This window comes from Lactuca saligna, chromosome 3 (genome assembly GCF_052625555.1).
Source record: "Lactuca saligna cultivar CGN05327 chromosome 3, ASM5262555v1, whole genome shotgun sequence".
Lineage (NCBI taxonomy): Eukaryota > Viridiplantae > Streptophyta > Magnoliopsida > Asterales > Asteraceae > Lactuca > Lactuca saligna.
The window spans coordinates 230,002,305-230,074,393 of NC_136419.1; the positions used below are offsets into that span (position 1 = coordinate 230,002,305).

General features: G+C 38.4%; 4 protein-coding genes across 5 annotated transcripts; 1 reads left to right on the forward strand and 3 right to left on the reverse strand.

The window, feature by feature from the left end:
- Positions 1-3,444: 3,444 nt before the first annotated feature.
- Positions 3,445-4,838, forward strand: LOC145034185 (protein LEAD-SENSITIVE 1-like). 2 transcript variants are annotated; one of them, XM_078982546.1, is made up of 3 exons: positions 3,445-3,628; positions 3,678-3,841; positions 4,195-4,838. In XM_078982546.1, exons 2-3 carry the CDS (start codon positions 3,748-3,750, stop codon positions 4,809-4,811), a joined length of 711 nt encoding a protein of 236 aa, XP_078838672.1. In that variant the 5' UTR covers positions 3,445-3,628; positions 3,678-3,747; the 3' UTR covers positions 4,812-4,838. The 2 variants fall into 2 exon arrangements, with proteins under 2 accessions (XP_078838672.1, XP_078838671.1); XM_078982545.1 differs by having other exon boundaries at positions 3,698-3,841.
- A 3,785-nt stretch (positions 4,839-8,623) lies between these two features.
- Positions 8,624-10,862, reverse strand: LOC145036429 (uncharacterized). The gene is made up of 2 exons (XM_078984873.1): positions 9,251-10,862; positions 8,624-9,084 (listed from the first exon to the last, which is right to left on the reverse strand). Exons 1-2 carry the CDS (start codon positions 10,860-10,862, stop codon positions 8,624-8,626), a joined length of 2,073 nt encoding a protein of 690 aa, XP_078840999.1.
- A 3,725-nt stretch (positions 10,863-14,587) lies between these two features.
- LOC145037911 (dof zinc finger protein DOF2.5-like) lies at positions 14,588-15,932 on the reverse strand. The gene is made up of 2 exons (XM_078986666.1): positions 15,648-15,932; positions 14,588-15,547 (listed from the first exon to the last, which is right to left on the reverse strand). The coding sequence occupies exons 1-2, from the start codon at positions 15,669-15,671 to the stop codon at positions 14,927-14,929; spliced, it is 645 nt and encodes a 214-aa protein (XP_078842792.1). The 5' UTR covers positions 15,672-15,932; the 3' UTR covers positions 14,588-14,926.
- Positions 15,933-17,492: 1,560 nt separating this feature from the next.
- LOC145037912 (putative alkaline/neutral invertase F) lies at positions 17,493-20,825 on the reverse strand. Its single transcript, XM_078986667.1, has 4 exons — positions 20,165-20,825; positions 18,760-19,200; positions 18,086-18,644; positions 17,493-18,005 (listed from the first exon to the last, which is right to left on the reverse strand). Exons 1-4 carry the CDS (start codon positions 20,789-20,791, stop codon positions 17,701-17,703), a joined length of 1,932 nt encoding a protein of 643 aa, XP_078842793.1. The 5' UTR covers positions 20,792-20,825; the 3' UTR covers positions 17,493-17,700.
- Positions 20,826-72,089: the final 51,264 nt, after the last annotated feature.

The window sequence follows — 72,089 nt, forward strand, 5'->3', positions numbered from 1 at the left end:
AAAAATCCCGGTTTTTCCTAATCCTGACGCCCGGACTCGCCGAGTCAGGCCTACTCGCCGAGTCCACTTTGGAACTCGCCGAGTCCATGACTCAGAAACCAAAAATTCGAATTTTGCAGGTTTGTTTCAGTTAATCAAGCAACAATTTAAAGAAAACCAAGCTAGGCTCTGATACCACTAATGGGTTTTAGCCATAAGAACTTTCCTATGTGCGCATGCAAAACCCTAATGCTCGAATCTAGGCTTTCTAATTAAACATGCTTTGAATCCAAGACTTCTAATGGCTAATTAGGTTAAATAACAACATTGAAATAGATCTAGAACCATACCTTTGAATTCCTTGTTGATCTTGTTGTCTTGGAGCTTCTAGAGTCACAAATGTCACTCCTCTAATGGCTTACAAACACCAATAGCAAGAAAGATGATTTAGGAGAGAGGAGAGGGGAGGAATTCGGCCAGAGTATCTCTACTTTTGATGGTGTGTTGAATTCCCTCACCCCTAGGGTCTATTTATACTTGTAGACTCCTTAAGGATTACAGCTTTAACCCTAATTGGATAACTTAGACTTTAAGTTAATCCATATCCTTTCCTTGATAACCCTATGGACGATTTTGGCTTATCCAAGCCCTAGAAATCCTCCATCCTATCTTGGATAAGGATTTATAGTCTAAAGTGTAACTATCAAACAATTGATAGTTTATACCCTCTTATTTAATTAATCTCTTTAAGTCACCAAATTAATTCCAATTAATCTATGACTTATATTAATCAAATAACCATATATTATTCCTTATAATATTTACTCTCTCTTAACAAATCATCCATCAAGTTGCTATGGTGAAGGCAACCCAAAAGGACCATGCACAACCGGGTCAAATACTTGCCTAATATAGTTGCAGCCTTAGACACTATTCCAACAGATAGTTCAAGCAAGAAAGGGAAGGTTGGGTAGTTCAAGCAAGAAAAGGAAGGATGGGAAGAAAGATCAAAGTGTAGGTGATGGTAGTTCAATCAAGAAAGGGAATGTTGGGAAGAAAGCTCAAAGTGCAGGTGGTGGTAGGCAAAGTGGAACTAAAAGTGCAGGTGATGGAATTTCAAGCAAGAAATGGAAGGCTGGGAAGAAAAGGAAGAGTATTGCTTAAGTTGTGACTATGTTTTGATACGGTGTTATGATTTTTTGTGGTTGTGATATTTTGTCATGTTTTGTGTCTGTGGTTATGAACAATTATGGGATTTGTTGTCTATGTATGGTATGACTTTTAATATATCTTTATTTTTAATTATAGTATGAACAATTGGTGATATTAATATGTTGCTATGTTTTTGTTTTATTTCCATTCCATTTAATTCAATTCTATTCAATCATTGAATTCAACTCCATTCTAATTCAATACCATTCAATTCTATTCAATCATTCAATTAAATTCAATTCCATTCCAATAGAAGACTAGTCCATCATTTAATTCCATTCTAACTTAATACCATTACAAACCACTCAATTCCATTCCATTATAAAATAGTCACCATTCCAATAGAAAAAATTACAACAGTTAATTCCATTCTAACTTAATACCATTACAAACCACTCAATTCCATTCCATTATAAAACAGATAATTTCATTCCATTATAAAACAATCAGTTGCATTCCATTATAAAACAATCGATTCCATTTCATTATAAAACAATCAATTCCATTCCAAAAAAGTTGCTTTCACAATTCTATTCCAATAGTCAATGCCATTCATACATCGTCCTTTTATTGCATTAGTGCCTTGATGAAACAGTAACAACCCAATTTTCACGTCCAGAAATTTCGTTTTTAAAACTTTACTTAGAAAACACTAATAATTAAAACATTGTTTAATTAAACCATTTCACATCTAAAGCCCAAATTTGAAATCCACAACATGTAAACAACCAAAATATAAGAGTATCAATCCCAGAATAAACTCATAACTGCAGAAACAGAGTGTGTGTGTGGTATGCTGCTACCGTGTCGGCTCCTTTCCCTTAGCTGAAGAGGTACCTGAAACCAAAACTGAAAACCGTAAGCACGAAGCTTAGTGAGTTCCCCCACTGTACCACATACCATATAATCACATAACATACATAAATTGTCAGGCATATCTGGGTGCCTGATCTACCCCTTCGGTCCTCTCGACCGGATGCTGCCTAGCATATTTGGGTGCTGGCCTCCCCTTCGGTCCTCTCGACCGGATACTGCCTAGCATATCTGAGTGTTGGCCTCCCCTTCGGTCCTCTCGACCAGATGCTGCCTAGCATATCTGGCGTAACAGTCGAATATTTATGGTGTTACTAAAAGGGTCATTCGTGCAACTTTTGCAAACCACAAGGATCATTTGCATCAGAAAAAATTAACAGGAACTAAATTTGTGATATTTGATAAACTACCGGAACCATTTTGTAATTTTGTCATAAATATATGTATTTGTATAAAAGTTAATGTTATGGGTTGTAGATGGTCTTATCGTATACACCTCTAACCATTTATCTTTCTAGAAAAAAAAGTATTTTTTAGCTCCAACTTTTTCAATAAAGAAATAGTTTATAGAAATTCGAAGGTAATTACTTTCTTCATCAGTTTTAGAAATATTAAAGCAACACAATATACTATATATTAATGTTGAACTACAGACATGAACACCACACCTTGGGTGTGGTAGTTTCCTGAGTGAGGTAACTTTTCTGTTTTGAGTGTGGTAGTTTCCAAGGTAATTGTTCTCTCTCCTGTCTTGATTAGGTAACGTCTTATAGACGGGTTCTTTTTTTTTTTTTTTTTTTTTTTTTTTTTTTTTTTTCCTTCAGTTTTTATAATATTCAACTAAATTATATATATACTAAAAAATTATAAAAAATATATTGAAATTTATGGTTTTTAATTTTCTATAAAAATTAAAAAGTTATAATATTGATATAAAATATATTTAAAAAAAACTAAAAATAAAATAAAGGGAATTAAAAGATGATCATCTATTGTGAAAAATAATGTGCAAAAAAAAAAAAAAATGAAATATGAAAGAAAGGTATAACTTCTCGCCTAAGCGATCAATTTTTTTTGCAATAGGAAAAGTAAACACAATCTTAACATAAAAGGATTACGTAATATAACGAATTAACGATCCTTAGAAAATATATACTGCAAATGATAAACAATTAAAAGAAAATAAGTAAAAAAAAAATCCTAGTAAATTTCTAAATAATAGAATGTGGTTGCACATCCGTCGAATTTGGTTCCACCATTGCACCATAAGTTACTTAACAAACCAAAGTGTTCGTATATAAAAAATTGACACAAAAACGTATTCAAAGGCTATTAAATCCAAAAAAAAAAAAAAAAAAAATAGAGTTATAGTAAATAAAATATGTAATTTTATTATTATCTGAGGAAATAAAATGTATTTAAAATAAGCGATTATAGTGTTTCATGGATACCCAAACAAGAACTGAACCGGGCATGAATTTGAAAATGTGAGGAATTGCCATCGGAAACCCTACGCAGTCGATAAACGCATATAAAACCCATCTTCTATGCCTATGCCTACGCTTGCCTTCATCATTCATAATCACATTCATCTTGTTTTTGTGAGCCAATCACATTCCTCCAAGTAAGTGTGTTTTTGCCCAGTTGCAATTTTGTCTTATTTTTTGAACAAGTTTCGGAATGTGAGTTGCAGGAATTTACGCTTAAAACAAGAAGAAGAAGAAGAAGATATAGAAAGAGATTATGGGGTTTCTTTCAAACAAAATCGAAAGGAATGAGATCAAAGCAGGCGACCACATCTACACTTACAGAGTCGTTTTTGCTTACTCTCACCATGGTATTTCGTTCTTCATCTTTCTCTCTGCTTCTCAGTATTTCTCCATTTTTCTCATCGATTCGAATGAGGGTTTTTTCAATATGTTCAACATTTTGAATATACATACATACATCCATAAACTTGTTTTCCTTCCAAGTAATTCTAATTTCAACTTCCATTACCTGAATTTGTGTTTTTTTCCTCAAATTCCATGTCTACACTCTACACTCAACACTCTACAATGTATGATATTTGTTTTTTAGGGTTTCATATCAACATGGTAGGTAAAGATTGTTCGATCCCAAAAGCACAAACTTTGGCTCTTGTTTTGAAAAGAAAAGAATCCTGAATAATCTTGTACTGATATAATGCAGGCATCTATGTTGGAGGTAAGAAAGTGGTCCATTTTACGAGTGATCCTGAGAAAAGGTCTTCTGCTTCTGATGACATTATAATGTCTAAAACAACCTCAACAACATGTAAAGCAGACTGTGGATTCAGACGACGTGGAAGTGGGGTTGTGATTTCCTGCCTGAACTGCTTCCTCCAAAATGGGGACCTCTACCGGTTTGAATACGGTGTAAGCAAAGCTGAATTCTTTGCCAAAGTACGAGGTGGCAGTTGCACGACTGCCACGTCAGATGATGAAGCGGATACAGTCATCCACAGAGCCATGTATCTGCTTCATAATGGATTTGGGAACTACGATGTGTTTAGGAACAACTGTGAGGACTTTGCTTTATACTGCAAGACAGGGCTTTTGATAGTTGAAAAGGAGGGTGGGTCTGGGTCTGGAAGAAGCGGACAGATTTCATCTGTATTGGGTGTTCCGGTGGCGGCCATTCTATCGTCTCCCTTGAAATTTGTGATACCAACTCCGGTGGTTGTGACTGTCACAGCCGGCATGTATTGCATCACCAGATACGCAACTGATATTGGAGTTAGAGATGATGTTGTCAAGGTAAATGTGGAGGATTTACAACAAAAATGAATGGAATTCATCTCATTGGCTTTATTATTATTTTTTTTTTTTGGATTTGATGGATATAGTTTGTGGATTGTTGCTGGTTTCTGTTTTAGGCTTTTATAACAAAAAATGGAACTAATGAATTCATCAAAATTACCATTCAAACATGTGTCTATTTATTATGGAGCTATCAACTAATTAATAAACATGTGCTAAATATCTCTCTCTCTAGATGAGCCTGAAGGTTAATAAACATGTAAGCACACTACAATGCTAACTTGATGGACTTGTCAAACACTTTCCCGGAATATAATGATATGGAGCATTGGACTACATGCAACAATTACAGATACATTGTTAGATATATGCGGTTGAAGTTGTTGGTGATTTACAGCTTTTTGATAATTTTGGTGTGATTGTATAAGACGAGTGTGATTGATCCGTACACAAACGACAAATGAGGGTCAAGGGGTGAAGCCCGTTGGGGCGTATTAGATTGGTGTAGAAGCTCTAAATTCGATCCTTTGGATATATATATATATATATATATATATATATATATATATATATATATATATATATATATATATATATATATATATATATCCTAGTAAGTGCTTCTAACTTCAGAAAACCACTACTTTTTCGCCACCAATATCCATTTTTTACACATCATGGTATTTCGAAGATCTTATGGTAACCCAAACAAACAACACACATAACAACAAACTAATTTCAAGAAAATTGACTAGACGATCCTTTGGATATCCAATCAATAAAACCAATGTAAAGTGAACCACCCAACAAAAGGCCATCATGTTCATGCCCTCTTACAACCTCATTTGACTACATAAGAGGGGCCCATGATCAAATCAACCAAGTGTGCGATGAAAAAAAAAAATCTATTCACATTACATCATTATAACCACTACACGTAACCGTTTAATTATATATCAACTTGGGGGTAGCCCACGATTCAAGCCCACTAGCACAAATGACAAAACCATGGGTTATTAGATCAAGTGTCAATAACTACAATAGTACAAAGTTATGATGATTATATTAAATTTCCACAACTCCACAAGGATACAACCAAAGCATGACATCCCATATTCATTCCACACAAAATTACGTGGATTATTTTATTTAACAAATAACATGGTCTGGCCATTCCGTATGGTATAAAGATGATCAACAATAATTCAATATAATGATATGAATGGACCAATGTTAAATACCAAGCAAACTTAAATGTGCATCATAAAACACATACACAAGTACACGCGGCACGCCCACGTAGGAAAACATACACAAATATAAACATACACACTAATACACTATAACAACCCTATTTTATTATAAAGTATCACCACAAGGAAAAAGGCCATTACCGGCGACAAAAGTCGCCGGTAAAAGTCCCAAATGTCGCCGGTAATGATAATAGCGGCGACGCGTCGCCGGTAATGAGTCGCCGGTACTGACTCGTCGCTATTGATCAACTTGTCGCCGCTAAAGATAATAGTCGCCGCTATTAGTATGTCGCCGCTACTGACAATTGTCGCCGCTAATAATATTGTCGCCGGTAATGACATATGTCGCCGCTAATAGTGTCACCGGGAAAAGGTGTCGCCGGTAATGATAACTGTCGCCGGTAAAAGTGTCGCCGGTAATTTGTTTTTCAATTTTTTTTTTTAAATAACGATTTTCGTTGCCGGTGATAATATCGCAGATAAAAGTGTTGCCGGTGATAATATCGCAGGTAAAAGTGTCGCCGGTAATAACAATATTCGATTAAATATCAAAACCAATAGTGTCGACGCTAATTACAAAACAAACATCCTATTAAATATCAAACATAATAGTGTCAAACAAACATCCAATATACAATTAAATATCAAAAGTCATACTATCCGAGTAGCAAAACAACAAAATTTTTACATTCTACTAAGTAGCAAAACGAGACAACATATGCAAATAAAACCCATTCTTTACATACCCTCATCGCTGTTCCCATCGTTTCCTTGATTGTTTTGGGATTGAAAAAACGAATAAAGCTCATCCCTACATGCCGGGTCGGCGAGCATTGCACGAAGATTTTCCAACTACATAATTAATAACAATATATATAAAATTATAAGTTAGATCGTCAAACATAAACAAAGTACATTGCTATATTTTCCAACTACATAATTAATAACATAAACTATCAAAATACATTGTTATTTTTAAAGTAAGATAGAAAACCAAAGTACATTGCTATATTTTGCACTTGGGACAAAAACTAAATTACCAAACTTTTTAGTAAATAACCACCACAAAACCAAAACTACCAAATCAACATGCATTTTACGATGCTAAAGTAGATTGCTATTTTACCTGTGATGGTTGTGATGGTGGTTGTGATGGTTGCGAAGGCTGTGGAATCGTCGGGAGACCAGAAGGTTTGCGGCCAATGCCTCTAATGTGGCCACGTCGCTCTCCTAATACTTTCTCGAACGTAGCTCTTTCTTGAGTTGGCGTAAACTCACTTTCACCTTGAGTTTGTTCTAGCAGCTCTTCAACTAACCGATTCTGTAACTCCCAAAAGTGAGTAACAATTAAGTATAAATAAACATTTAAATATATGATAAAATTATAATTAAATACTTACATATTGTTGTTCCGATTCAGCAGTAACAAATACACCATTCTTATCGGTGTGAGCTTTGCGAAATGTTTCCACTCTCTTAAGGTTCTGTTTAAGTTTAAAAATTAGATTATATTTTAAATAAATAATTACATGTATCGTACGGTACCTTCTTATAGCAAGTACTGCTATACGAGCTCGAACCCCCACGATTCACAGTTGTTTGCTTTTCACGGATTTTTTTGTTCCTTTCTGAAGCAATTTTGTGTTCGTCAGTTTGAAAATACTCAACTGTCTTCTCCCAGTTATCAACAAGCATACCATCCGGAGGATTTGCCAATGCTCTCGGGATATCTTCATACCCTCCGACCATGTTGAAATATTCTTTTGCGTCGGCTTTACGCTCTCGAAAACCTCTTAACAAGGCTGCTTGAAAACTCTCTGTCAATAAAGTAGCTTGTGCATCCTGGTACATTTGATTGAGATCAAACTTTGTCTACAATTAAAAAAAAAAGTTAACCAAGTAAGAAACAATTATAGTTAAACCTATAAAATATATTTAAATAAATAATTACCGCTAAATGTTGTAATACAGTTTCCTTTATTTCAGGGGAAACTCTTTTCCAACTCCATTTGTCGAAAGGGGCCATCTGCCACATTGTTTTCCCAACTTCTCGGGAAAACATGTCTCCCGCCTCTCCTACGGGATTAAATGTGATATCTCTATCAAATTGCATGGCTATTGGTTTCCCCTGGTTCTGCAAGATTGCTTTTTCAAGCTTTATATTTTTTGCTTTTCCTCGAGCTTTCCTTCGGGCACGTCCCTCAACTACAAATGTAATTAAAAATTATTAGAAACGACATTTAATTTATGATAATTGAACAAAAATAGTAAATAAAAATTCATGATAAGACTTACCGTCCTGCTCGTGCTGGCCAGGACCTCTACCACCTGGGAAAGGTGGGTCCTCAGCTCCGTCTCCCCCATGTCCACGACCCATGATAGCAGCCATGGTAAACATAAACAACAGCCACACTCTCATCATTTCCTGAAAAATTATAAGATATACAAATACAATTTTTATTATAGATACACATTACATAGGAATAAACATTTAGATAGGAATAAACATTTCCATTTAAACTAGAAATCCAAATACAGTTCATATTATAAACACATATTACAAATACATATTACATAAGAACTATTCTAATCAGAATCTTTCTCATATCCTTCAGTGTCTTCTTCGGTATCATAGTCAGAATCGGTGTCATCGTAATCAGTATCGCAATCAGAAACATCATTGACTCTACCAGTTGGCGGAGGAACTTCAGATGCACTTTCTACATCAACAATGACTCTAGGAATGTTTTGAAAGTACATGCTGAAATCGATAAAAAGTGGAGCATCGGATGAAGAGATATTTTGAAGTACATCGACATCGTCTACATTTTCGTGTGAGACATTGTCAACATTTTGAACAAGGTCATCGTTCGATGGTAGATCCCAAATACTTCGATGATTAACATGCTCGACAACACACCGATGGTTATTGTTTGGCTCTCTGATGTAGAACACTTGTTTGGCTTGTGACGCATATATGAGTTGATCATCTTTGTATGCTTCGCGTCGTGTGTCGATACTGGTGAAACTATCACTAGAAATAACTCCTATTCGAGTATCAAACCACTTGCAACGAAATAGTACAGTTGAATAATCATGTGTATACCTCAACTCTATAATCTCTTCTAACTGACCATAATACTTCTCGCCTTTCTCACCCACCGCTAAAACCCCAGAGTTTTGTGTTGTACGTTGTGTGTCACGACTAAGTACCATGCATGACATCTATGTTGTGTTTCAACTGTAGAGAAGACCAATACTCTAGTTCAAAGAAAATGCTTCGCTTCGACCAGTTCAACTCATAATCTTGCCGCTTTGGCTCCCCGCCTCCATGCTCAGGATGTTTACCCGGTTTACGAGTTAGTAGACGACCTAGTTGCTCTTGTATGTCATCATTATTAAAGTGTCTCGGAGCGGGTCTTGTCTCTTCCATCCCATTAAAGTCCAACCTCTTTCTTAACGGATCATTAGCATCTAGGAAACGACGATGACCGATGTATACGACTTTGTTTGTTGCACGGTACGAAGGAGTGTCTTCATTGCAAGTAGCACATGCTCTATACCCTTGCCCACTCCAACCCGATAAACTACTACGAGCTGGCCAATCGTTTATTGTCCACAACAACATAGCTCTCATCGTGAAGAATGTGTTTGTCGCCGCATCTTTAATACGTACGCCTGAGTTCCACAAATGTTTAAGCTCTTCCACCAACGGTCTAAGGAAAACATCCATATCCTTACTTGGAGCTTTCGGTCCTGGAATCAACAAAGTCAACATGAATGATGACTCTTTCATACAAAGCCAGGGTGGCAGATTGTATGTGGTGAGTATGACCGGCCATGTGCTATGTGGATTACACATGTTTCCAAATGGATTGAAACCGTCAGCTGAAAGACCTAGGCGTACGTTACGGGGTTCACTCGAGAAGTCGGGGTAATTTTTATCAAAATCTTGCCAATGTTCCCCATTAACAGGATGAATCATCACACCATCTTCTGAACGTCTGGTACTATGCCAAATCATATTTTTGGCAGTGTGCCTCGAACAATATAAACGTCGTAGTCTAGGGGTCACAGGAAAGTACCGTAACACCTTATGAGGTACTTTCTTACCCTTGGTGTTTTTATCGATCCATCGGCTCTCTTTACAAACGGGACAAACTTGCAATGAATCATGTTCTTTCCAAAAGAGACAACAATCGTTTTTACACACATGTATCGACTCATACCCCAGGCTAATAGACTTTAGTTTCTTCTTGGCTAGATAATGTGAAAGGGGAACCTTGTTGCCTTTGGGAAATGCTAATTGCAAGAGCTCAAGGAGTTGATCAAATGAACTATCAGTCCATTTGTTGTTCACCTTGATATGCATTAACTTTGCTAGAAACTCAAGGGAAGAAAAGATGCAACCAGTATACAATTGAGTTTCCATTTCCTCCAACAACTGTGCAAAATCATCATCCACACCGCTACCCCTTGTATTCGAGGTTCCTTCATCGAGGTTGGTATCATTTTCTCTCGACTCCCACATCACATCGTCGATTAAATCGGCCATTTCGTTACTTGGCAAAACGACGGGAGGAATAAAAGATTCACCATGATAGATCCAAATTTTGTACGCCTTACTGAAACCATTTATAAATATATGGCGTTCAACTACAGTCGGGTACTTGAAGTAACGGTTATCACATTTTTCACACGCACATCTGATTTTACCATTACTATCAACGTGCAACTTCGACTTCTCAATAAAAGCTTTGAGTCCTGCTTGGAACTCGGGATGGTTTCGATATGGATTAGTAGTCCAGCTTTTATCAATAGACATGATGTTGCTGAAACATAATTTTGGGTTTAGAGTTTAGTATACAGAATTAGCATTGTTTTTTTTCAATCCACATTTTTTTACATCTAAAATAATACAAAAATTAAGTAATAAAGAAATGAAAAAAATAAATTAAAAATTTTTATTTATGCATTTTTTTAATTAATTTTAATTAAAATTACTTGTAAGTTAGCTTGGGTAAAAACTAGAAGCTTTCTAGTTTTTGTATATAAGTTTTTAAACAATTTTATAGTTTTTTTTTTGTGTTTTTTTTTTCAATTTATAAAAATAATGTATTTTTTTTTCAATTATAGCATCCTACTTATAAGAAAACCACATACTTTTACATACGTATTATGTTGTTGTGTTGTATTTTTTACCGTCGAGATTAAAATGTATATAAGTTTTTAAAGATTTTTATAATTTTTTTTGTGTTTTTTTTTTCCAATTATAAGTTAACTATATAACTTATTGGTTAATTAATTTGGAGTTAGCTTGGGTAAAAACTAGAAGCTTTCTAGTTTTTTGTATATAAGTTTTTAAACAATTTTATAGTTTTTTTTTGTGTTTTTTTTTTCAAATTATAAAAATAATGTAATTTTTTTTTATTTCAATTATAGCATCCTACTTATACCAAAACCACATAGTTTTACATACGTATTATGTTGTTGTGTTGTATTTTTTACCGTCGAGATTAAAATGTATATAAGTTTTTAAAGATTTTTATAATTTTTTTTGTGTTTTTTTTTCCAATTATAAGTTAACTATATAACTTATTGGTTAATTAATTTGGAGTTAGCTTGGGTAAAAACTAGAAGCTTTCTAGTTTTTTGTATATAAGTTTTTAAACAATTTTATAGTTTTTTTTTGTGTTTTTTTTTTCAAATTATAAAAATAATGTATTTTTTTTTTATTTCAATTATAGCATCCTACTTATACCAAAACCACATAGTTTTACATAATACATAAGAAGGTGAAATTCACATACTTTTACATACATATACCACATATACATCAAATACAAATACACACAAAATAACATCCTATTTAAACCAAATACACATAATTTCACATATATACATAATAACATCCTATTTATACCAAATACAAAAGTTTCACAATCATATATCACATTTACAACAAACATACATACATTCACATACACACAATAACATTCTACTTATAACAAATACATATAACTTCTACTAATATACCACATATACATCAAACACACATACATTGGAATATATATACCAAATTCACATATATTCAAACAAATACAAAATATACAATCCAATTTTCACATATGACAATTATCACATAATTTCACATATAAATACAACTTGAAGCTATACAACTAATTGCAATTAAATAACCACAAACAAAAAATTGAATAACTTGCTTCTAATCCAAAACAATACCACCAAAAACAAAAATATGAACAATTTATTATCATTCAATCACTACATAAAGCTACAAATCAAAATTCATACAAAATAAAAAAGAAATCATAAAAAAAAACTTACCTTTCTTCAACAAATGGAGGCACCTACAAATTGATCACAAAGCTTTAACCACTTGCTTGGAACAATGCTTCTAATCCAAAACAACACCACCAAAAATAAAGAACATGAGCAATTTATTATCATTCATACAACACAAAAATGAAATCATCAAAATAAAACTTACCTTTCTTCAAGAAATGGAGGTAGAAATTGATCCCAAACCTTTAACCACACCTAGGGACACTTGCTTGGAACAATGAGGGGAGAAATTTGCTAGAAAGAAGGAGATTGAAGAAGAAATCGGAAAAATGGTGAAGGAGCTCAAAGCAAACAGAAAGGGAGAAAGGGAAATGAAGAAGGCTGTAATCTGCGTGCGTTTTTTTTTTATCTGGGATCATCAATAGCGGCGACACCTTTAGCGGCGACGCGAGATCAATACCGGCGACAATTGTTAATAGCGGCGACAAACTGGAGGGAAGGGTACCGCGTCATTTTTAGCATACAATTAGCGGCGACTTTTTTAGGGTTTTAGCGGCGACATGCGTGTCGCCGGTATTAGGTTAGACCGGATAAGGCACCCCACCCGTTGGATTGGATATCTCATCGAACGGTTGAGATGCAATGTAGGGGGAAAGTGCGGATTCGGGTGACAACTCTTTAGCAGCGACACCTTTAGCGGCGACTATGGGCTTTACCGGCGACTATAGCTAGAGTCGCCGGTAAAGCCCATAGTCGCCGCTAAAGGTGTCGCCGCTAAAGGATATATTTCTTGTAGTGTATATCCAACACCTTTTCTTGGTTTGGAATAGTGTAAGCATACATAAGGTGTACATGAGACTAGCAAAACGGAACAAGTAATACCAAAAATCATAGTTAAAATACATAACTATACGCAGTGGTAGATCGAGAATTTAAATAGATTAGGGGCAGAAAAATGGATATTGGTGGCGAAAGTAGTGGTTTTTTGAAGTTAGAAAAATGGATATGGTGCGGTTCCGTTTTTTTTTTTCGGTTTATACAAGACTAGAAACCGCACCGCACCGAACATTTTCGGTTTTTGCAAAACTAAAAACCGCACCGTCGGTTTTTATTTCGGTTTCGGTTTTTTCGGTTTGCGTTTCGATTTTTGCTCACGCCTGACAATTTATCAGATACGATTCCAAATTCCTTATTAGAGATGAAAATAGTGGAGACGCTTGATTTGTTTTACAATCATCTCACTAGAACAATCCCTCCATCTTTGGTGAATCTAAGTTTTTTTTTTTTTTTTTAATCCAAATTCAGTGTCACTTGTTGGAATTAAATCACTTAATTCCATTGAGAATGAACTTTATGCAGAAATCAGTTCCCTTGATTCTATTAGAAAGTTACAAACAAGGAATGAAATCGAATTAGAGCTTAACAGGAACTCAAACTTCAGAAGCAATTCACTTGATTTTGGCAGAAAGAAAAACTTAATTGTGCAGGAAAACAGAGAAGAGCTAATAGGGGAAGAAAAGAAGTTTTCTAGAAAATTACTTAGGCTTCAAGTATTATTTAACGCATGAAAAAACTTACAAAACTTAAATTAATGCAATAAAACATCTACCCTATTTATACTAATTAAACTAAAAACCTAAACCAACACCAAAACTTAATAAAATGGAAACTTTCCAAAAATACCAGTTTTATGGACATCCAACATCATTCACAATAATCTCAAGGGTTTTTTCCCTAGTGGAGGTCAATTTTTAATGCTTACAAACTCAAGCTTCGAGGGAAAACCCGGTTTATGTGGTTATGGTCATGGAGTTTATACCTGTGACACCAGAACATTCCCTGTATAATCGATTAGAAAATCAAAGAAAAATATCTGGAAAATTGTTGGAATGGCTATTGGGATTTGTATCAGGACATTATTTCTTCGTGCTCTGATGTTTATGGTGGTTGTTTATGTAACCAATCGAGTTTTAATATGCCCACCACCTTCGATGATTACTTGGGCTCTAAGGGTGGTTGGGGGTTGGTGAAAGTAAATGACTCTCATTAATCGGTGTAGATGTGGCACTGAGTGGATTCTGTGTGTTGACTGATATACTAAACATTGTTGTGCTACAGTGACAATAAGCATTTTTTGTTTAACCCATTAAGTCATTTCGTTCGGATTAAGTATTAAATGCCACCCTGTTAAGCTGATTACATCAAAAGGAAACAACCCAAAGCCTAAGTAGAAGTAGCGTTAAATACACAAAAACTGCTTGTATATATGCATAAAAAGAGAAACAAGGCAAACACACAATAAGTAAAAACTTAATTACCACGCTAGCTAGTTGTACATTGAAGAAGAGATTTCCCATCTCCAAGAAAATATAAAGATACACAACACAACACAACATATGCTGCAGTGCAGTGCAGTGCTGATCATGTAGCCGTAAGTAAAGTACAATTAAGTTACAAAATCTTCTAATAAAGTAGATTGGCCATAAAACCATGTGATGATGACCAATTATATATCATATGCATTAGCAAAGAAAGATTAAACAATCTAATTAAACTTGCAGATAATTTGGTTCAATTAATTAATTAATCACCCAGAAAAGTTGAAGTCCAGTATCCAGTGGAACCCATGTTTTGCACATCACCCTCTCTTATTGTTCTTGTTGATGAAAGGTGTTGTTGGTTCATCATGACTCCAAATGGTAACATTATTTCATGAAACCCTCCATTCTCATCCACCTGGACATTGAACACTGGATTTGAATTTGAACCGAAGGGATTAATTAGTTGGTTGCTACTATTTTCAACCTTGGGTAGCTTTAGAAACTGTGAGAAACCATGATTATGAGGGTGATGATATTCTGGTTGTTGGACTTGGAAAGACAAGTTAAGATGTTGAGTATCTTGAGTGGCGATGGATGATGAAGAAGATCTTTTGTTCTTTCTTGAACCACCACCAACAGGGACATTTCTGAGGGAACCACCTTGAGTCCAGTACCTTCTACAAGACTTACACAAGTATCTTGGCTGTGTTAAGCTGTAGTTGTTGTAGTAGCAGAACTTTGTGTTGCTTGACTTGCATCTTGGACAGTTGAGAGGACCACCTGCAGGTTGAGCTTGACCTTGCTGTTGTTCTTGTGGCCTTGCCTTCCTCTCTTCTACTTGATCATTATTATTATTATTATTGTTATTAATATTAACAGCTTCCTAAAACCACAAACAAACAAACAAAAAAAAAAATGACTTTTCATTGTTTTCAAAACGTTGTACAGTTGGTAAACAACAATGATATGACATAATAACTCACCAGTTTCCATTGAGAAGCGTCCATGAATCCAAAAGAGACAAGTTGAATTGAATGGTGTTGTTGAAGAGGAGGAGGAAGAGGAAGATGAAATGTGGGTTTGTGTGCGAGGAAAAGAAAAGAATGTTGGTTTTTGGATTTATTTGGTGAGGGTTAAAGATTATGATAACGACAGATCGACGAAGGAACGATAAAGGAAAGGGATTTTCTTTGTTGTTGACTAATGTTTGTGAAATCAAATTATAATAGCGATAGTGGGAGTCGGTTTCTGAGTTTTTAATATATATATTATGTAGAAAATGTAGTGGGGGAAGGAATTAATTTGTTTCAAATGGACGATGGTGGGTTTATGCTTTTTTGACCTCGTAAACAATATACAACCCGTAAATGCCTTTTTTTTTTTTTATCTAATATATTTTTATAATTCCATATTCGAAATTTCTGGCATGTTTATGTTTGTCTTTTTCTCAACCATCATATCATATTATTATACCATAGCTTCTTCTTTACACTATCAGTTTTCGCAAGATTCGAGATTCAACTTTGATGGTTTTAGCAGCTAGCTAGCGGGAGGAATATTTATGTATACTGTTATAGATAATGATATGACACTTTCACGTTTCGACTTGTCAAGATTAGGTTAAGTTTGGAAAGAGAGAGGAAGTTGGTGAAGAAGAATATATACAAGGTAGGAATGTCAAAAAAGGCGACAAATGTAATGATGCTTCATTTTTATTTTATACAACATGTGTTCAATGAATTAGCATCATTGCATCTTAATTAAATAGTATGTATTGATCAGGAGGTTTCAAGGAAACATTTATTCATGCTTTCCAGTTTCCAATCAAATTTAGATACGTCCATTTGGGAAGAAAAGAACAAGTTGCACTTAGATGGGAGATCCTAAAGCATTATTAAGCAATGCCCATTACCAAAACTACAAATATGATGATTCCTTTTTTGAATTTCACACCTAAGATTAACAAATCACAAATAAGATTGAGAAAATTCATACATATCAATTTAAATAATGCTTCTTTGCATCTCATGGTTTCTCATCAACCCAATGCCGGAAAAAGCTTTCACAAGAGACATGATATTAAAAAAAAAAATTACAGACCATCATGTAGTTACTGTAATACAAAAGACAAGTCAAAAGTTAATTACAAAAAATGAAAATATTGATTGATGTGATTGTGATGCCATATTTTCAACGCAAGTAATTGCTTTATTGTTGTTCATTATACCAACTCAAGTGATATAAACAACTTATTTGCAAAGGGATATTGATTTATCCTTTACAAAACCCTTTAAAGTGAAAAAGTTTTGTTTTGTTTGCTGCGAGTCACATTATTTTTTCATAAAAGAAAAAAAAAAGTGTGATGTGATGATGCTCCAAGCATAACCAAAGTTGCTACTTTTTTGTTTGTTTTTTACTTGTGAGCCAACAAAGGGAAAGAGAATGCAAAAGGTATAGTTGCTTTTGTTGGACTTGCTAATTTTACTTATTCTCTTTACAACCACCAAATATCTTTCTACATTCTAATACTTATCCTTCATCTCAAAAGGACATTTGTTTTTAACCTAGTTTTCTTGCATCTGATCTACGTGTTGGATATTATAGTTGAATATATATACTTGATACTCTAGAGTAGAGTATAAAATTTTCAATATTTATATCCAAAAAAAAGTATTAGGTGCATAAAAAAAATTCCAAGTGGGGGCTGCACTGAGAGTAATTCAAGCAATAAAATTGTGAAGGAGACACGAAACAAGTCTCACCAAAATCTGGATAACTCTTTTGTATCCAAGAAGCTGAAAAAAGTTGCTTCATTGACTGGCTAGAAATTGAAAATTGCCAGATTTGATTATTCTAGGATATAGTAATGTACTGGTTACAAAAACCAAGACATAGAGAACACAATTCGGTTCGGCCCATGCAAAAGTCACGACGCACCATATACGAGTAGCATTAATTGGCATAGGATAAAAGAAAAGAAAAGAAAAGAAAAGAAAAATGTTAATGGTTTTGTGAATTCTTGTGAAAATCTTGTTATTACCTGGAACAAGACCAAGAGGCGGAACGAGTAAGCCTGGGCTTTTCTATCTTCTTATCTTCTTCAAGAGAAATCATAGCAAGATTAGAGGGGTTCTCAATCATAAGCTTTGCAACCAGGTACCCTGAGATGGACCATGTCTGATACTTCCTTGCTTGCTTCCCTATATAACGCCCCTTCTTCCCATCATAATACTCCGGCCACCCATCTTTTGAAAGCCGCTGCTCCACCAGCTCTATCGCCCTCTTTGCAATCTGCGGCCTTCCCGCCTTTATACACGCCGCCGTCAGCAACCACAACAGCACTAGGAACAAAATTACCAAAACGAATTGGGATTTAACATACTTTATTTTAATTTATAATTCAAGTATAGTAATTACTTACCTGGCCAAGAACCACCATTGTGATAACTCCAACGAATGTTCTTGGGATCACAACCGGTCACAATCCTCCATTGATAACCTTCCAAGGCTGGGTAAGCAATTTTCAAGGGCATCTCACCAATTAAATCTTCCCAGCGTTCCTCAACAAGATCCATAATGGCTGTAGCCTGTGCCAGAGTGGCTAAAGAGCTCAAGATAGCAATACAGTTGCCGATTAAGAACCACCTGAAGTCCATGCGAGCCGGGCTTACGTTTCCAATGAAGTAACCTCCTCTCAACGGCATGAAATCAAACACCCAATCCGGAATAGACTCCGGGATCACATTGAACTTGTTGACAGCTGTGTGGGAGTATTCTTCTGTTTTGTAGCGATAGATGTTGTTCAACTGTGTGAAATCTAGCCAGTAGTAGTTTCGGATGTGGTAGCTTAGAGCTGTAATCCTTCTTTCAATCCGCCCGATTAAACGGTTGGAGTCAGTGTCTTGTTTAAGCATTTGTTGTGCACACCGAAGCGCGAAGAAGAACAGAGCCTGGATCTCAATCGGATATCCATATATTCCCTGTTAACAGATAATTTAAATTACTAATTAAAACTTAATATTATATATATATATATATATATATATATATTATATATGGAAGTAATAAGGAAAAATACAAACATATATAATATACCATCCTTCTGTCAATCATGCTACACCCATCTGCACAGAGGAGAGTTGGGAAAGTATCAAACCCATCAGACAGGCAAAGGTTGAGAATGAGTTTCATTCCTTTTTGCACTTCGGGTTTCTCTGCCAATGTGTAATCCCCTGTACATTTGGTGTATGACCTTAACAGTATAATCCACCAGAAACCTGAATCAACAGGCGCAACTCTTCCGATTGCACTGCCACCAAAGTCAGCTTTCAGGACGTCCTTTTCCTGGTATGAGTCATACATGACTTTGAAACTGGCAGGCATCACACCTTCTCCAAGAGTGAAATTGTCAATTGTCTTTTTCCATCCTTGCAGATGGAGAGTCTTTAGTAAGAAGTTCTTCACAATCTCTGGCTCCGGATCTGGAACTTTCATGAGGTACGCCAAGGCAGTAGGCACGAAGTCTCTCACAAACACCTGCACAATTCACATCAAATCGTGTTTTTTCTGTCCATTCTACCACTTATGATGGAAACCGAACTGAAGCTAGGGACACTTGATTTGACACAACAAATGAACATATGCAGACCATTACTACTAACTCAACTGTCCATACATTTATTGATTTATAAAAGTGCTGAATGATTGATCAACCAAAAACATTACATGACTAGTAATTCCTCTGGTTTCTTCTACTTAAATTACCTTAAATTAAAGGAAACTAGTTCAACCTAATCCAGGACATTGTTTAAAATGTTATATCATACTTTTTTTTTTATGTAAGAATGCATGTACATATTCTCCTGGAAGGCTAAATCAGTAGATTATAAGCTGATTCATAATGTTATAGCCAGCATTATGATCCTATCATTAGCTAATCCAAATACTGGAACTGTCTTTTGGTACTGCTTTATTAACAGAGCATATCCATGACTATATACGCATAGAATTACAGATTAGTTGATCTCAGAGAAAGCATTTCCTGTTGAACTTATACCGGTATGATTAATGTTTCTACACAAACATTAGCAAATAAGCAGAGCTTGCATTATTACACGAGGCAAGAAGAATGACACAAATACACAAGTAAACAAATCATGTATACACTAATACACACTCACTCACTCGGAGACAGAAATAACGTAAATGTAAGCAAATGGATCCTGCATACACTGACATGCACTGGATTAACATGAGAGACATGCACGATAATTAAATCGATCCATGCTCTGGCTGTATGATGTAATGAAATGATCTACTTAAAACAGATAATGATGAGACTAACATGTGCAAGCTGATTAGTAACTATCAGATCGGTCTTCCTTATGGATGGTTAAAAGTATTGCGCCATAGAAACATGCATGGAGTAACCAGATGGCTATACATAGATACAAGCACGAATTTATGCAAAGAATCAATCAAATATAATTGAAGTGTGTACCTGATTGTAATTCAATGCCTCCGCACTAGGATCAACTGCAGCTAGTGTTCCGACTGGTTTTTTCTGGAAATAAACAAACGAGCTTCTCAGTCGTTCCCATGCCTCATCCATCATCGACGGACTACCGTTCTCTGTACCACTTGCTTTTGCACCAGTCCCCTCATTGACAAGGTTGAGGAGACTCGTACCGACGCTAGGCGACGGCTTCAAAATTGATTTGTTCTCAAGTGAACCACGTCCTGCCTTCTCCTTGTCCGACGACTCTCCGTCGCGTCCTCCTCCATCGGTCCCCGTCGGAGACGTAGGTGTAGATTGCTTAGATGAATCATCAGTCGTCGAAACGACGACTTCTCCTTCAGCTCCAGGTGGAGATTTCAATGTAGTAGTTCTCTTCAATCCTTCTCTACGATCATCACGATTCGTCGGAAACCGAACGCGGTTATTCTCGATATTTCGCCAAATCTCATCAGCCGTATCGCTCTGCTCCGCAGACGCCTTTAATGATAGACTTTTCTCTGCACCTGACGTTTCAACCATCGGTTGATCATCGTCCATATCAAATTGCAGTTCATCGATCAAACTGGAAGCATTTTTGTGGTTACCTTCTTCACTCGAACTCGAAGCCATTTCTGTACAGCAAGTATATGAATCTAGAGAGAGAACGTTAGAGAGAGATCAGAAATGAAAAAAGCGTGAATAAGGAAGCTTTGTGTACTATTTATTCAGTTTGGCGGTTAGAATCCTTTTTTGGAATAAGACTCTCTAAATTGAAAGAATTGCGTCCATGCCATTTTACTGTGGTTCAGAGGCAATGGGTGTGTGGCATCTGTGGTAATTAATACTTAGAAACAGGGTTTAATTCTGGAGACCAATATTTGAGCGGACTTCACAGCGCGAAGAGGTATGTATGGTTGCAAGTTTTATAACCAATCAGAGTAGAACACATGGAGGCATAACAAACTTCAGGTGCCATGAAACGTCGTCGTCGTCATGCATATTTATCTTTCATTTCCCGGTTTATTTTCCTTTTTGGGTGTACGTTTACTTTCCATAAACAGATAGCACAACACAAGATAATCAGTATTTTCACTAAAATGATTATATTGTTTGAAAATGTTCATTTTGTAACTTTGTTTTTTACAAAAGAAAAAACATCATAAATGATCCCTGTGGATTCCCAAAATCTGAAGTTTAGTTCCCGTGGTTTAAAAACGTCATAGATGGTCCCAAAATCTGTTAACTTTTTTCCGTTAACTAAAGGGCATTTTTATCATTTCACAACCATAGGGACCATTTATGATGCTTTTTCTTATTTTTTTTAAAGAAAAATTAAATATGATTATTTAATATATAAAATCTCTCTCTCTCTCTGCACTTAAAGAACACCCACTACAAAAAATTTCACTTCAAAGCTCCAATCAACAAAGCTTGATAATCACTACCCTTATCTTTGTTTTATCGCCGGATAAACAACCACCGGAAGCACCACAATGGATCGATGGAAAACCCATATCGATGTTTTTCTTCATCTAGGCTTCCCTCACATATATGGGTTTTGGTTTCCTTGTTCGAATTTCAGATGGAGACGGTGTCCTCCTTCTTGTTATTGCAAGTTCCTCATGCTTCGGATCACCAATACATCCTTCTTTTCGATCTCAAGAAATCCGCTGTCAATTGATTCTGCTTTACAAAGAAAACATAATTCACCTAATCATACTTTGAGAGGAATGTTTCTGATTAAAATCTTCAATGAAAGTGTTGTGAATCTACTGAACGAAGCTAAATCTGAAGTGTAAAATCAATGGTAGATATAGAAATATCAAGAGAAGTTAGAATACACTTATAATTAGCAATGTCTTTTATCGATTTACAATGTAAAATCACCTTTTCTGGAAGGATCGTGGGAGGATAGGTAGAGGACTTGGAAGCAGATGAGAGGAAACAGATGAGACTGTAAGAGATCAACATCGAAGGTATGGCTACAACTTCGTATTTGACTGAGAGGGATAGAGAGTGACTGGAGACGATGAAGGAAACATGTGTATATTTTAGGCTCGGTTAAAATTTTGAAATGTTGAATGAGAATCGTGCCTGATACCCTTTCAATGTGAATGAGATTTCGATTCCGATGACCACTTTCAGAAATCCTTGAAGAACAGCAGTTAAATGGGCACTAGTACCTCCGATAAACCAAAATAATTTATTCCTCCACCATTCTTCTAACTCAATCCATAAACCTAGAAATGATATGAAAATACACATGCGAAATCGATTTTTCAGAAATCAATTGTTCTTGAAAACCCATTACCCATAAGCTTTTTTAGATTAAAAAATTGATTTCAATTCTAGAAACAAACCCAGAAATTCGATTGTTCTTGAAGAGAAAATCCGGAGAATCGATTGTGCATCATATTAAGTAAAGAGATACGGGGGATTAGGGTGGAGAAGATGGAGGTGGTTGGCGATGGATGGTGGTTGCGCTGAATCATTTTTTCAAGCTGGAGATGTTCTTGAGATTGTGTTGTGTGTATGTGTTCTTGATCATGTTAAGTCTGTGTTTTGAAAGGAGTTAGAAAGAAGATGATCTGAGTGGAGAGAGAGAGAGAGAGAGAGAGAGAGAGAGAGAGAGAGAGAGAGAGAGAGAGAGATAACTTTTATATATTTAATTATGTTTAATTTTTTCTTTTTACAAAAAATACGAGAAAACATCATAAATGGTCCCTGAGGTGTTGAACTGACGAAAATACCCTTCAGTTAACGGACAAACTTAACGGAGTTAGTAAAAATGATCAAACATCAAAAGTTTTGAAAACACAGGGACCATCTATGAGGTTTTTAAACCACGGGGACTAAACTTCAGATTTTGGATAACCACAGGAACCATTTATGATGTTTTTTCTTTACAAAATAAAATTCAGATTTTTTTTTTTCAAAAGTTGTTGCATACGGATCATTTGATTCATTTCCCTTTTGAAAATGCTAGTTCAAAATCGAACTTAGACAAAAAAATAAAATAAATAAATAAATAAATAAAATCTAACTTCATTCTTGTTTTTTTGCCTATTTGATGATGTCGTCTCTATGATTTAAATTGCATAATCTGTTCCTACTTTCAAATTTCTCTGAATCTCGTGAAAAGAATATCTTGGTGTTGAATGCCATATAACAGTATTCCAAATTATGTATATAATATTGGTATAAAATGTGCAATATGTAAAATCAGATTTGTCCTAATTAAGTTGTTATTAAATGAAGAATGGTCATTATGTAAAAGAAGACAATCACAGGGGAGTTGCATGTCAATAACCTATAGCATGTGGTCTAGAATAATTGTCTCGCGAGCATGTAAAACTCAATCTTAACACCTAAGTAGTCCTACACAAAGCCTCATATGTACGTTTTTGCCTATAATTTGGCCAACAGTTGAAATATTGCACAAAAAGAAAAAAAAAAAAACCAGTATATTGCGATAAAAAGAATGAGATGTGGTCAAATGTGGTTTAAAACTTGAATATGGTAGAAGAAATAACAAGATCCTAAAAGGTCTATGAAAGAATATATATTTTATGGTTCGATGGCAACTCAAGTGAAAATATATCGTAAACTATCTTTCAAGCTAGTGGTTATTGTTTAAAAAGTAGATATTTAAAGAAATTATTGTTAAACAAACACATTCTCATAAAGAAACAAATGTAACATGTATAAATTCATTTAAATTTGTAACATATAAACATTTATTTTGAAAAATGTGATGTTTTTTAATAATTATTTATAGTAACATTACAGTTATTTCATATCAATTAAGGGTTTTTTTCTATGAATATGATGTCTATATCACATAGTTTATTAATAAATAACACACCCAATTACATATAACCAATAAATAATCGACTTGTAAATTTATATATTTGATGACAAACTTAAGTATCCTAAATTACTAATAAATGGTCATGCAAGTGATGAAAGATGGGTCCGAGCATTGCTGAGGCCCGCAGATAAATAATAAAACACCTCCAAAGTCCAAAGTCCAAATATGCCCGATTTACTTGACATAAGTCCTCTAAATTCGACTTATTTTATGATTAGGTCATAGGATGCTTTGTCCTGTGTAGCCCTATACAGTTGTCAAGCCCACACTCCCTCTAGGCTGGCCCGTATGACATACCTCTTAGTTTTTAACCAAACATTCATATTAAATTATTAACAAACAACTTACTATCAATATATTAGACATGAATCAAATTAGAATCTTTTTTTTTATAACAACGCTCTACAAAGAGTTTGTCTCGATAAGATGCAAATAATTCACAAGTTTTGCAATAAGTTTAATGTTAGTGAGTAGGGTTTAGGCCCAAACTCTTTAGGGTTTACCCACTAGGCTTTAGGTTAATCAATCATTTAGAAGAAAATCTTATATTTGGCCTAATATAATCTAGAGGGTTGGCTTTCATTATATATAACATAATTACAACTAAAGATCCTAATTATATGGATCTGATAATACAACAATGTTTATCTTGTATTTAGAACAACCTAATCAACACGTTTATTATCTTTACACATTTATCTTACATGGTATTAGAGTTCTAGGTTAAAACTCTGTTACTGACCACAACCTGCATCCACCACCTTCCACCTCCGACGACCTTCTCTAATAGTCGTCGAAGGTGCCTTCATTATGTTCCATATTTTCATTTCCTTCTATTTTCCGCCTAAATGATAAAACACCCACCAACACCAAACTAGAGCTCTTTCATCGGTTTCTTCCACTGCGTCGTATACTTCTACCTCCTCCTCATATGAGCCTTGCCTCTGAACATTCTGTCTCCTACTCGGCTGACCATTTCTTCAGATCTCTTTTCCGATTCAGCCCCTTTTGATGTCATTGTTGTCTTCCTTCGATGACACCTTCTCCATCGGGCAACCTCTAATCTGTAGTCATTTATTTCTCTATCAACACTGCAGTCGCCGATCTCATTGGAATCGGCTTCGTCCACCGCATCTCGAGCCCTCTTTTTTTTCTTTTTTTTTTCCGCTGCCTTTCTCCGGACTTCTCTGCCTCTAGTTGCATGATCATCGCTGCTGCCACCTATTTCTCCTTTTCTACAATAGAATCACCTATGGGCTATGGTTGTTGTTTTTTCTCTCTTCTTCTCCGACAAACAGTGGATGTTAGCAGCCATTGTTAGAGCTTTACCACCGTCGATGCCGCTATTTTCATCTACTTTTTATGTTTACTTCTTTTGTTTATATTTCTAGTTTAATCGTCTCCACCCGATCAAATTACGGAGGGATGTTAGTGATTAGGGTTTAGCCATTAGGCTTTAGGTATTCTTTATATATTCTTATGTAATTGTCTTTTAAGAATCAATCTATCGTTTATCTAACATTTAATATTTTAATTTATACACAAATTTATGAGATAATATAAAATGACCATTATATATATATATATATATATATATATATATATATATATATATATATATATATATATATATATATATATATATATATATATATTAAATCGAAAGGAGCTTTGGAACAATAATTCTTTTGCTCTTAGGTTTTTTCCATAAATATTTAGTGAATTTGACATTTTTCATCCTTAAAGTCAAAACTTTTATATTTTTACGTTTTGATTAAGGTTTTGTGTCTTTAGGTTTTTGTCACAAATCTTTAGTGACTTTGATACTTTTAGTCCTTCCGGTCAAAAGGTTTATATTTTGGTACTTTTAGTCATTGTAGCAAAAAATTTTACATTTTGACATAAAAACCACAACAGTCAAAAGTTTTATATGTTTGTGTTTTTGCCACAAATTTGTAATGAATTTGACACTTTTTGTCATTGTAGTCAAAACTTTTACATTTTGACATAAAAAACACAAAAAACCTTCTTTAGAATTTTGCCACCATATTTTTCTCACTTTGACAACTTTAATATTATTGCCACAACATTTTTTGATTTTCTCTACCAGTGTCCGTTTTTTTGATTGTACACTTTTGACATCTAATTTTAGGGGTTGTCGACTTTCTCCCTTATTTGTAGTGATTTACAATTTATGCACATATTTTTTAAAGTTTAACGATTTTTCCCATATTACCCCAAAAGCGGTGTAGCCGTGAGTTCTTTACTAGTTTAGATTAATATTTTTAACAAAAGAGAAATTTACAAAAATTGCCAAAAATTTTAATTACAAATAGTTAAAAATTAACATTTTTTCAAAAATAGTCAATCAAATCACAAGCCATTAGCCTCACCCGCGATGTGGTCTGGTCCATCTACGAATTCACCTTGTCGTCTACAAATTGGTCCATTTTCGACCCATAGTCATCCCAATAGTGTGTAAGTGTTAAAAGTCTGATTTTTCCATTCTTTTTAAACGCATGAGACTAAGAGCCACCAATGATGATTTCCTTTTGTTTGAACTATGACTTTATAGTATTTTTTTTATACACCCAATAAAAGTCTGTAAGTTTGATTACGGTTTTGTATATTTTAACTACGATTTCTAATATATTTGAATATGATTCCGTATATTTTTCACTAGTCTACATATAAAACGTAGATAAAAAATATTAGGATGTCAGTGTTATTTTTTATTTATTATTATTTTTTATGCATTATATTTTTCGCTCAAAATATTTATGCATTCTATTGAATATTTTGTTGTGGTTGTAATTGTAAGGAAGTTACTTATGGTATTCACGTTGCCCACAAAAGTATAATTATATGAAATCAAATCAACTCTGACATAAGTTTTGGGACATCTACACCCGATATAATTCACTTTAGGTTGTAGTAGCCACATAATTTTAACTCTAGTGTATGGATTCCCAAAGTCAACCTATATCATGAGATTATATTTGTCACTTAATAACTTAATTATGATCTTATGACCTCCAACACTTGGTAAACTTATTTTATAATCTGGATAAGCTAGATAAGTCATGTGAGAAGTTGTGGAAGTGGTTTGAGGTCAAATGGAGTCAACCAAGCAAAAGTTTCAATTTTTCTTCATCCTTTTCATGGATAGTATATTGGGCATATACTCTTATACATTAAAAACACTCGAGCGGTGTATAGCCTATACATGCCTATTTCGTGGGAGGTGGGCGGGGGTAGTGGTGATGGGTGGTGGAGGTGGGTGGCGGTGATGAGTGGTGGTGGATGGTATTGTTTCGGTGGTGGGTCGTATATTTATTTATTGGTTTATATTAATATTATCTGATGATATTAATTTAAAAAAAATTATATGATTAAAATTTGTTTTCGAATGTTCTTGCAATAAGAAATATTTTTGATTGAACACTTATATATATATATATATATATATATATATATATATGATGTGGTCCCGTGTATTTAGAAAGATCTAGATTTGTGTTAGAGATATAAAATCACGACTGATATTTGTTAACTAGTATATGAGTTAAATTGTTATAAAATACTATTATTTTAGAAATGAACTTTATTATTTTGATGTTATTTCGTCGTACAAATCGTTCACCAAAAAAATATGTAATCGAAAACCGATGATATGTTAATAACAAATTATGAAGCTTGGTTATATAAGGGGATCATTCGTTTTAACTAAATTTACAACAACAAATTAAATTTAAAGAAAGGAAAAAAAAAAAAAAAAAAGTTGGTCGCAGTTGATGTTGTAGACAAGTGAGACTCGGTCACTCAGGTGAAAAGGCTCTGCCACTCAAAGCTGTCATTTTATTTTTATGTCATCCCCATTGAACACAGAAAAAGAGACACAGGATTCACGTTCCAATCACGTGCCTCCTCACGCCACCGCTTTAAGAAACGAACTTCGTGCTGGATGCATGACACGTGTATACAGCCTCCCACGTGGCTCGGCTTTCATAAAATATCCTGACACCTGAAACTCATCTTGCGCAAACTGCGTGTTATTTTATTTTGTTTTAAAGTCACGCATCCCTTTTTAATTTATTCACGTGAAATTTCCACCCACCGTGACTTGCATGGTTTTCGTTTTCTTATAATTATTTATCACACACTCTTGTATCATATTAATTAAACAAGGACACTAGCACAGCATATACTGATATGCATATTCTAAGTTATATTTATTTTATTTACAAAATTTCCATACCAAAATTTTATCAATTATAATAAGAAATTGATATTAAGACCGTTTGACCGAAGACTTGATTAAAATACATATTTATTTTTAGTTTTTTTTTTCAGGAAAATAAATAAACTAACTTTTTATAAAAAGGTAATTTATTATTAAGTAGGTGTGAAATCTATATATTACATGACTTGATTTAAAAAAGATTAAATATTAAATTAAATTGTAAATAGAAAATAATTTTTAATGTACAACTTAAAAATAAGAAATGAAAAAGTGTATTTATTGTAATTTAATATCATATATATGATATTTAATATTTTACATATATAAGTATGACTTTAATTTTAAAAATTGAAACAATTCAAAAATTGATAAGTGGATGATATTTATTTTAAAAATATCACAAAATAACAAATGTCACAGAGTGATATATGTCAAATATATATATATATATATATATATATATATATATATATATATATATATATATATTAAGGAGGATAAACGATTTTATATATTTTAGAAAAATAACCACTTTCTTTGGAATATGTTGTTTTGGAGAAGCACTATTCATTCTGGAGTATTTGGTGGTAGGTGTTGTTTCGATTTCGGAATCTGACACCATAAATTCCGGACTAAAAAAGTCAATTCTAGAATACGGTAGTCAAAATCGTACATGTAGAATTGACATTCCAGACTCACGGACAAACATTTCAGACATAAAAACCAGGTATTTCTTCCATATATAACATATGGTATTCCATTTAGTTATTTAATTACATCGGGGCATATATAATTTCCTATTATAACTACTTGAAGACGAGTTTCTCAGACAACAACCACAAAAAAAGTTTTACCAACTTATATGCTTACATGCACAACCTTTAGGCAGATAAACTCGCATAGTTACAAGAATATCAAAAACATGTTATGGACAGAGGCAGATCTACTTGGTGTCATGGGATAACACGTGCAACCTTTCAAAATTTACCATCAAGTGTAAAATTTAATGTAAATTCGTTAAAATCTATCACAAATATGTCACACATCCAACAAAAATCCATCGAAAATCCATCAAGAACAAAGCCCTAATATGTGTAAATTTAATGTAAATATTTCAGTGTAACTATTCTAGTGACGGATTTTGTGACGGAAGCTGCCATTGAAAATTGAGTTTTTTTAGTAGTACACCCTTAAAAAAAATTGTGCAATCCCTAATACTTTTTTCTATGTCCGCCACTGGTTATGAATTGTTTTCAATTATGTTTTGTGTGTATTGGATGTGTGGTAAAAATAATTCTACTCCAAATTTTAATTGTTTAGTTATAATTTGTAATCTTTTTACTAACTTATTGTTTTGTTTTCCCAAGAATATATAATCTCATTCGTAGGTTGCTTGTTGTTTGTCATCTTTACACGTAGTGTCCCTTTAAGAATGGATTACCTACAGACAATGTTCATAGCGGTTACTATGAACGAAAACAATCAGACTCTACCTATAGTTGTTGGATTTTATTCTAAATCGTTTTCCCAAAAACGCTGAAACGAAAATGAAAGGTTTAAAATAGAATAAACTTAAAACTATTTTTAACCTACCAATAATCATTTTACAATAATAGAAAGATTAAATCAACCACATAAGAAAAGTATTACAACCTTTAAAGACTTTCATTCTCATGGGTGATTGAAAGTTGATGAGGATAACAAGAAACTCCAAAGTAGAAGCTCTTTAGAGATATCCACCAAGCAATGATCAACTACTAAAACATGTTATTTTTCACTTATATATAAGCTGTTCTCAAACCTTAAAAGTTAATACCAAATAAACCTTAAAAAGAGAAGCAACTTAATCACCCAAATCTACACTACACCATGTAAGATAGATGACAGAAAGAGAGCCAATGAGCACTTGGTTTTGGGAGGATAAAGGAAGAGAAGAAGTAGGAAAACTTGCTAGTTTTTTTTTTTTTTTTTTTTTTTTTTTTTACTTTCTCTTCTTTATATATGATATGTGCATAATTAGTCATATATTTTATGTTAAATCTTAATACTTTTTTGGTTATTTTATTGCAAATTATGAACAAAAGATACTTAATTATGTTTAAATTATATTTTCAACGATAAAGATATGCTCGGATGGAAAAAGAAGCGTATTTAGCAATTGGAAGCTTGAATCTTGGATTTTGAAGAAAGAAGGATGTTGCTGGACAGCTTGACCCCTCGGCAGTGTTTTCGCCATATCTCATGAACCATAACTCCGATTGACGAGATTCAAACTATTTTAAAAACAAGACACAATTTCGGATGACTTTCGTGTTTGGAGAAAATGTTGATTCCAAACGGACTCGACGAGTTGGGCATCAACTCAACGAGTTGCTCAGAAAGTTCGTGATTCTCGATGCTGACTTGCTGTACATGGGATTTTAAGTGATGGACTCGCCGAGTTGCCCCTGATTTCAGAATTTATGTATAGAAATACTTCTCATTTGAACTCTAATGAATGGGGGAAGTTTAGGAAGATTTTTGGAGGCCAGAAGGGTTCTTAGAAGCCGTGGTTTTCGACATTTCAACTTAGATATCAATTTGGAAGAAGATTAAAGGCAATAGCACATTACTTTTATCTTAATCTTTTGCATGAACCATGTTTCATTCATTATATTATATTTTTAGTTTGTTATTTTGTTGTATATATGAGCTAAAAGGATAGATGCTATTTTGAATATGGTTTGATTTTATGATTGGATTAATTTAATTTGATGATTTTGTTTTGTTAAGCTTTTTAAAGAACCTTATGTGTTAATTACAACTATTTTCTTTTAATTAACCAATAATTAAGTTGCATGGAAATCTCCTAGTTGCTAATCTCATATGATTTATGTGAAAACATTGTTATACGCCTAGGAATAGCGAATGTGAAACTAGGGTTAACTAGAAAATAAGTATGTTAATGTGCGAGCTTTTGTGACGAATTATCAACAAGGAGTTAATTGAATTAGCATATTTGATTAGCTCATTACAAGACTTACTTAACCCGAATCAATAAACTAGGAAATCTATTAGTTTGATCACTTGATCACAACTTGAATTAATTTTTTTTCCTAAGGATTAGTAAAAGCGAATGTGAACCTAATCACACTAATCAGTAGCCAAAGCCAATTAATCCATTGCACTTGCCATAAAATCAACCATAGGAATAAATGATTCAAACCTAAACAGAAGTCTCATCCATTATTGAATCTAGTTGTCTTTTGTTTCACCTTAGTTGTTAATTGTCCTTTGTTAAAGAGTTTAAGTAGTTGCTTAAGTTTCTAGTCTTGTAAAACTAGATAAAAACACTTCTTTTTACTTGTTTTATTTAGATGATATTAGTAATAATCTTAATTGTTTACCGTTCCCTGTGTTCGATACCCTACTTACATGAACTAAGCTGCTAATCGATAGGTACATTACCTTTCATGTGTTTGTTTCTGTGTGTAAGTTAGTAGGATTAAAACTAGTGCATTCCACAAACATCAAGTTTTTGGCTCCATTGTCAGGGAACAGTTCTAAATAGTTAATTTTATTTGCTAATTGTTATCATTTGTTATTCTATTTGTTGATTATTTTTTTATAGTTTAATTTTTATTTTTATTTATTATGTATTATTCCAAATCTCGATGCTTTTGATGCTTTTCTTGAGGAAGTAGTATAGGAAATGGAGCAAGAAGATGAGGAGTCTGACTCAGATGATGATTTGAAGAATTTGAAAGATGGTTAGATAACATCTTACCTAATAAACAAGAGCAATCTAAGTTACAAGTGCTAGAGTTAAAAGATGAAGAATTTAATCCAGAAAGAGACTTGGAGGAGCTAGAAAGATTGCTGGAAGAGGGTTCATATGAAGAACTAGAACAAGTTGAGTTACAGGAACTAAGTCATGGTTTGACCATTACCACGATGTGGCCCCCTATTTTTCCAGTTTGTGTTTTGAAGCATGGGATGACGATTCCAACTTTGGAGGTAGTTCTGAGGCACGACACAAGATTCTTAGGTATTATGAATTCAAGCGCGTTTGGCCAATTTTTGAAGCAAAGAGCCAAATTTTACAAATTGGTCCAAATAAAATATTTAATGCAATGGATGGATTGGCATTGATTTTATTGGAATTTTATTAAGTTGGGAGTCTAGCTCAAGACTCGCACAAAAATAAGCTCTTGCGGGAGGCAACCCGTCATTAGAGTTTGCTTTTTCTTTTTATTTTGTGTGTTTGGTTTTGTTTCTTTTTAAATTTCTAGTTTATTAAGGTGATGTAGGATTTTAATTTAATGATTTTTTTCCTTTTTATTATTTGGTTTTTTGTTTTTGATCTTTGCAGAAGTTAGGTTGAGGACGGAACGAGCAATTAAAGCGTGAGGAAAGAAAGTGAGGGGTCGAGTCGTTTACGAGAAGATTAGAAGACTTTGAGTGATATGTTGAGTCCGATGTTTATATATGTTAAAAGGAGTCTCGTCACTGAAGATTATAAGGAGGTGATTACAATAATACCCTCCTTGAACACCAAATTAGAACTAAAGCAGAAAGAAGAGTTTGCACGATCAGAGCCGAAAACTCGTCGAGTGCATACATACAACTCGTCGGGTTCTAGAGGAAAAACGTGATTTCTGCCCAAGTTACAATCCAACATGACGAGTTCTCCACTATTAACTCGGCGTGTTGCCCAGTCATTTAATTTTGTTAGTCTTCGATTTGATTCCATACGATGCGGGCATAGTTTATATTTTGAAGTCCAATTCTAAGCATTTCCAAGAGCTTTTTCCCTTATATTTGGAGCTTTTGTAAAGATTGTACACATGAGATTTGATACCCAAGGCATGGATGAGATGTTCCCATGCTAAGGTCAGCTGAAGATGGAGCTTAAAAAGAAGAAGATCAACGTCGCAACTACTATCACAGGGGAGTTTGTTCCAATTCCCTCTTTACTTTGTTATTTTCTTTATCATGCATACATGCAATGGGGACATTGCATAAACTAAGGTGCTGTTTGTTTTTTAGAAAAAACCTCTTCAAACCTCTTACTGCTGCGCGGCGCATCACACGCACAACACTTTTCATCTCGCAGTTGTTTGTTTTTTAGAAGTCTTCTGAGTCAAAAACCTCTGCGCGTGCTCTGTTTGGCGCAACACCTGTACTGCCTCTTCCAACCTCTTCCAACCTCTTCTTCTTCTTTTTTTATTGCTGAAATTTTGATTATATGTTATTAAAATTTTATTTCACATTTGTTTTCCTTTTTTTTTTTTTCGTTTATTTTTATTGAATTTATTTTTAATTTTTTATATTCAATAATGATAATTTCTTGATGAAATATCATTATTTTTTACTGAAAATATCTTTATTTTTTTGTTGAAATATCATTATTTTTTACTGAAATATCATTAATTTTTACCGAAATGTTATACATTATTAAATTTTACGTATTAAAAAGCTATTTTCGGTTTATAAAATTAGTTTATTTTAATTTTTTTTTATATCTGCAGCAGTATGCAGATGTTAAAAAAACAAACACGCTTCTTATTATAGTCTGCAGCCGTTTGGTCCACCTCTTCTACTGCAGAGGGTTGCAGAGGTGGTCCGCAGACTTCATGAATTTTTGCTTCAGAAAATCAAACAACACCTAAGTGTAGGATAGGGGTTGATTATATTAGTTAAATTTGTGAAATTAGAATCTTAATTTCGGTATAATTTTAAAATTTTTGCATTAAAATTGCTAGGGCTAATTTAGAAAATATTGGTAAAAGCAATTTGGATACCATGCTAGTATTGTGTTTGATGATTTCATGAGGACCCAAATGTTTAGTTGAGCCCATACACGTTATAATGCATTTGTGGCCCCCTATATTCTAGCGAAATCATGAGACAAAAACACATCCTTGCTTAGTTTGAGGGATGCAATATGTTAGCATCGTGTAATTGAATTGTATCAAGGAAACTAATATCTTTATGATGAGTTTTATACATAGCAAACAATCCTATGTGTGCATGCAACCCTAATTTGAGGATCTATGTTTTTCACTATTAGACATACAAGCATTGAACACAAAAGCTAGAAAACCCTAGGAGGCACATGTAATTTTCGAAATTAACATATAATTAGGGTTAGGATACATACCTTGATTGTTATATTGTAATAACAATCAAATCCTTGAAGATCTTGAACTTTAGTAGCAAGCGCCACAAGTGTCGCGCCTCTAATGGCTCACAAACAAACCTAGCAACCAAGGATTACTATGGAGAGAGAAGAGAAGTGGAAAAATTCGGCTCTAAGACTCTCTTGGAGTGCTTTTGATGAAATCCAACCCTATAGGGGTTTATATAGATGATAAGGAAGGTTTAGGATAAGGCAGGTGTATCTTAGATAACCCTAATCCCTTAACTTCCTCCTTAAAACTTCCAAGGCACCCTTAGAGCCCAAGGAAACCCTTGGACACTCTAGACTACGTTCCCCACCTCTAAGGGAGGTTCTAGAATGCTTCAATGCTCAACTTTTGAACATTGTCACCTGTAGTCCATGCGGTTTCAATTAATTCCCTTAATCCTAAAATTAATTCCAAATTAATTTCTGATTGAATATTAATTAAAATATGATTTCTAATCAATATATTATATCCATAATACATTAATAAATCATTTATCTTTATTTCAAATTAATTTATTAACCAAGCAATAAATTAATAAATCATTCTTCTCTCTCCAACAATTATCCTATTCCATTGTCAGGTTTGAAGGCAACCCAAAAGGACATTGCTACTATCAATTCAAGTACAAACCAATTATAGTTATTGGCTTAGACACCTAATCCAACACTTTAACCAATAATGGTTGAAGTTTAGCGCCATTGCTTAAGCATGTAGATTTTGAGTGAAAAAAAGCGAGTTACATGTTAAAAAAAAAGAGAGAGAATTACAAGAAAAAATTGTAAGAATTGTGGAGCAGTCAAAGTATGAAGATCAAAAGATCAAAATTCTAAAGAAGTTCAAAAGTTGAAGATGCCAAAAATCAAACAAAAAGGTGGTGAATTCAAGGAAATCAAGATCAAATTATCAAAGAAGTGAAGGATTCCAATGAGCTTCATTGTGGTATCAAAAAGTTATAATTTTCTAGATTATGTATGCTTGGGTTGCTGGACCAAAAATGCCTTCACGTTAGGAAGTTTTTTGCGAATGGATTCGGAGGGATGCATAAATTGAGCATAGTTCAAAAGAAGTCAACGAGTGTTTATGAGGATTGTTAGCATTTAGAATTGAGGGGGGTCCTTAGGAAAAATTTTAGACACAAATGCATGCGTTGCAGTCTTGGAATAAAATTCAGTTTTGCTTGGGGGCAAGCAAAAGTCAAGTGTGGGGTATTTTGATATGTGCATAATTAGTCATATATTTTGTGTTAAATCTTACTAATTTTTGGCTATTTTATTGCAAATTATGAAAAAAAGATGCTTAATTATGTTTAAATTGTATATTCAGCAACAATGACATGCTCGGATAGAAAAGGAAGCAAATTTAGCAATTGGAAGCTTGGATCTTGGATTTTGAAGAAAGAAGGATGTTGCTGGACAGCTTGAACCCTCGACAGCGTTTTGCTCATATATCATAAACTGTAACTCCAATTGACGAGATTTAAAATGTTCTGAAAACTAGACACAATTTCGGACGACTTTCGTGTTTGGAGAGAATGTTGATTCCAAGCGGAATTGATGAGTTGGGCATCAACTCGACAAGTTGGTCAGAAAGTTCGCGATTCTCGACGCTGACTTGCCGTGCACGGGATTTTCAGTGATGGACTCGCCGAGTCGGTCACTAGACTCGCTGAGTTGCCCCTATTTTTAGAATTTATATATAGAAATTCTTCTCATTTGAACCCTAACCAATGGGGGATGTTTAGGATGATTTTTGGAGGCCAGAAGGGCTCTTAGAAGCTGTGGTTTTCGAGATTTCAACTTAGATATCAATTTGGAAGAAGATTAATGGCAATAACACATTACTTTTATCCTAATCTTTTGAATGAATCATGTTTCAATCATTATATTATATTTTTAGTTTGTTATTTGTTGTATATATGAGCTAAAAACTCGCAACTTCTGTTTAGGATAAATGATATTTTGAATATGGTTTGATTTTATGATTGGATTAATTTAACTTAGTGATTTTGTTTTGGTAATCTTGTTAAAGAATCTTATGTGTTAATTAGAACTATTTTCTATTAATTAACTAGTAATTATGTAACATCCCGAATTTCAGAAGTACGATTTAAGAGTTTAAAGTGTAATTTCAAAGAAGGGAATCGACGAGTAGGTACGCTTACTCGCCGAGTCGGAGCGGGTTTGGGTCGCGAATTAAGTGACCAACTCGCCGAGTTGGAAGGTTGACTCGACGAGTTGGTGTTGGGATGAGAAAAACCCTAATCTTAGGGTTTGCACCCTATTTAAAGGGCTTAATGTCCTCCCCTCAGCTCCCTTAGCCCCTTTGAGATCCAGTAAACTCTAATTTCTTGTGAGGCTTCATTGTTGAGGAGATTAGGACTTGGAAGAGGAAATTGTTGGATGGAGCTCAAGAAATTGGAAGCTAGCATCAAGGGGTTTGTATAGATCTGGGATCTACATCAGATTTGGGCACATCTTTGAGGTAAGGAGCCCTTATCATAAGTTATTTCCTTTGTGGTTCATCCTTGGTGGTTGTTTTGGGAGTTCTTTAACTTGTTTTTGAGATATATCTCAGATTTGGAATTAGATCTGGGGTTGCTACTCCAGATCTAGACTCATGATGGCCTAGAATGTCATAAAGCTTCAGTCTTTGAGTTGTTGGTGAATCCCCTTTGTCTAAAACCCAAGCCCTAGTGTGTTTTTGGCCAATATCTCTTTGGTTTCATGTAAAGTTTGCAACTTTATGTGAGGTATAGATTGTAGAAGGGTGGATCTACAGATTGGAGCCTCTGCATGGCTTGAAAAGCCTCTGAATGGATTGAGAACTGGAGAGACTCGGAAAGTCACATAGATGTACTCGATAAGTTGTATGAACACGTGCATGGACTCGACGAGTTGGAAGAACAACTCGGCGAGTCTGTTGAATATTGCCTTGGACTCGGCGAGTCTGGTCGCAGACCTCAGCCTCTTTTGGTTAAAGCCTTGGATTAAGTGAGTCGGTCGACGACTCAGTGAGCCGGACATGATGGGACTCAGAGATCGTTGGACTCGACGAGTCTTGGGGCGACTCGGCGAGTTGATTCATATTATGGGAGTTTCTGAGTATAGGAACTCGACGAGTCGTCAGGTGACTCAGCCAGTAGAATCAACCAGGAAGGTTGACTTTGACCGAGGACTTTGACTTTGACCAATAATTGACCAGTTTGACTTCCAAGGGGATTTTGGTAATTTTGGGTATTTATGGAATTGGTTGTTTGGTAGTGCTCTATGGTGAAGATCGTGTCGGTCGTCGGAGAAGCTTGGTCTTATCTTTCCAGTCGGCAATTGCAGGTGAGTTATCCTCACTATATCGATAGGGTCTAAGGCACCAAGGCCAGCCCTTTATCAGATGGGAATCCGGGTAGTTGTTTGTTATGTTATTGCTGTGCTATGTCTGCATCCTGGTTTAGGATGGTTGCTATGTTACTGATATGCTAAATTTCATCCCGGGTTAGGATGGTTGCTATGTTACTGATATGCTAGATTTCATCCTAGTTTAGGATGGTTGCTATGTTACTGATATGCTAGATTTCATCCTAGTTTAGGATGGTTGCTATGTTACTGATATGCTAGATTTCATCCTGGTTTAGGATGGTTGCTATGTTACTGATATGCTATGTGATTTGTTAGACTGTTTGTCTGGTTAAGGATTGTTATGTGATTAATTGTTTATTATGCATATGGTTGTTTGACGGGGGGTTGGGTTGTGGCAAGTCCTGTGTAATGCCTGTGTTTCTGGGCTTGCCATTTTTAGCAATGTAATGGTCTAGGTTAACCTTTGTAACCCGTTTTGAAATAATAAGATTGTATTATTTGAGTATTATGTGATTTGTGCTTAATTGCTTAATTATGTGGTTTGATTAATTAAGAATAAAAATAAGCGTCAAAATTTAAGTGTAAAATAAACTTGATATCTTTAGATAATGTTGTAGTAGTTGAAACAAGGTTTCCGAAGATATAAAGAATGCCGAAATCCGAGTTATAACGAGGAAGTTATGACCTGTCGAAGTTTCGCGACAGAACCGGCAACGCTGAATAATGTAAAAAGTGAAATTTACGTTAAAGCGATATTTAGCCTTAGTGATCTAAACAAGAATCGAAGATCTCGTTGTTAGTATCAAAGCGATAAAAAGTTAGGCGAGAACGGACGTCGGACGAAGAAGTTATGAATTTATAACGAAATTTTCTGTCCCGGCCTATTAAAAATAAATAATAAAAATAAATTCAAAATTAGCCGACGGAGTCTAAACGAAAGTTAGAGAGCGTAGTCTCACCTTTCCGTGGATATAAAGAACGTCGAAAACGGAGTTCGTATGAAGAATATATGAATTTCCGAAGTTTATTAATTAATTTGTATTTATTTTTAAATCAAAATTCGGAAGCATTATCCGAAGGCGACTCACAGGTCTGATCCGACTTACGCGCCGCATAAGTGAGTGCGCCCCGCGTACTCCGAAGAGTGTCGACACTTCGGATGACGCATGCGCTTACGTTTCTGAGGCACGTACGCCCCGCGTACGCATGTACGCCCCGCGTACGAGAGGCTTCCAACCTCCTATAAATAGGATGCGAGGGGTCCGGGTTTATTTGCTAACTTCCTCTCGTTTTTGTGCCGAAGCACTGCGTTTTTACCCCCGAAGCCATCCCGAAGCCCCGATAATATTCCCGAGTCCCGAAGCAAGTCCCGAGATCCCGAAGATCCCGAGAAGTGCGGTTTACGAGCCGAAGCTCTGCCCGCGAGAAGTTCGATTTTCGTAGAGATCTTCCAGATCTGCGGAGGATTATTACTTTTGCGAGTCGTAGTGCTGTCCGATCATCTTCTGATCAAGTGAGTGTATACTACCTTTCATAAACGCAATAATAATACAAGTATGGTTCGAGGGTATTAAGTTTATTGTCGTTTATACGTGTGAATGCGTTGTTACTTTCTCATAACGTATAACTATGAAGTATTTTATATGAGATACGTGTTATGTTTATATTTTGTTGTTATGTGTGTGAATGTATATTCACTTTCTTCTATCTTACAGATATGATTATTTCTATATGAAATACGTGTTATGTGCGTGTGCCTCATCTGTTATATGGAAAATGTTTTGATCAAGCATGCTATACAGGTTTTGAAAATATGTATAAAATGTATGTTTTTATCTACTAATATGTTGGGTAGAACATGGGTAGATAGTTGGTGTGTAATAAACAGATGAGAGGCCTTGTTGTTGTTTGATCCAGTCATCTAGCGGAATTTAGATGACGACCACGGACTTTTCTAGATAGTCATGTGGAACGCTAGCAGGCTCATAACCTGTAGGTGTTAATGAACTTGGGTGTTCATTCGCTGTATTCCATCCCCCTCATGGTTGCCTTGTTTGACTTATATTGCTGAGGAAACCCCGCAGCATGTGTTGTCACCCCGATGAAAATATTCTTAGATTAGGTCCCTTGTGTTAGTTATTTTAGGGACATAAAGTGAGAATAACGGGAATGGGTAACTGGGTTATTGTTGGTTGATAATAATTAATTTAATTATTTATTGTGGGTTGAAAACCCTATATGCTCACCAGGCTCCTAAGCCTGACCCACTCAGTTTTATTTGTATTACAGGAAGTGGCGCAAGGGCGTAAGATGGATGAACCATCAAGTTGTTTTGTTTACAAGTCTACATATGTTTATATTTGTTATATGACTTGTAATGTATTCGTTTATTCTTATTGGTCTGTATCGGAACATGACACCCCGAGTTTTGATTATAATGAAAATACATTTCTTTTATGAAATGCTTCGGTAAACATTGTTTTATCATGTTTTGTTTTTGGGAACAAATTCCGCAACTCTTTCAAATCAAAAGGATTTACTCTGAAAATATTTAAAAGCATAAATGAAAATCGGTCTTTTCTGGCCGAGATTTTGGGGATGTCACAGTTGGTATCAGAGCATTAGTTTAAGCGAACTAGGAATTTGTAGGATTTCTAGACTTAAACTTAGAATGCTAAGTGGAATTTTGAGATGTGTGTCTGTTATGTTTTAGACACAAGCACTAGTTTATTTTAGGAAAGTTGCCTAAAATGCTTTATGTGCTAAATGTTATATGTTGCCATATATGATATTATTTGTTCGGATCTATGGTCTGTTGCCGACCGGATCTAGAAACTTTATGTGTGTAGGATTCTAAGCGTACGTCTACGATATTAGAACTAGCATGTAAACGTTTCGGAGTGATAAGGATGATTTGAATATCTATCGTGAATAAGGATGTAATTTCACCTTATTCGGTGTGTAGATCAAAAATGGTGAGAACAAGAAGTGGAGTTGGAAATGCTGATGAAAACAGGAATCAACCACCAGTGATTGAACAAAGACCTGTTGTAGCAGCAGCACCTGAGCCAATAACCATGGCTGGTGTGCAATTGATGATTCAGACGATGTTGGATCGTCAGATGGAGGAAACTAGATGGTTGCTTCAACAAAATCGTGAAGAATTGTCGATTCGTGTGGAAGAGCCTGAATTAAATGAAGGGCACTCGGAAGGTGGAAACTTCAGTGGATCAGTTGGTCAAGCCAACCCACCAATAGTTAGGCAAGATAACCGCGATGGAAGGAATGATGGAATGGGATGCAAGTACAAGGACTTTTTGACTTGCAAACCATCGACCTTCAATGGAAAGGAGGATCTGATTGGGGTTATGGATTGGATCTCTGAAATGGAGCTAGCCTTCATGACGTGTGGCTGCAGAGGTAAGTTGCAAACTATCTATGCCGTGCGTCAATTCCGAGGTGGAGCCGTTCGTTGGTGGAACACTTTAGGAAAGACCATAAGCCCTAATGAGCCACTGCAATTGTCATGGGCAGAGTTCTTGGTGCAGTTTAAGCGCAAGTTCTGCTCGGCTCAAAATCTGTTGGAGTTGGAGAACAAGTTTCTGACTCTAACGAAAGGCAGTATGTTAGTTGATGAATACACCAATAACTTCACCGATAAGATGGAGTTTGCCTTGCGTATCGTTCCAGACGAGCTGACTAAGGTGGATCAGTATGCGAAGGGACTTCCATGGGAGTATGAGGTGCCAGTACGTCAGGCACATACTTTAGAGGCAGCTATCTGGGCTGCCAAGTCTGTTGAGAACATGATAAAGGGGAGAACCACCAACAAGGTTGAGGTTGGTGAGAAGAGGAAGTTTGAGGGAACATCTGGTTCCGGTAAGAAAAGTAAATTTTCGAAATCTGATTCGAAAAGGTTTGGTGGGGGTAAAGGAGGGGAAGCGAAGTGGTGTGAAAAATGTAAGAAAAAGCACTTCGGGAAATGTAGCGAGGATGTGACCTGCTACAAGTGTGGAAAGGTTGGACATTTTTCCAATGAATGTCCGAACAACAAAAGGATGCGTTTTCGTTGTAATGAAGAGGGGCATATTTTGAAAGACTGTCCGAAGAAGAAGGAGGCAGCTAAGCCCAACATTCCACCAAAGCCGAAGGCAAGAGCATTCCAGATGACACTGGAAGCTGCTAAGGATGAAGCTGATGTTGCTTCAGGTACCTTTCTCGTTAACAATTTGCCTGCCCAAATTTTATTTGATTCTGGAGCCAACTACTCCTTTATATCGCATGAATTTGGTAGAAAACTAGCTTTGCCTGTTGATAGACTAGATAATGCCTTATTAGTCGAAGTTGCTAGTGGCAAGTTTGTACCTGTTAGCCATCGTATGAAAAACATCTTAATCGACTTGAATGGGAATAAGTTCCGGGAGGAATTATTGCCTATCGAACTTAATGGTTTCGACATTGTGTTGGGAATGTATTGGCTCAGCGCCAATGATGCCGAAATTTTATGCAAGAAGAAGATAGTTAAAGTGAACCCGCCTGGAAAAGATTCGTTTATGGTGTATGGGGACAAACGCCGAGTAAATTCTGGAATCAATTCCCTAATGAAAGCTAGAAAGTGTTTGACCAAGGGATGTACATCATATTTAGCATTCGTGATTGATGCTAAGAAGGAAAAGAAGGTGATGCAGAGTATTCCTGTGGTGTGTGATTATCTGGAAGTATTTCCCGAAGATCTTCCTGGATTACCACCTGATAGACAAGTAGAGTTCAGAATAGAATTGTTACCAGGAACCACACCAATAGAAAAAGCACCTTATCGATTAGCACCGACGGAGATGAAGGAGCTAATGATGCAACTTCAGGAGTTGTTGGACAAAGGTTTCATTAGACCTAGTTCATCACCCTGGGGAGCTCCGGTGTTATTCGTGAAGAAGAAAGATGGAAGTATGAGAATGTGCATCGATTACAGAGAGCTGAACAAGGCAAAAATAAAGAATAGATATCCGTTGCCAAGGATTGATGACCTGTTTGATCAATTGCAAGGTTCGAGCTATTTCTCGAAGATCGATCTTAGGTCAGGATATCATCAGCTGAAAGTAAGAGAGCAGGATATAGAGAAGACTGCGTTCAGAACTAGATATGGAAACTACGAGTTCTTGGTTATGTCGTTTGGACTAACCAATGCCCTGACAACATTCATGGATTTAATGAATAGGGTTTGTAACCCGTTCCTTGATAAATCCGTGATAGTGTTCATCGACGACATTCTGATTTACTCAAAAAGCCAGGAGGAGCATGGCAGACACTTGCGAGAAGTGTTAGAAGTTTTGAAGAAGGAGAAGCTGTATGCTAAGTTCTCCAAATGTGATTTTTGGATTCGAGAAGTCCAATTCTTGGGTCACGTGGTCAACCAAGAAGGGATAATGGTTGATCCAGCAAAGATTGAAGCTGTAATGAAGTGGGAACAACCGAAAAGTCCCACGGAGATCCGAAGCTTTTTAGGATTAGCCGGATATTACCGAAGGTTTATCCAAGGCTTTTCTTCGATTGCTAGTCCGTTGATAGCTTTGACCCACAAAGGAGCTACTTATGCTTGGAGTGAGAAGCATAAAGAAGCATTCGAGAAGTTAAAGAAGAAGCTATGCGAGGCACCGATACTTTCTCTACCCGATGGAGTTGAAGACTTCGCTGTTTATAGCGATGCGTCTGGTGTTGGATTGGGTTGTGTTTTGACCCAAAGAGAAAAGGTGATAGCATATGCGTCTCGACAGCTGAAGGAGCATGAAAAGAATTACCCGACTCATGATTTGGAGTTGGCAGCGGTAGTTTTCGCTTTGAAAATATGGAGGCATTACCTCTATGGCACAAAGTGCAAACTTTTCACTGATCATAAGAGTCTCCAATATCTCTTTAATCAGAAGGAATTGAATATGAGGCAACGACGCTGGCTGGAATTACTCAAGGACTACGACTGTGAGATACTTTACCACCCCGGTAAGGCTAATGTTGTTGCTGATGCTCTCAGTCGGAAAGTCAATCTTGAAAGGAAAAGGCCAAGAGCGTTGAGAATTGAAGTTGTCTCGACCATTGTGGAAAGTATAAAGAAAGCTCAAGAGGAAGCTTCTGAGAAAAATGACCGAAAGGAGGAACGTTTGGGTAAAACGTTGGTGTTTGGTACAAACGGTCATGGACTGAAAGTATTCCAAGATCGTATTTGGGTACCTAAGTCAGGAGGAATTAGAGATCTTCTGATGGAAGAAGCTCACAAGACCATGTATTCGATTCATCCCGGTAGCACTAAAATGTATAGGGACCTGAAACCCTTCTACTGGTGGCCGACGATGAAGCTTGATGTTGCAAAGTATGTGGCCGAGTGTGTGACTTGTGCGAGAGTCAAGACACAACATCAGAAACCGTATGGGAGTTTAGAACCTTTACCTGTGCCTATGGGTAAGTGGGAAGACATTGCTATGGATTTTGTCACTAAACTACCCAGAACAAAGAATGGTCACGACATGATTTGGGTGGTCGTTGATCAATTCACTAAGAGTGTGCATTTCATAGCAGCCAGGGAGAAATGGTCTATGGAAAAGCTTGCGAATTCTTATGTGAAGGAAATTGTGAGGCTTCACGGTGTTCCGCTAACAATTGTGTCGGATCGTGATAGTCGTTTCACCTCAAGGTTTTGGAAATGTCTACAAGAGGAAATGGGTACCAAGTTATGTTTAAGTATAGCTTACCATCCACAGACTGATGGTCAGAGTGAAAGAACGATACAAACACTTGAAGATATGCTGAGAGCATGTACCTTGGAATTCCTAGGTAATTGGGATGAACATTTACCTTTGGTAGAATTTTCCTATAATAATAGTTTTCACTCGAGCATTAAGATGGCACCTTACCAAGCTTTGTATGGACAAAAGTGTCGTACGCCGTCTTGTTGGCTTGAGGCTGGGAAAAAGCAGTTTATGGGACCGGAGATGGTTCATCAAATTGCTGAAAAGTTGAAAATAATTAGGGAAAGAATGTTAGCAGCTCAGGATCGTCAAAAGAGCTATGCTGACAAGAAGCGAAGACCGATGACTTTTGAAGTTGGGGATTCGGTTTTGCTTAAAGTCTCGCCGTGGAAGGGACTTATAAGATTTGGTAAAAGGGGAAAGTTGAGTCCAAGGTTTATTGGACCGTTTAAAGTTCTTCAGAGGATTGGGAACCAAGCTTACAAGCTCGAACTACCAGAAGAACTGAATGGAATTCACAACACTTTTCATGTGTGTTATTTGAGAAAGTTCACGGGAGAAGTTCCCGATATAATTCCAATTTCCGAATTGAGAATCGATGAGAACAAAAGGTTGATTGAAGAACCAGAGGCAATTGTTGACCGAAAGACTAAGAAGTTGCGACGCAAGATGGTCGAGTTAGTGCTTGTCCGATGGAAACACACAAATGGGCCGAATCTCACCTGGGAGACGGAGAGTGACATGTTGAGTCGCTATCCGCATTTGTTTGTTGATGTGTGATTCCGGGGACGGAATCATTCTAAGGTGGAGAGAATTGTAACGCCTGTGTTTCTGGGCTTGCCATTTTTAGCAATGTAATGGTCTAGGTTAACCTTTGTAACCCGTTTTGAAATAATAAGATTGTATTATTTGAGTATTATGTGATTTGTGCTTAATTGCTTAATTATGTGGTTTGATTAATTAAGAATAAAAATAAGCGTCAAAATTTAAGTGTAAAATAAACTTGATATCTTTAGATAATGTTGTAGTAGTTGAAACAAGGTTTCCGAAGATATAAAGAATGCCGAAATCCGAGTTATAACGAGGAAGTTATGACCTGTCGAAGTTTCGCGACAGAACCGACAACGCTGAATAACGTAAAAAGTGAAATTTACGTTAAAGCGATATTTAGCCTTAGTGATCTAAACAAGAATCGAAGATCTCGTTGTTAGTATCAAAGCGATAAAAAGTTAGGCGAGAACGGACGTCGGATGAAGAAGTAATGAATTTATAACGAAATTTTCTGTCCCGGCCTATTAAAAATAAATAATAAAAATAAAATCAAAATTAGCTGACAGAGTCTAAACGAAAGTGGTAGAGCGTAGTCTCACGTTTCCGTGGATATAAAGAACGTCGAAAACGGAGTTCGTATGAAGAAGATATGAATTTCCGAAGTTTATTAATTAATTTGTATTTATTTTTAAATCAAAATTCGGAAGCATTATCCGAAGGCGAGTCACAGGTCTGATCCGACTTACGCGCTGCGTACTCCGAAGAGTGTCGACACTTCGGATGACGCATGCACTTACGTTTCTGAGGCACGTATGCCCCGCGTACGCATGTACGCCCCGCGTACGAGAGGCTTCCAGCCTCCTATAAATAGGATGCGAGGGGTCCGGGTTTATTTGCTAATTTCCTCTCGTTTTTGTACCGAAGCTCTGCGTTTTTACCCCCGAAGCCATCCCGAAGCCCCGGTAATATTCCTGAGTCCCGAAGCGAGTCTCGAGATCCCGAAGATCCCGAGAAGTGCGGTTTCCGAGCCGAAGCTCTGCCCGCGAGAAGTTCGATTTTGGTAGAGATCTTCCAGATCTGCGGAGGATTATTACTTTTGCGAGTTGTAGTGCTGTCCGATCATCTTCTGATCAAGTGAGTGTATACTACCTTTCATAAACGTAATAATAATACAAGTATGGTTCGAGGGTATTAATTTTATTGTCGTTTATACGTGTGAATGCGTTGTTACTTTCTCATAACGTATAACTATGAAGTATTTTATACGAGATACGTGTTATGTGTATATTTTGTTGTTATGTGTGTGAATGTATATTCACTTTCTTCTATCTTACAGATATGATTATTTCTATATGAAATACGTGTTATGTGCGTGTGCCTCATCTGTTATATGGAAAATGTTTTGATCAAGCATGCTATACAGGTTTTGAAAATATGTATAAAATGTATGTTTTTATCTACTAATATGTTGGGTAGAACATGGGTAGATAGTTGGTGTGTAATAAACAGATGAGAGGCCTTGTTGTTGTTTGATCCAGTCATCTAGCGGAATTTAGATGACGACCACGGACTTTTCTAGATAGTCATGTGGAACGCTAGCAGGCTCATAACCTGTAGGTGTTAATGAACTTGGGTGTTCATTCGCTGTATTCCATCCCCCTCATGGTTGCCTTGTTTGACTTATATTGCTGAGGAAACCCCGCAGCATGTGTTGTCACCCCGATGAAAATATTCTTAGATTAGGTCCCTTGTGTTAGTTATTTTAGGGACATAAAGTGAGAATAACGGGAATGGGTAATTGGGTTATTGTTGGTTGATAATAATTAATTTAATTATTTATTGTGGGTTGAAAACCCTATATGCTCACCAGGCTCCTAAGCCTGACCCACTCAGTTTTATTTGTATTACAGGAAGTGGCGCAAGGGCGTAAGATGGATGAACCATCAAGTTGTTTTGTTTACAAGTCTACATATGTTTATATTTGTTATATGACTTGTAATGTATTCGTTTATGCTTATTGGTCTGTATCGGAACATGACACCCCGAGTTTTGATTATAATGAAAATACATTTCTTTTATGAAATGCTTCGGTAAACATTGTTTTATCATGTTTTGTTTTTGGGAACAAATTCCGCAACTCTTTCAAATCAAAAGGATTTACTCTGAAAATATTTAAAAGCATAAATGAAAATCGGTCTTTTCTGGCCGAGATTTTGGGGATGTCACATCCTGCAGGCCAACATACCCAGGGCAGACCGGATATTCCGAAGGCCCATCGAGCAGTTCGGATAAGCTGAAGGCTCCAAGAGGGTGGACTAGACATGCCGAGGCTCGGAGAGTGGACCAGGCTGATTGAAGGCCCGGTGTGGGTAGACCAGTCATACTGTAGACCCGATGTGCATGGCTGTTCTAATTGCAATATGTTATGATTATGTTTGTGTATGGATGGTATTTTGGGCGTAACTCACTAAGCTTTTGGGCTTACAGTTCAGTGTATTGTTTCAGGTACTTCAGGAGATTGTGGCAAGGTGAAGGCGTGTTCGTACTGCTCCTCATGTTTTATGATTCATGTGATATGGTTCTGGGGGATACTCTAATGTTTAAACTATTTTGAAAATAAGATGTATGAAATTAATGGTTTTTGAATGAATCAAAATGTTTTAAATTGGCTCATATTTTTGGTTGTTACAAATTAAGTTGCATGGACATCTCCTAGTTGCTAATCTCATATGATTTATGTGAAATCATTGTTATATGCCTAGGAATAGAGAACGTGAAACTAGGGTTAAATAGAAAATAGGTATGTTAATTTGTGAGCTTGTGTGACGACTCATTAACAAGGAGTTAATTGAATTAGTATGTTTGATTAGCTTATTACAAGTATTACTTAACCCAAATCAATAAAATAGGAAATCTATTAGTTTAATCACTTGATCACAGCTTGAATAATTTGTTTTCTAATGATTAGTAATAGCGAATGTGAACCTAATCACACTAATCAGTAGCCAAAGCCAATTAATCCATTGCATTTGCCATAAAATCAACCATAGGAATAAATGATTCAAACCTAAACATAAGTCTCCTCCATTATTGAATCTAGTTGTCTTTTGTTTCTCCTTAGTTGTTAATTGTCCTTTGTTAAAGAGTTTAAGTAGTTGCTTTTGTTTATAGTCTTGTAAAACTAGAGAAAAACCCTTCTTTTTTTACTTGTTTTATTTAGATGATATTAGTAATAATCTTAATTGTTTACCATTCCCTGTGTTCGATACCCTACTTACTTGAACTAAGCTGCTAATTGATAGGTACACTGCCTTTCATGTGTTTGTTTCTATGTGTAAGTTAGTAGGATTAAGACTAGTGCATTCCACACATATCAAGTTTTTGGCATCATTGCTGGCGAACGGTTCTAAATAGTTAATTTTATTTGCTAATTATTATCTGTAACATCCCGAGTTCAGGGGTGCAAAGTTAAGGGTTTAAAGTGAAAATGTGAATGATCAACTCGGTGAGTCCATGGGTAGACTCGGCGAGTAGGGTCACGATTCTGGTTGCGTGTCTAGTGGCCAACTCGACGAGTCGGTGGCTGGACTTGGCGAGTTCGTGCTGTGTGGAGAAAACCCTAATCCTAGGGATTTGGCCCTATATAAAGAACATAATACCCTCTCCTTAGCCTCTTTGCTCTCTCTTGAAGTCCAGAAACCCTAATATTCGTTGTGAGAGAAGTAGAGAACATTTGGATCTTGAAGGAGTGTTTGTTGAACAGATCTTTGAAGATTAAGAGGCTTGGAGCAAGGGGCTTTTCAAGGTTTTGACTTATTCTTCTGTTGGAGCTTTCTTTTGAGGTAATGATTCATTGATTGAGTTGTTATCCATCTAGATCTATCATTTGTGGAATTTTTGGGTGTATATCTAGTGCTATCTTGAGTTTGGAGGTTAGATCTGAGGTTGCTACCTCAGATCTAGAGTAGTGATGATCCAAAAGAGCATAAAGTCCCTGTTCAAGAGCTGTTGATGAAGTCTTTTAGCCCCAAACCTTAGCCCAAGAGTGTATTATGCTTAGATCTCCTTGGATTCACGTAAAGTTTGCCACTTTACGTGATGGATGGCTTGTAGAAGAGTAGATCTATAGATTGGAGACCCTGCATGGCTTGGAAAGCCTTTGTATGGGTTAAGAGCTAGTCGTACTCGGCGAGTCACATGGGTGTATTCGGCGAGTTGCATGAAGATAGGAAGAAACTCGGCAAGTTGGTTGAAGATAGCCTTGGACTCGACGAGTCTGGTCTTGAGGTCCTAACCTTTTCTGGTTAAGCTGAGAATCGGTGAGTCAACGGATGACTCAGTGAGTTGAGTACGGTTTGACTCAGTGTTGTGGGACTCGGCGAGTCTTGGGGAGACTTGATGAGTTGAGTCGTGTTATGGGAGTTTCAGAGCATGGGGACTCGATGAGTCAGCGGGTTGACTCGGCGAGTAGAGTCAGTTAGGATGGTTAGATTTGACTGAGGACTTTGACTTTGACCAAGAGTTGACCAGTTGACTTCTAGGGGTATTTTGGTTGTTATTGGTATTTATTGGTTTCGGTGATTTAGTGGTGGAGTTCGTGTGTAACAACCCGAAATTCATATCCTTAATTGTAACCCTTTTCGCGACTCGTTCCGATCACCCAATCACCATTTCCGATTTCGTTTCCGTTTCCGACCTTTTATTAAGTCGTTAATGTGAATTTTATTTTATGACTTAATAAGTGTCTTAATACCCTTAGAACTCATTCTAACGTCTCATATTAATGATCGGAACATTTTTAGAACCAACCATATCGGGTTACGGCAAATTGGCCGGGTGCGACCAAAAACCCCGTCTAACGCCGATATCGAGTAGAATTCCACCGTGTCCAAGTCTTGGGAACTATATAAACATGTTAAACCTTTCATTTGAAGCTTTTTCCTTCTCTCTCTACTCTCTCTCTAACCTCTCTCCTAAAATTCAAGTTTAAGGGTCCAAAACTCAATTTTAAGGCCTCAAATCCTTAAGGTAACTTCCTAACCTCATTGTATAGCTTATTTGACTTCCAAATTCGAGATTTAAACATGGATTTGGACATGACATATGAGTTTACGGCCCAGGAAGGTGCCTAGGCCGTAAACACCAAGTTTGAAGGGTTTTGAGCCCTTAAACCCCTCCTTGACAATTTTGAGACCTAGATATGGCTAAATGACTTCAAGATATGGACTTTAAACATTTAAAACATGGATTTTGTGAGGTTTGAAGGAGTTTACGGCCAAGGCATGTGCTTGGGCCGTAAACTCATATAAATAGGGTTTTCTTGACCTTAAACCCTTCCAAACCACAAGCAAGGCTTAGATATGAATTATAGAATATTGGTATTAGCATTTGGACACTTGAAACATAATTTTTGAGGGGTTTGTGTGAGTTTACGGCCAAGGCATATGCTTGGGCCGTAAACTCCTAAAAAATGGGTATAAGTTCATTTCTAAGGTGTTAGAAAGCCATCCAACACCACCAAAAGCTTTGGAATAAATCATAGAACCAACCAAAAATAGTTTAAGGGCTTTAAACACATCAAAATCCCACATTTGAGAGTTTACGGCCATAGAACATGCCCCATGGTCGTAAACTCCTAAAAGGATGAAACGACCCAAAAACACGACCCAAAAATTTTTGTTTTTCCATAAGTATCATAACATAAAACATACGCGATGTATCCCCAAAACATAATAAAATATTGTGCGGAAAACTGTATCATATTACATCAATTCAAAACATCAAGAGACATCCCCAGGATAAAAGCTATGCTGTGGTGTGTGCGATGCTGTCACCCCGAGCTCTTCCCTTGCTTGCGGAAGTACCTGAAACCAAACTGAAACTGTAAGCACGAAGCTTAGTGAGCTCCCCCAAACTACCACATACCATACAAGAACATATAAACACATATTGGGCCTTGCCCACTGCATCGGGCCGAAGCCCGGAAACTGCATCGGACCGAAGTCCGGAACTGATTGGGACCTTGTCCCCTACATCGGACCGAAGTCCGGAACTGACTGCATCGGACCGAAGTCCGGAACTGACTGGGACCTTGTCCCCTGCATCGGACCGAAGTCCGGAACTAACTGCATCGGACCGAAGTCTGGAACTAACTGGGACCTTGTCCCCTGCATCGGACCGAAGTCCGAAACTAACTGACTGAACATGGCATAGCATAACACATCAACTAGCATAACACATATACGACATGCTACATCGGGCCGTGGCCCGGGACACATAATACTTAACACATGAAACATAGCACACAAATCCTGTTCGAGCCACGAAGGCATCGAACATACTAACTACTGCATCGGACCTAAATCCGGAAACTACTGCTAACTGAACGGGCCGTCATTGTGGCCTTAGACCCGTTCCTACTGGAAGGAAACTCACCTCGTAAGCTGGCTGCTGAGTGTGTGGCTCGGGAAGCTAACGGCGGCTGCTCCTGAATCTCCTCGGCTACAAGTCCATAAACATACTCAATCAAATACTAAACACTGCGCTTGGGGTAAAATGACTCTTTTACCCTTGGTCAAAGTCAATTCTCTTTTGGGCTGACTCGCCGAGTTGGGCCACCTAACTCGCCGAGTCCTACTCTCACTTTTCACTCTTACTCACTGCTACTCATCGAGTCTGGCATCGACTCGACGAGTACCCTCTTGATCCAAGAAATCAGACAATCTTCATCCAACTCGCCGAGCCGGATGAACAAACTCGACGAGTTGTTCTTGATCCTAAGAAGATTGCCTTGGACTCGCCGAGTCCCTCCATCACTGAGTTCACCGTCAACTCGCTGAGTCCACTCCCTAACTCACCTCGACCACCCGACACTGATAAAACTGAAAAACTCGGGACTCGCGACCCAACTCGTCGAGTCGTTCTTCCGACTCGCCGAGTTGCCGCCATGCAACTGATTTTTACTTGATTTTGTTTGAATCCAACACATACAATTGATAGATCTGGGTCCAATAAGCTGATTTACCACGTAAAGTTTCCAACTTTACGTGTACAACCTCATGAATGAAAGAAATAAGGCTAAAAGATGCATAAAATGGGTAGATCTATGGTTATCATGCAATATAACTCCAAAAAGACAGTAGATCTGGGCTCTACAACACCCCAACATTCAGATCCATAGCTATTTCGACTTAATAAGACGTTCATGCAAGTGTAAGGCTTGGAACAAGCATCAACTAGCTCTTAGGAGAGCTCTAATGGAAGTTTAAAGCATATAACAAGATGGAACTCCGAAAATACCTCAATTGACTCTGATTTGGCCTTGGATCTTTGCACTACAACACTTCTCCTTGCTTCTTTCTTCTTCTCCTTCTTCACACCTTCACAAAATGGCACCAAAACACATATAAGCTCTTCAAGGGAGGATTAGGGTTCTCTCACTGCGTTCTCAGGGTGAGGGAGGCGAGAATGGGGGCTATAAGGTGGTTTAAATAGTGGGCAACCCGGGGAATTTAGGGTTTCACCCAGACAGATGGACTCGCCGAGTCAGGGATATGGACTCGCCGAGTCCCCGGCTTACGCGTGCCTTCAGGCGCGACCCTACTCGGCGAGTCAGGCTAGAACTCGCCGAGTCCCTCTTGGAAAAACTCACTATAATTAACAATAAATCAACATACCGGGAACGGGTCGTTACAATTCTCCCCCACTTGTCTCAGACTTCGTCCTCAAAGTCTGCTACGGCTGGATCTGCAAATAACTCCGGGTAGTGCGCTCTCATTTCCTCTTCAGCCTCCCACGTCCATTCAGACCCCTTCCGGTGCTGCCACTGCACCTTTACTAGCTGAATTACCTTGTTCCTCAAGGTCTTGGTCTTCCGTTCCAGAATCGCGACCGGCTTCTCGATATAATTTAGGCCGCTATCAACCTGAATGTCCTCTAAGGGAACGACTGCTGTCTCATCCACCAAACACTTCCTCAACTGCGACACGTGGAAGGTGTTGTGTATCTGACTAAGCTCCTCAGGGAGATCTAACCGATAAGCAACCCGACCCACCCGGGCCAAAACCCTGAAAGGACCAATAAATCTGGGGCCCAATTTGCCCCTCTTCCGGAACCTGATGACACCTTTCCAAGGTGAGACTTTCAGAAGAACCATATCTCCCACCTGGAACTCCAAGTCCGAACGCCTCCTGTCGGCGTAGCTCTTCTGCCGACTCTGCGCAGTCTGCGGCCTACTACGGACCTGCTGGATCAATTCCGTCGTCTTGAGCACCACTTCGGTGCTCCCTATAACTCGCTGACCGACCTCGCCCCAACAAATCGGGGTCCTGCACTTCCTGCCATATAACATCTCAAAAGGAGGTCGATCAATACTCGCATGATAACTGTTGTTATACGAGAATTCCGCTAACGGAAGATACGTATCCCAACTGCACCCAAAATCTAAAACACATGCCCTAAGCATGTCCTCGAGAGTCTGAATCGTCCTCTCGCTCTGCCCGTCAGTCTGAGGATGAAAAGCGGTGCTGAAATGGAGACGAGTACCCATCTCGTCGTGGAATCACTTCCAGAATCTAGACGTGAAACGAACATCTCGGTCCGACACCACCGATACCGGCACTCCATGGCGTGCCACAATCTCTCGCACATAGATATCGGCTAACTTTTCCGCCGATATACTCTCCTGAATTGGAATAAAATGGGCACTCTTCGTCAACCGATCCACTACTACCCATATCGAGTCCACCCCGCGTGCGGTCCTGGGGAGTTTGGTGACAAAATCCATGGTGATATCCTCCCATTTCCACACGGGAATGTCTAACGGCTGCATCTTGCCGTGAGGTCTCTGGTGCTCCGCCTTGACCTTCCGGCAGGTCAAACATCTCTCCACATACCAAGCGACATCTCGCTTCATGCAGGGCCACCAATAATCCGGTCGAAGATCTCGATACATCTTCGTCGCTCCTGGGTGGATAGAAAATCGAGACTTATGAGCCTCGTCCATCAATACTTGCCGTACCCCACCCCAGTACGGTACCCACACCCTACCATGAAGCGTCAACAAACCCCGACTGTCGTAATCAAACGAAGCTACTCGGCCCACTATCCTCTCGCACTTCTGCCTCTCCTCCTTGAGGCCCTCCATCTGAGCCTCCTTGATCTGCTCCAACAATGGAGTGATCACTGTCATCCTCATACACAGATCTCTGATAGGGGCCGCCGACACCTTACGGCTCAGGGCGTCGGCCACCACGTTGGCCTTCCCTGGATGATAAAGGATCTCACAGTCATAGTCCTTCAGCACGTCTAACCATCTCCTCTGCCTCATGTTCAAACTCGGCTGATCCATAAGATATCGCAAACTCTTGTGATCCGTGTAAATAGTACAGCGGACCCTATAAAGGTAATGTCTCCAAATCTTGAGGGCAAACACAACTGCCCCCAGCTCCAAATCGTGGGTAGGATAATTAGCCTCGTGAGGCTTCAACTGTGTCGAGGCATAAGCTACCACATGGCCTCGCTGCATCAATACTGCTCCCATACCTGTGATCAAAGCATCACAATAGACTATGAAATCCTCTACTCCCTCTGGCAAGGTAAGGATCGGAGCCTCGCACAATCTCTGCCTGAGAGTCTCGAACGCCGCCTGCTGCTCAGGTCCCCAACGAAAAACCATCGACTTCTTGGTTAGCCGGGTGAGCGGCACTGCTATTTTGGAGAAGTCCTGAATAAATCTCCGATAATACCCTGCCAACCCCAGGAAGCTCCGAATCTCAGATGGAGACCACGGGACCTCCCACTGCATCACGGCCTCGATCTTGGCCGGATCTACCAAAATACCCTTCTGGTTGATGAGATGACCAAGAAACTGCACCTCGCGCAACCAGAACTCACACTTGGAGAACTTTGCGAAAAGTCTCTCCCTCCTCAAAGTCTCCAACACCTCCCGCAGGTGCTCCTCGTGCTGCCCCTGTGTCTTGGAATACACCAAGATGTCATCTATAAACACTATCACCGACCGATCCAGCATCGGTCTGCACACGCGGTTCATGAGATCCATGAATGCGGCTGGGGCATTGGTGAGCCCAAATGGCATCACCACGAACTCATAATGACCATACCGGGTCCTGAAAGCAGTCTTCTGTACATCCTCATCTCTAACCCTCATCTGATGATAACTGGAGCGTAGATCGATCTTGGAGAACCAAGACGCTCCCAGAAGCTGATCAAACAAGTCATCTATCCTCGGAAGTGGGTAACGGTTCTTCACCGTTACTTTGTTCAACTCCCGATAATCAATGCACATACGATGCGACCCATCCTTCTTCCTCACAAATAAGATCGGCGCTCCCCAAGGCGAACTGCTCGGCCGAATGAAACCCTTGTCTAACAGCTCCTGAAGCTGTGTAGACAACTCCTGCATCTCAGGGGGAGCAAGTCGATACGGTGCTTTGGCTATCGGAGCCGCACCAGGAACTAGGTCGATCCTGAACTCAACCTGCCTCTCTGGAGGTATCCCCGGCAAATCCTCGGGAAACACATCCAGGTAGTCACGAACAATAGGAACATCATCAATCGTCGTCTTGCCCTTCTCCCGGGCATCCAAGACGTAAGCTACAAAACCGGTGCAACCCTGCTGAACATAGCGCCTCGCCCTTGCGGCGGAACAAAAGATCGGTCCTCGCTGGGGCCTCTCGCCCTGAATCACTATCTCTCCCCCACTGGGAGTGCGAACCATCACTAGCTGAAGCTCACAATCAATTACCGCCCCATTGGGGCTCAGCCAATCCATGCCCACAATAACTTTATTCCCACGCAGGGGAATAGGAACCAGGTCCACTGAAAACTGCTCATCAAATATCTGAAGGGAACACCCTCTATGTACTCTGCCGACCCTCACGGTCCTATCATCTGCTATCTCAACCTCTAATGGACAATCCAGCTCCCCTGGAGCTCTGCTAAATCTCTTTCTAAGCGCAAGCGATACAAATGATCGGGTAGCCCCCGAATCGAACAATACCAAAGCAGGGATGCCGTTCACCGAGAACGACCCTAAATAAAACATATCATCAAGTAATATTCAAACGATATTATAACAATTAAGAGATGGAGGAAAGATACATACCCGCCACCACATCAGGAGTCGCTCGCGCCTCCTCTGCTGTCATCTGAAATGCCCTGCTCTTCGCCACTGGCGCATCAGATCGGCCCTGCCGGCCATCCGTAATCCTCAAGGTGGCAGGGGCAGGTGCAACCACCTTCCCTGCTGCAGCTAAACTGGGACACTGGGACCTTTTATGTCCCCTATTATTGCACTGAAAGCAAATCAGATCTGATGCTGTAACCGTAGTAGCAGGGGCCGTATAATCCCTACTCAAATGCCCAGTCCGACCGCACTTGTAGCAGCCGGAACTTCCTGCCTTGCACGCCCCCTCGTGCAATCTCCTACACTTGCCACACCGACCGTGGCTCTGCTGACTCCTAGACCTGTGATCTGAAACCTTGGGCTTTTTGCCCACACTACCTGAACCCGAAACCGCCTCCGGTTTCCTCTTCTTCTCCATCTCGAGATCAATCTCCCTCTCTCTAGCTCTGGCAATCATGTCGTCCAGCGTTTTACAACTGGACCGGCTTACAAACATGCGGATGTCACTCCGCAACATCTCATGATAACGGGCCTTCTTCATCTCCTCATCGGCTGCATACTGAGGAACAAGAAGGGCCATCTCCCTGAACTTGGCGGTGATCTCCACCATTGTCTCTGTAGTCTGGGTGAGGTCCTGAAACTCCCTAGCTAACTGTTGCACCTCAATGACTGGTGCAAACTCCGCCCTGAACCTGGTAGAGAAATCAGCCCAGGTCATGGCATCCAATGCCGCATCATCCCCGATGGCATGTTCGACCTCCTCCCACCAATCCCGTGCCCTGTCCTTCAGAAGGCAGGACGCCAATCTGACCTTGTCCCCCTCGGGACACCTGCTAGTGCGGAAAGCGTTGGCCACATCCGCCAACCATCTGGTACTCGCTATGGGGTCCCGCGCTCCATGATAGTCTGGAGCCCCGCATGCCCTGAACTCCCTGAACGTAAGTGTGCGCGACCCCATCACGGCCGCCATCTCAGCACGGAAAGTACTCAATCTCTCATCCATCAGCTCTAAAATACCCTCCTTGATCGAACCGAAGATCACAGGAGTCTGCTCCAGTATGATGCGGGTAACCTCAGAAGAAAGGAACTCTCTAGTCTGCTCATCCATCTGCCCGACCTCCGGGCCTGATCCCGATCCTGATCCCCCTCCGGCATCTGAGCTGCCGACTGCTGGTCTCGGACGCAAAACTACCATTCTGAAACATACCATAACCACATCAGAACACTGAAATATCTCAAGGGATCATGATACTACTACTAGCTTCCTGGTCTTGTCTTGGCCTTCCTTGATTCGAGTACGGATCCTCTGCTTTCAGTAGTATGGGCCCCTACTACCTTCCACATCTATCCGTACTTTCCTTAAGAACTGCCTTGACTCCACCAAGTCACTTCTACCGCTGCTATTCTCTGCTACTCTCATCCTAGGCTTGCCCTAGAGAAACCTCAAGCTCAACACGACTGGTCCTCAGCTGCTGTAGGTCTCCTCATAATGCCAGCTAGCCACCACCTAAACACCATCACATGTGATGAGGATCAGATAATCCTTCAAGTAAAAGATCCGTCCCTACAACGGTTGGACTCAAACAAGAGCTGCGCAATAGGGCCAGTTCCAGCACTCTGGGATTATTCAAACCTGATTACATGTGGTGTGACGTGTTCACCTAATGGCTAACTCCCAGTACTCAGAACCCCACCAAGCACGAAGCAAGCAGCATTCGGACAAGGGAAATAGACTCAGGCGAAACTATTCTTATAACAAGAAACTGCACTAGCATAGGATGCTAAGCTCATACTATCAGGCATAACCTAAACAGGCTATCCTACTGCTGTCTACTCAATTCTAGCATGCAATACTCATAAAGCTATAACACATAAGCAGGCACATAAGGCATTCTCCTAGATCCTTAGCCCTATACTAGCATGCTGTTCTACTGAAACTGAAACTGAACAAATAACTTGTATGGGTAATTTGGGAGTACTTACTTGAGCTCGGCTGACCGCATGCACACACCTCTATCTTGTTAAAACGATTCTTTCTTTCTAAGTGCTTTCAAATTCTTTTTGTAAAACATTTTTATTTTACTAAAATCTTTTATTTCCCTTAGTTTGAGTTCAGATACACCCGGAAGTGTATCCGAATCCCTCAAACCAGGGCTCTGATACCAACTTGAAACGACCCAAAAACACGACCCAAAATTTTTTGTTTTTCCATAAGTATCATAACATAAAACATACGCGATGTATCCCCAAAACATAATAAAATATTGTGCGGAAAACTGTATCATATTACATCAATTCAAAACATCAAGAGACATCCCCAGGATAAAAGCTATGCTGTGGTGTGTGCGATGCTGTCACCCCGAGCTCTTCCCTTGCTTGCGGAAGTACCTGAAACCAAACTGAAACTGTAAGAACGAAGCTTAGTGAGCTCCCCCAAACTACCACATACCATACAAGAACATATAAACACATATTGGGCCTTGCCCACTGCATCGGGCCGAAGCCCGGAAACTGCATCGGACCGAAGTCCGGAACTGATTGGGACCTTGTCCCCTGCATCGGACCGAAGTCCGGAACTAACTGCATCGGACCGAAGTCCGGAACTGACTGCATCAGACCGAAGTCCGGAACTGACTGCATCAGACCGAAGTCCGGAACTGACTGCATCGGACCGAAGTCCGGAACTGACTGGGACCTTGTCCCCTGCATCGGACCGAAGTCCGGAACTAACTGCATCGGACCGAAGTCCGGAACTAACTGGGACCTTGTCCCCTGCATCGGACCGAAGTCCGGAACTAACTGACTGAACATGGCATAGCATAACACATCAACTAGCATAACACATATACGACATGCTACATCGGGCCGTGGCCCGGGACGCATAATACTTAACACATGAAACATAGCACACAAATCCTGTTCGAGCCACGAAGGCATCGAACATACTAACTACTGCATCGGACCTAAATCCGGAAACTACTGCTAACTGAACGGGCCGGCATTGTGGCCTTAGACCCGTTCCTACTGGAAGGAAACTCACCTCGTAAGCTGGCTGCTGAGTGTGTGGCTCGGGAAGCTAATGGCGGCTGCTCCTGAATCTCCTCGGCTACAAGTCCATAAACACACTCAATCAAATACTAAACACTGCGCTTGGGGTAAAATGACTCTTTTACCCTTGGTCAAAGTCAATTCTCTTTTGGGCTGACTCGCCGAGTTGGGCCACCCAACTCGCCGAGTCCTACTCTCACTTTTCACTCTTACTCATTGCTACTCGTCGAGTCTGGCATCGACTCGACGAGTACCCTCTTGATCCAAGAACCCAGACAATCTTCATCCGAATCGCCGAGCCGGATGAACAAACTCGACGAGTTGTTCTTGATCCTAAGAAGATTGCCTTGGACTCGCCGAGTTGATGAACAACTCGCCGAGTCCCTCCATCACTGAGTTCACCCTCAACTCGCTGAGTCCACTCCCTAACTCACCTCGACCACACGACACTGATAAAACTGAAGAAATCGGGACTCGCGACCCAACTCGTCGAGTCGTTCTTCCGACTCGCCGAGTTGCCGCCATGCAACTGATTTTTACTTGATTTTGTTTGAATCCAACACATACAATTGATAGATCTGGGTCCAATAAGCTGATTTACCATGTAAAGTTTCCAACTTTACGTGTACAACCTCATGAATGAAAGAAATAAGGCTAAAAGATGCATAAAATGGGTAGATCTATGGTTATCATGCAATATAACTCCAAAAAGACAGTAGATCTGGGCTCTACAACACCCCAACATTCAGATCCATAGCTATTTCGACTTAATAAGACGTTCATGCAAGTGTAAGGCTTGGAACAAGCATCAACTAGCTCTTAGGAGAGCTCTAATGGAAGTTTAAAGCATATAACAAGATGGAACTCCGAAAATACCTCAATTGACTCTGATTTGGCCTTGGATCTTTTCACTACAACACTTCTCCTTGCTTCTTTCTTCTTCTCCTTCTTCACACCTTCACAAAATGGCACCAAAACACATATAAGCTCTTCAAGGGAGGATTAGGGTTCTCTCACTGCGTTCTCAGGGTGAGGGAGGCGAGAATGGGGGCTATAAGGTGGTTTAAATAGTGGGCAACCCGGGGAATTTAGGGTTTCACCCAGACAGATGGACTCGCCGAGTCAGGGATATGGACTCGCCGAGTCCCCGGCTTACGCGTGCCCTCAGGCGCGACCCTACTCGGCGAGTCAGGCTAGAACTCGCCGAGTCCCTCTTGGAAAAACTCACTATAATTACCAATAAATCAACATACCAGGAACGGGTCGTTACAAAGGATGTCAAATGGTGCCCAAAATTGATTTCTAGGGTTGTTAGAATTTGTAGAATCACATGTGATTAATTTTGGGACCTTAACAACACTTATTCTAAGAGATATGAGTGTTTACGGCCATAGAACCCATGCCTAGGCTGTAAACTCCTTTAAGTGTTGCATTTGGTGATTTTAATTCAACCCAAGGCTTAGGTAAAATTATTCCAAGCATTTCCAAGTGGTATTAACCCTATATGACCCATTAAACACCATAAACCACCCCCACCATGAGTTTACGGCCGTAAACTCATAGGGAATGGGTGTTTAGGCCGTAAAATCAATTAGGAAGTTTACTTTTGGGGAGTAAACTCAAATCCCAAGTCCCACGCTTCAATTTCCGTCCGTAGATGTCACCCGGGTCACTCCAAACACCCGTTTTGAGGTGTTTTCGTTCGTTGGAGTGTATCTTCATATCTAATTAGAGATTGTAAATCTAATTAGATATATTTGTATGCCATTTCATTTTACATAGGAACCTCGCATGTTATCAAGCCTCGATTCGACGTTTAGCATCCGAAATCAACACATTTCCGCGTCCGGTGAGTTCATACCCCTACCCTTTTTCAATGGTTTTTCAATGTTTTCAGGGGGGGGGGGGGGAATACAAGCAAAAGTACAAGAATATCTTGTACTCAATCACATGATTTCAGTTAAATGGTTTCATAATTGTACATTTTAAGAATTGAAAACCTTTTAAACAAACTGTTTTAACTTGCAGAGTTGTGTGTTTTTAACCCGATTTTCAATTCTTATTAAACGCTGTTATATTGTGTACTTTGCATTTGCTTGTTCACATTTAAACTGATAGAATACATAAACCATTATAATGTTTGTAATAAAACACTAAGGTTCGAATGTAAAAGACAGACTCCATTAGAAAACATAAAACATCTAAATGTCCTTAATAATACACCTAGGGTCGAGTGTAAAAGGACAGCTATCATTAAATAACACCTAGGCTCGAGTGTAATGTCCTTAATAAAACACCTAGGCTTGAGTGTAAAGGAAAGGTACGTAGAATATAGCTAGTCGTAAATACTACTTTCCTAGTCGAAAAGTAAAGAGTAATCTTAATGATTGGAGACACGTCCTTGTAACACTTCCATGGCACGAGATAGTGGAGGACTAACCCTGTAACCAGAATCTCCGTTCGTAGGAGAGCGTGGCTTGAGTGTATAGATCTATACGGGACTGAAAATCCCACACCTGGCTGCTAGCTATAGCCGAACCGAAAGGTTCAAGGGTGACGAAAGTCATAAAAAGATATTGACCACGGTTCGAGTCATATTTTGTCTGAGTATGGTTAAGGACTCGCAATCTAGATTATTACGTTTCAGACTCATTTACTAGCTTTATGTACGTAGTAAAGCTAATGTACGTCTAGGGATGACAGATACACACACACAGTCAGGGAAACATGGGGTTTTCCTAGGGAGAACACTGAACATAACCAGAACCAGTAAAGACACACACACACAGTCAGGGAAACATGGGGTTTTCCTGGGGAGAACACTGAACATAACCAGAACCAGTAAAGACACACACACAGTCAGGGAAACATGGGGTTTTCCTGGGGAGAACACTGAACATAACCAGAACCAGTAAAGACATACACACACAGTCAGGGAAACATGGGGTTTTCCTAGGGAGAACACTGAACATAACCAGAACCAGTAAAGACACACATACACAGTTAGGGAAACATGGGGTTTTCCTGGAGAGAACACTGAACATAACCGGAACCAGTAAAGACACACACACACACAATCAGGGAAACATGGGGTTTTCCTGGGGAGAACACTGAACATAACCAGAACCAGTAAAGACACACACACACACACAGTCAGGGAAAACCTAGGGTTTTCCTGGGAAGGACACTGAACATAATCAGAACTAGTAACAGTTCACACGCACACAGTCAGGAGAACATGGGGTTCTTCCTGAGTAATAGTAGTACGAAATTAGAGAAGTGTAATAAGTTAAACAATTGAACTACATTTCACAAGAACAATCATGTTTTAATTAAACATCGTTTACCTTACTTTCAGATTTGGAAAACTAACTTTACATAAGAAAATATGGGATTTTCTTGGATAACCACTTTTCAGGAAACCAAAGGAACTCATACATTTTTAGAAAAACTAACCGCTTATGAACTCACCAGCTTTATGCTGATTTTCAAACCGCTTGTATTCTCAGGTCCATGTTAGACAGGTACCCGAAGATCCTTTTGTGTGAAGAAGGAGTTCTCAGAAGACTCGTTTCGTATTGCTCATATATACTATGTATTACTTGTATAACTTGTGTTGTTGAAACAAATGTAAAACTTTCATATATGTAATGTAATGGTTGAGTTACTTTACTTACTATGTACATTGGATTTGATACTCAACGTGGAGTCAACCCCAGAAATGTTTCCGCCTTCGGTTTTCAGGGTGTGACATCGTGACAATGGTCGGAGCTGCGTGATCTTGTTCTTCAGTCGGCACTAGCAGGTGAGTCTTCTCACTATACTTTACCTAGAGTGGTAAAAGAGTTATGTGATAGAGTTATTGTATGCTATCTATGCTATGTGTGGCACTGCATTATTTCTATGCAATTTATGTTGTGTGTATATCAGAGTTAGGACCGGAAGGTCCACAGAGCTAGGACCAGAGGATCTACAGAATTAGGTTTAGAGTTATGTGCCAGTGTAATTGTATGCTATTTATTTTCTGAGATTTATTGTGATATGTGATATGCATGATTCTGAGTTATTAGAGTTAGGACCTTTGGGTCCATAGAGTTAGGACCAGAGGGTCCACAGAGAGTTGGGACTAGAGGGTTCCACTGAGACACACAGACCAGAGGGTCAACAGAGTTATAGCCTTGAGTGGCTAATATGTGTTAGAGTGGTATTTTGGGGAACTCACTAAGGTTCGTGCTTACAGTGTTTTGTGTTATGTGTTTCAGGTTTCTCAGGTTCACGGGACGACACTGACTCGATTGTACACACCGGGGGAAGTGTTTGTTTGAGGATCCTGGTTTATTAATTGATTGAACAAAAGAGTTATGTATTGTAAATTAAACAAATGGGATTTTTATGAAAAGCGTTAAAGAGATAAACTATTTTAATTTTCAAAAAAAAAAAAAAATTGTTTGAAAAATTACGGTGTTACAAGTTGGTATTAGAGCCTTGGTTTGAGGGAGTCGGATGCACCTTCGGGTAAATCTGGACTCAAGCTGAGGAAGTACGAAAAGTTTTCAAAAGAAATGATTTTCTAAAAGTGAGTAAGAGTTCAAAGAGGAAGCGAGAAAGAGCAGTGTGTACAATCAGCCAGAGCCTGAACGATGATTTCCCAAAATACCATTACTTTTGTGTTATGAGATATTTATGATACATTTATAAGATATTATGAATGCTAGAGACAGGCTAGGTATTCCATATATTAGGACTAGAGTGGCCTGATTTGTGATGCCTTAGTCTAGGAGTTGCTGTTATATGTGATGTTCTTTTGAGTATGAGTGAGAGTATTCAGTTGGAATCCTTTTAAGGGATTTGAGTAGAAGAGTAATCTAGAAGAGACGCCTAGATGAGTATTGTGGTGTTTATCAAAGAATAGTTAGAACCCGCAAGGGGCAGAGTTGCAGAGCTCGGTGGTACCTTGAGAATGAGCAGAGCAAGTGGAGTTATCATCCAGAGTGAGATCTATGTATTCTTCGATGCTCGAATGCTGCTTGCTTCGTGCTTTGTGGAACTCTCGATGATGGGAGTCAGCGACCAAGTGAATATGACGATATTCAGGAGGTAGATGACTGGCATCATTAGGGGCTCTTCAATAGCTGATGGCGGAGAAGTGGGAGTGACCTTAGCCAGATGAGTATGCTGGTGGAGTAGAGCATTTCGCTGAGGAGCGAGCACGCATGGCAGAATTGGTGAACGAGAAGGTTGAGCAGCTACTTAGGAGCTCTGGGACGATCTGTGTGGAAAGTATGGGTAGATATGGCAGGTAGTATGGGCCCGTACTACCGAAAGCAGAGGACCTATACTCGATACAGGGAGTATTCTGAAGGTTCTAAGTAGCATATTGAGGAGTGATGTCATGGTTCGAGTACAATACATCGTAGCAGATTGAGGAGTGATGTCATGGTTCGAGTACCGTACATCGTAGCAGATTGAGGAGTGATGTCATGGTTCGAGTACCATACATAGTAGCAGATTGAGAAGAGATGTCAGGGGCTAAGTACCATGGTTCTTAGCAATTGATGCTTGTGATTCTCTGGTTGTCCGATCAGGATTGATTGGTGGAGTTTGGATGCGATGGAGTTTTAGACCCGAGGGCCATGATTGAGTCCATAGAGGCATCCCTTGAGAGGGAGGTCGGGAGAATTTCAGAGTATTATTGGTAAGATGTCAGATGTAGTCGCAAGACTCAGGGATTTGTAGAGAAGACATTTATGGGGGATTGCGACCTGAGTGAGCGATCAGTCAATGGAGGAGATGTCACCTTCTGTGACCTGATGGGTGCTATTTATGTTTCCGTGGGAAACAGGAGAAACGTGAGATTTTAGTTTTGGGGTATAGGAGTAAAACCTTGCGGGTTGACATTGATGTCGATTTTTCCACCAGAGTATCAGGCAGCATGTCTGCCGCTTGGAAATGATCTACCAAGAGCAGGTAGTCAGTGGGGACTGAGATGGTCAAGGACCACATTACACCCTAATTGAGTATAGTAGGGTGTGTGGTGGTGGTATCAGCGGGTAATCCAGTCGAGTATATCAGGGCGGCGACTCTTCTGTCTATGATAGATATTGAGTATGGGAGTGGAGACCTTGTTCTTGTGATGATTCAAGTGTTCGAAATTGGGTTGAGAAGTTGAGGTTGAGGAGTACGATGATTTATTGTTTCAGGCTAAGAGTCAGTGATAGTACTGGACAGTCGAGATGTTCGGTATTGGGATGGTATGAGACTTTGAACAACTAGATTCAACCGTGATGAGAAGTTCCTAAGGATTTCTTCTAAGATTCAGGGTATTTGAGGTTGCTTGATCTCTTTAAAGGAGATTATCAGGCGTTACGTAACACCTTCCAAGGGCAGGTGCGGTATTGCTAGTGGAAACAGTCTATGGGATGGTGTGTGCGTCAATTGGTGATGGTTCAAACCCTAAGTGGGGGAGAACCGAGTATTTTATTGAGGGAACCAGAGATTTATGCAAGAGAGGGTAGGGGTTGGATACAGAAATCTGCAGCTCGAATTCATGAGGCCAGGGTCATTGGTGATCAAAGAAAGGTGCAGAGCGAGATAATACATGTGGTATGTGTCTGAGGAAGGCTGTGTGTCTCCTTGGCAGTTGGCCAATGGTCAGGAATCCGGTGGTGGCCAGGGCCGTTTCAAAAGGAAGACTCATATCGTTGGTATGGGCAGTTGAGGACTTCTGAGTCAAAGTATGGATTATTTATGCCCTTTTTAGGGTGGATAGAATATTATCAAGCAGCCAAATCCTGGACTGGTATGTGTATACTTGCTTGGACTTTGAGCTGTAGGGGAAAGGGTTTCAGAGGATCATCAGCGTGTTCTGAAGCGTTAGCGCCTTCTTTGTATTCCAATTGAGTGTGTGAATACACTGAAGTTGCGCATTGGGTAAAATGAGGAATTATTTATGGAGTTCAGAGGAAATGTGTTGTTGTATATATATGGTGCTGGGAGTAGGAGATCAGTAGTTAAGGGACATCGCGATGTTCTGTAACGGTGTTCCATGGTGACCGGGTATAATGTTCCGATTTCGGAGTTATTTAGAATCTTGAGTTGGGACGACTAGTGGTGTATCATGTATTTTCGGTTCCAGTGGGAGCCCTTCGGGTTTTGGCATCAAGATGGATTATTTAAGAAAGTGGATCTCTGCAGAGGTAGGTATTTTGTTATAGCGGTTTCCGCCGGAGTCTATGATGCATATGTGGGGCAAGTGTGTGTAGCTATCTATGATAGTCTACAGAGCATGAGTTAGTGGGCGTAGTGTGTCGTTAGGATGAGATTGAGAGTATGGGGTGAAGCTACGCGGAGCCGTAGTATTCACTAGTCAGAGGGTGTTGTGATGCTACGGGGAGCCGTAGTACTCACAAGTCAGAGAGAGGGAGTCGTGGTACTATGAGGAGCCGTAGTACTCACTAGTTAGCGGCTGTCGTGTTATTGCAGGGAGCCGTAATACTCACTAGACGGAAAGAGAGTGTGATGTTGGAATTGTTGGGTTTTGAGCAATCTAACACTTCCTAAGTATGCATGCAACCCTAATAAACCTTGGATCTATGTTTGTCTAAATACATGCAAAATAATAATTTTCCAAGGTTTATAACCTATCTAACATGGCATGGGGAACATTTCAACATAAAAGAGTTAGAAGAGATTACATACCTTTTGGTGAGTTTGGTTCTAAGGAGTTTGAGGGCCAAGCACCAATAGTGTGAATGCCTCAAATGGAATCACAAACACCACAAACTCTTGGAAAACTTTGAGAGAGTATACACCCTTATATAAAATCGGCCACACACATGCACACACACACACACACACACACTAGTTCACTAGTTTTCTCTTAGGCTCCATTTCATGCTCCATAAGCATGCTTATATAGTGTGCATGGTTAGGGTGAAACCCTAATGACCCATGTCTTTTCCTTTCCAAGGATTCATGGGTTAAAAGCTCCATGGATCATCCATGGGCTTCCACATAAGCCTAGCCCATTAACAAATGAGTATTAGCCCACACTATATAAAACAAATAGCCCATAATCTAATTAGTCTTCCTTTTAATCTCTAAATTAATTCATAATTAATTTAAGACTAAAACTAATTAAATAACATAACTTCATATTAATATATTATAACTCATAATATATTAATAAACATATGTGTATAACTCTCATAAAATTATCCATAATAGTTTGGATGAGATGCAACCCAAATGGACCATGCCGGTCGGGTCAAGTATATACCAAATAAGTTATGGACTTAGACACCTTATCCAACAGACTCCCACTTGGATAAGTCTAATAACTGTATTTGCCTATAACTTCAGGAACCAACCAGCAATCGTAGCTCTCGAAAACTCCCTCGAACTATGAAGACTCTGTCGAACTATGAAGCGCCATTTTAGATAAGTGATCACATAATCCTCTGTTCTCATGATATCAGCCGGACAAACACATGGAACTATGTCTTGCTTATTGTCCAGCAGTTGTTTCTCGATTTTCCGATTTGTTTGACGAAGAACTTCACTAAACACATCGTTTTAGTTATGACTAGGCCTGGTACATGGTCAACACAAAATCATCGAGGGGCCCAGATATCGCTTCTATTTCTAGAAGGAACAGATAAACTTCGACTGATATGCTTGTTCTACTACTTATTGAATTGTACACAAAGGCACGTTTTATAACATCAAGTTACTGATGTGTTTACGTGCAATCAATGCACAACCAACTCATAGGTAACAACTCATATCTCTAGGTTTAAAGATTTATATGATGTTATCGTCTCACGATCACTCGAGATAAATTCCATGAAGTGATACAAGTGAGCGTGGGTTTATACCAATACTCATAACTTATGAGTACTCATTAATGTTGCAGCAACCATTGCCATGTCTAAAAACCTTTAAGGCATCTACAAACCCAATTCATGACAATCTTGATTCATACCTACTTCCGACGTATGATCGATTGTGGAGGTTTGAATAAATTAATTATTCTGGAAGTCAAAACATGCAAAACTGAAACAATAGTAAATAATTGACAATGATAGTAACACTTTACTCATAAATAAATCACAAATTTTATTCATCATCAAACGTCGATTACATTTTACAAGTTTCAGGAAAACTATCTAATCTGTAAAACTAATGTCGTCCCTCAGCCCGATGCGTCTTGCATGCTGAAAATGCTTAACCCTTGTCAGTCCCTTCGTAAGGGGATCTGCAGGATTCTCATCCGACGATATCCTCCTTGTCACAAGGAGTCCTTCTTCAATCTTGTGTCTTATGAAGTGATATTTTCTGTCAATGTGTCGGGATCTGCCATGATCTCTTGGTTCCTTGGCTAAGATAACCGCACCATTGTTGTCACAGAAAATCTCTATAGGTTCCTTAATAGCTGGTACAACTCCAAGGTCTCCGATGAAGTTCTTTGGCCATATCGCCTCCTTCGTTGCTTCACTCGTTGCTATATACTCTGATTCACAAGTCGAATCAGCCACCGTCTCCTGCTTGGAACTCTTCCAAGAAATTGCCCCTCCATTTAAGGTAAAGATCCAGCCCGACTGAGAGCGGAAATTATCCCTATCAGTCTGAAAACCAGCATCACTATACCCTAATACTTTCAAGTCATCACTGCCACCAAGGGTAAGGATCCAATCCTTAGTCCTCCGCAGGTACTTGAGAATGTTCTTTACCGCGGTTCAATGAGCCTTGCCAGGGTTCCCCTGATACCTGCTGACCATGCTCAAAGCAAATGCCACATCAGGACGGATACAAGTCATAGCATACATGATCGAGCCAACTGCGGAAGCATACGGTAATTGGCTCATCTCAGCTATCTCTGCCTCTGTACTCGGACTCTGAGTCTTACTCAGTTTGGTATTGCTTTGGATCAGTAAATCTCCTTTCTTGGAATTCTCCATGTTGAACCTTTTCAACACCTTATCCAAGTAGATACTCTGACTAAGTCCAATTAGTCTTCTACTCCTTTCTCTTAATATCCTTATCCCTAGGATATAGGTAGCCTCCCCTAGGTCCTTCATAGCAAAGCACTTCCCAAGCCAGGACTTAACCTCCTGCAAGGTTGGGATGTCATTTCTTATGAGTAGTATGTCATCCACATACAGTACCAAGAAGCTAACTATACTCCCACTAGCTCTGACATACACGCAAGACTCATCTTCGCTTCTCGAGAAGCCAAACTCTTTTACCTTCTCATCAAAACAAAGATTCCAGCTACGAGATGCTTGTTTTAATCTATAAATGGATTTCTCAAGCTTGCATACTCTATTAGGGTACTCTGCACTGACAAAACCCTCTGGCTGATTCATGTACACATCCTCAGCCAACTTTCCATTAAGGAAAGCGGTTTTGACATCCATTTGCCATATTTCATAATCATGAAATGCTGCAATGGCTAACATAACCCTAATAGACTTACTCTTTGCTACCGGCGAGAAGGTTTCATCATAATCAATACCTTGAGTTTGAGTAAAACCCTTCGCAACCAGTCGAGCCTTATAAGTATGCACTTTTCCTTCCATGTCTTTCTTCTTCTTGAAGAACCATTTGCACCCGACTGTTTTACGGCCTGGTACATTGTCAACCAAGTTCCAAACTTGATTGTCATACATGGACTGTATCTCGCTGTCCATAGCCTCCTTCCATTTAGCAGACTTTGGGCTTGCCATGGCTTCCTTAACACTGCTAGGTTCATCCAAATTTACCAGTGTACTATCACTGATGAACGTATTGTTGGGTTATGAGCATTCTAACACTCCTAAGTGTACATGCAACCCTAAATACCTTGGATCTATGTTTTCTCTATTATACATGCAAATATGAACATCCAAGGTATTATCCTAATCTAGCATACAAAACTATCAATATAACAAGATAGAATACATACCTCTTTGATGTAGAATGTCTTCATGAAGCTTGAGTGCCTAGTGCCCCAAGTGTGACACCTCAAATGGTTCACACAACACCAAATACTCTTGGAATAACTTGAGAGAATTCTACACTTCATAAAATCGGCTAGCCCTCTCTAGAATAATCTAGTGGCCGATTTTGTCAAGAATAAGATCTTTATATAGTGTTACAATTAGGGCAAACCCTAATTGTCATGACTTTCCATTTCCTTGGATCCATGGGTTCAAATACACCATGGAGCATCCAAGGAGCATCATATGGGTTTTGGCCCAACTAGATAATCCATGGAGCATTAGCCCACTATACAAGTATGGATGATTTACACAATCAACCCATATATTTAATTAGTCTTCTTTTGATCACTTAATTAATCCTAGATTAATTCTTGATCAATACTAATTAAATAATCTTATTATTTTTATTATTAATATACTAGAACTTATAATATATTAAGAACCATAAGTGTCTTATTTCTCTCATTATAGTCTATCCAAGTGCATGATGCCATGCAACCCAAATGGACCATGCCGGGTCGGGTCAAGTCTTACCAATTATAGTTATGGACTTAGACATTAATCCAATAGTCTCCCACTTGGATAAGTCTAAAACTATTATTGCGTATGACTTCAGGAACCAACTGGCAATCATAGCTTTCAAAAGCTTCTGTCGAACTCTGACCTTGTAGATGAACTCTGATCTTTGTCAATGACTTGTCCATTAGATAAGGGATCATATATTCCTCCATTCTAGATATCATATGGACCGAGACATGGATTATAATCATTCTCTCTGTCCATTTGTTGTTTCTCGATTTCCGATTTATGACGACTGACTAATTGAACAAATCAAATCAGTCCTGGCCCGGCCGTGCACTTCCATTTGTCATCATCAAATCATCGAGGGGCCCACAGATATCGCTTTTATCCCGAAGGTAAAAGGAATGGATAAACTTCGACTCATATGGCTTGTTCTACTACTTGTTGAATCATACACAAAGACACGTTTTATAACATCGAGTTACCAATGCGTTTCGTGCAATCAATGTACAACCAACTCATAGTAACAACTCATATCTCTAGGTTTGAAGAATATAAGATATTATCGTCTCATGATCACTCGTGATAAAATCCATGAAGTGATTCCAATGAGCGCGGGTTGAATCCAATACTCAGAACTTATGAGCACTCATGAGTGTTGTAGCCCTTTGTCCAACAACTTAGACCTCTACAAGCCAACCCATGACAGTCTTAATTCATATCTACTTCCAACATATGACCGACTGTGGATGGTTTAAATAACGTAGTCATTCCGGAAGAATAACCTAGTTTATTCGGGAAGTCAAAACATGCAAAGTGAAACACAATAATAATTGAATCCAATATGGTCTCAGAACTTATGAATATAAATAAAACACCTTTTATTTATCACCATATGATTACACATTATTCATTGTATACTGTTTCAGCTATCAACATTATTCTTGAATTTAAAACAATAGTTGTCCCATGCTCCAAGCATGCACACTATGTTTTCTAAACACTAGTCATGCCATACACCAAGTATGCATAATATGTTTGTCTATGATCTTTATTTTGTGAACTAGATCAAATGAACATAACTT

Excerpts from the sequence above, each read along its gene's own strand:
- LOC145036429 (XM_078984873.1), bottom strand. The coding sequence starts at position 10,862 with ATGTCTATTGATAAAAGCTGGACTACTAATCCATATCGAAACCATCCC. Across the intron at positions 9,085-9,250 it reads CAACATAGATGTCATGCATG|GAGTTATTTCTAGTGATAGT; the intron begins GTACTTAGTCGT and ends ATACTCGAATAG.
- LOC145037911 (XM_078986666.1), bottom strand. The coding sequence starts at position 15,671 with ATGGACGCTTCTCAATGGAAACTG. Across the intron at positions 15,548-15,647 it reads ACGCTTCTCAATGGAAACTG|GAAGCTGTTAATATTAATAA; the intron begins GTGAGTTATTAT and ends TTGTGGTTTTAG.
- LOC145034185 (XM_078982546.1), top strand. The coding sequence starts at position 3,748 with ATGGGGTTTCTTTCAAACAAAATCGAAAGGAATGAGATCAAAGCAGGC. Across the intron at positions 3,842-4,194 it reads TTTTGCTTACTCTCACCATG|GCATCTATGTTGGAGGTAAG; the intron begins GTATTTCGTTCT and ends GATATAATGCAG.
- LOC145037912 (XM_078986667.1), bottom strand. The coding sequence starts at position 20,791 with ATGGCTTCGAGTTCGAGTGAAGAAGGTAACCACAAAAATGCTTCCAGT. Across the intron at positions 18,645-18,759 it reads GCATGATTGACAGAAGGATG|GGAATATATGGATATCCGAT; the intron begins GTATATTATATA and ends ATCTGTTAACAG. Across the intron at positions 18,006-18,085 it reads CAATGGTGGTTCTTGGCCAG|TGCTGTTGTGGTTGCTGACG; the intron begins GTAAGTAATTAC and ends TTTTGTTCCTAG.